At 47.3% G+C, this 71,695-nt stretch overlaps 2 protein-coding genes across 2 annotated transcripts; both read right to left on the bottom strand.

Annotated features, from left to right (window-relative positions):
- Positions 1–11,087: 11,087 nt before the first annotated feature.
- Asb1 (ankyrin repeat and SOCS box containing 1) lies at positions 11,088–25,667 on the bottom strand. The gene is made up of 5 exons (XM_051190798.1): positions 25,581–25,667; positions 21,683–21,824; positions 19,241–19,543; positions 13,451–13,836; positions 11,088–11,450 (listed from the first exon to the last, which is right to left on the bottom strand). The coding sequence occupies exons 1-5, from the start codon at positions 25,627–25,629 to the stop codon at positions 11,323–11,325; spliced, it is 1,008 nt and encodes a 335-aa protein (XP_051046755.1). The 5' UTR covers positions 25,630–25,667; the 3' UTR covers positions 11,088–11,322.
- Positions 25,668–34,064: 8,397 nt separating this feature from the next.
- Positions 34,065–71,429, bottom strand: Traf3ip1 (TRAF3 interacting protein 1). The gene is made up of 17 exons (XM_051190797.1): positions 71,149–71,429; positions 68,083–68,151; positions 66,911–67,072; positions 65,916–66,053; positions 65,399–65,821; positions 64,221–64,292; positions 61,707–61,782; positions 57,869–57,964; positions 52,663–52,725; positions 50,236–50,256; positions 48,949–49,033; positions 48,450–48,533; positions 47,605–47,728; positions 47,367–47,403; positions 45,428–45,504; positions 38,036–38,259; positions 34,065–35,818 (listed from the first exon to the last, which is right to left on the bottom strand). The coding sequence occupies exons 1-17, from the start codon at positions 71,269–71,271 to the stop codon at positions 35,653–35,655; spliced, it is 2,040 nt and encodes a 679-aa protein (XP_051046754.1). The 5' UTR covers positions 71,272–71,429; the 3' UTR covers positions 34,065–35,652.
- Positions 71,430–71,695: the final 266 nt, after the last annotated feature.

Raw genomic sequence — 71,695 nt, 5'->3', positions numbered from 1 at the left:
GTTTGGATTATTTTTCCTGCTTTGGAAATATTTACATAGAGATATGGAGACGGTATCTTGGAAATGGGGTCCAAGTCTAAATGTGAAATTCACTTATGTCCCATAAACACCTTATGTTTGTACATAATCTAAAGGTAATTTTAGGCAATAGTTTTAAGAACTGTATGCAAGAAGCAAAGGAACAAGCTTTTATGACGTGGAAATTCTGAATGTGTAGCATCGTGTCTAGGCAAAAAAAGGAAGTTCTAGATGTGGGAGCATTTGGATGTTGGATTTTCACATCAGGAATGCTCAGTTTACAGCTCCAAAGGAGAAGTGAAGAGGACTCCTGGCCTGACCTGAGAACATGGAGATCAGATGACCCTTGCCAGCAGCCTGGAAATCAGGAATCAAACCACAGGTCTGTGGGGGACTGGAGATTCCTATAACTGCTGCTCAGGGGGCCACATGTGCGCCTCCGCTTTCTATGGGAAACTAAGAGTAGAACCAGGGGTAGCTAAGTCATTCAGACTTTCATTCTGTCAGGCCTGGATCCCCACCAGTCTCACCAGGAAATACCAAACACTTCCAAGTCACTGTGGCATCTCCCCTGATCTGCCATAGCCCCTGATCTGCCATAGCCCTTGATCTGCCATAGCCCTACATGACAGAGAGCCACACAAGAAAGCCCTTCATGCTGTCACCACACAGAATAGGCATGTCACCAGCAGACATCCATCCAGCTACTCCTGTGTGTCAGGGAACACTGGATGGTGAATGTACATTCATCTGTCACTAGTATTCAGACAAGCCTTTATCCACACAGGCATCCCAGATGCTTGAACCATGGGCCACACTAATTCTACTGAACATTGGACCTGCCCTGCTGTTAACCCTTCCCAGCACACCACAAAGGGCAGTTGGCCATCCACATCCATGGGAACTGCATCCACAGATTCAACCAACCATGGATCAAAAATACTCAGGAAATAAAGCGGCTTCTGTGCATTTTTCTTGTCATTTCTCTCTAAACAATAGAGTATAACAACTGTGGGGCCATTTAGATTATATTAGGTGCTTAGATATTAGATCTAACCTTAGATGATTTAAAAAATTATGGAGGCATGCATGTAAGCTACATGCAGATACTACTGCCTTCTCATGTAGGCATGATACCAGCCTGTAGGAGGCAGAGACAGGAGAATTGCCTTAAATCTGAGGCCAACCCAACCTACCAGCCAGGGTTGTATGATGAGATCCTGTCTTTTAAAGTTAAAAAAATAAATAAATAAAATTCCCTCTTGTGTATCAAGCCTGGAGGTTTCTTTTTCTAGTTTGAGGTCCTGGACCCAGTCCCCCATAGATTTAGAGGGATAGCCATGCATTACCCTGAAGGTCTAGCTTGTAGATGCAGGAACCAGTTCAGGTGTCTCATTGCTCTTCCAAGGCCCCACTCTGGCTTGGAAGCCCAGGCTCAGCACCAATCTCAGATAAACATGTTGCCTAAGTTAGGGTTTCTATTGCTGTGAAGAGACACCATGACCACAGCACCTCTTAGAAAGGAAAACATTTAAGTGAGGTGACAGCTTACAGTTTCAGAGGTTCAGTCTATTATTGTCATGGCGGGGGAGCATGGTGGCGTGCAGGCAGACATGGCATCAGCTACATCTTGATCAGAAGCCAACAGGGAGTGGACTGTCACACTGAATGAAGTTTAATTAAGCAAGAGACCTCAAAGCCCACCCCCACAGTGACATACTTCCTTCAACAAGGCCACACCTACTTCAAAAGACAGCCCCTCCCAATATCACCACTTCCCATGAGCGTATGGTGGCCAATTACATTTAAACTACCACACGTGTGTACAGTGGGAGGCGAAGCCAAGCAGAAGCTGCTCACCTCCTTCCTATATATTTATTTCTCTCCCCACTCCTTCCTTTTCTATAGAGTCTTCCGATAAGCCCAGGCTAGCCTGGAGGTATGTGTTCCTCCTGCCTCATCCCCACAAGTGCTAGGGTTACTGGTATGAGATACCACATCTGGTTCCTACCCAGTTTCTTAAGTACCTGCCTTCGCATGGGCAGTTTTGCACTCCACTTTGCAGATAAAAAAAAAAAAAAAAAAAAAAAAAAACCTGGCGATTCTTCCTGAATATCTGAAGCTGTGTCTCAAAGTCAGGCAAGGGAATAGTCAACTCAGAACTGAAACCTAGCAGTCTAGTGTCAGAGCTGGCTCCATAGTGAAGTTCGGGGCTCAGAGATAGAGCTGGGGTCAGTTAACTGAACTTCTTAGCAGCTAGCCTGTAAGTCTGTGCCCTGGCAGAGGCATCTTTAGGTTGTGAACTTTTGTTTTAACTCAGGACAATTTTTTTTGGGTCCTGGGAGAGAAAACACTGAGGAAAGCAAGCTGAGGTAATCTCAGCAGCTACTAGAAGACAGAAAAAAATGCTGTGACTCGGACACACACTCCCACCCAGGGCTTTACAAGGGCAGGCTTCTGTGCCCAGTGCAGGCTGGCTTCTCCCAGGAATGGACTCGGAGATGGTTTCTGGAGGTAAATGCATCTTTTGGAGCACCCCCCCCCTGGGATCCAGTCTGTGGGAAGGGAAAGGAAAGCAAGAAATGGACCTCAGTGTGGGCTGGTCCTTGTGAAACACAGATGTTAGTTCAACAATTGGAAGTATAAGTATGGTTTGTGTAACTGGACAAGACAAGATCCCTGATTGTCCAGGAGAACTTCATCTGGTGCTTTCATCTCCAACTCCAGCATCCCATGAAGAGTTCGCTGTCTGTAACTAAAAGCAGGAAGGGACAGAGAGCATGGCCATAGCCTGGCCCAGCATTCCAGGTGACATGTTACCAGTGCTACAGTTCAGAGAGTGTGCAATGAAGAAAGACCAATCTTTCTTGGTGGAGAGCCAGCTGGAGCTGTATAGATGGGCACTATAGTCCCAATGCATTGTGTTTAGTATGCTGCTAACTGGTTTGCTGTGTTTTTCTTGGGATTTTGCATCTGTGCTTATCAGTGAGGTGGGCCAGTATGAGCTTCCCGTCTTTTTTAAGCATTGGGGATGCACTAACTTAACATGAGCTTTCTGGCACCAGTTGGCTGCACACATCTCTGCTTTAATTCCTCCACCTTGAATTGTCCTGCTGCAGTTTTGGATTCTTCCCTTGCATGCTGCCTCAAGGTTAGGCTCTATCCTCCAGCAGAGGTCGCCAGAGGAACACTAGAGGAGGAAGTAACAGTCTTCCCTGACTCTGAATTACCAGTCTTACCCAGGGTCGCAACCCAACTGGGCCTCACCTACCATGAGTTTACAGACAACTCAGCTTCCCCACGGAGGACTCAGAGACACTCAGCCAGCCATCCTTCCTCACAGGCACCCGCAAGTCTCCTAGCAAAGTCAGGGCATTGGCAAGGAAAAGGCAGAACCAAAATACCTGAAGCAGGGATCCTCTTTATTGGGTCCAGGAGAAACTGACAGTCTTAAATCCCATGTTATTTTGAATCTCACTGCTATGCACTGATTTTTGACTTCCGACGTCATCCAAGATGTACTTCCTTTATCTGGAAAGCCAATCTCCTTGGAAGTAGATGCTTTAAAATGGTTGTTCAGTCTCCATATGTATAAAACCCGTGTTGCTAGGCCTGCTGCTGGGGCCATATGTAGATGTGTCTATTGTGGGCTCCCTAAGATCCACTGATTTATGCCTTGTGTTCAGTTGTGATTTAGTGTGATGATCTCTACTTACTGTAAGGTTTCTTTGATAAAAGGTGAATACACTTACCTGTGGGTATAAGATTTAGAAAGTAGTAAGGATTTATGCAGGTCTAGCGAAGTGATGGGTGTATGTTCTCTTAGTAATAGTCAGGCATGGTGGCATCTACCTGTCTGTAATTCCAGCACTTGGGAGATTAGAAGCAGGAGGATCACAAGTTCAAGGTCATCCTCAGGCACACAATGAGTAGAGATCAGCATGGGCTACAAGAAACTTTTTTTTTTTTTTTTTCCCTGAGACAGGATTTCTGTGTAGCTCTGGCTATCCTGGAACTTGCTCTGTAGACCATGCTGGCCTCAAACTCAGGCTGGTCTCTGCCTCCTTGAATGCTGGGATTATAGGCGTGCACCACCACTACCACCCAGCTTATTTTATTGTGTGTTTTGCCTGCATATGTTTGTGTATCACGAGCATGTCTGGTACCCACAGAGGTCAGAAGAGGCCATCAGATCCCTTGGGACTGGAGTTAGATGGTTGAAAGATGCTATATGGATACTGGGAAGGGCCTGGGTCCTCTGCAAGAGCAGCCAGTATTCTTAACTGCTGGGCCAACTCTCCAGCCCATACATGAGACACTTTTGAACAATGTTTCAGAGTCTACATTTCTTGTACTAGCTAGGATTACCTTTCTTTTTCTAAGCTTTGTTATATATTTGGGGTATGTTTAGTAAATTTCTGCTGTTACTGTCCCCTTCTGCCCTCTTGGATATTTCCTACCACACTAATTTTGAGCCTGTCTCCCTTTGGGGTGACTACTTGCCCCTCTCTGTGTACAATGGGAACTGTTTAGCCTCTACTAACAGTTATCTTCAAACCTTCCATCCACACCATTCTGGCACAGCTAGATTGCTAGCACTGTGCTATATTACCATTCTCTCTTATCAGGAGCACTCACATACCAATCACAGCTGTCTTATGATGCTTTTTATTGTGCTAACTTTTTCTTGCTCAACTAGTTTTCATCGTTATACTTATCAATAACTGTGGTGTTCAGTGTCCAATGCCAAAGACTAAGCAAACATTCCATATGGCTTGGTGCCTTACATTTTTATTTTGGAGCTTCAAATTCTTCTGTACTCCCTCATTTTGAAGGGTATCCTGGAGTAATTTCCTAAACTCTTAGAGTTCATAGGTCATTCAGATTGACTTTTAATTGACCTAGAAATAATTTCCCTTCAAAAATTTGAAGCAGAAGTCCCACTGTCTCTCATTTCTAAAGTGCCAATTGGGGAACCCCAACGCCGATCACTCATGGCACTTTGTGGGGAACCCAACGCCGATCACTCGTGGCACTTTGTACAGCTACTGTTTACTGGCCCCAGTGGTTCTCCAGTCTGAAATCAGCGTTTTTCCTGCCACTAGCACAAGCTTTCCCTGGTGATCTGGGAACTGAAGCCTGGTTCTCAGAACTCTCACTGGGAGTCCCCTGAATAGTGTGTGTGATCATTTCTGTGGCCACATACCACACGGCTACAGGTAGTTTCCTTAGAGTAGAGGTGAATTTTCAGAGAAGCCTGTTGCTGCACTTTCTGCCTGAAGGGCAACATGGAGCAGACTGAAAGCACAATGTTGTCAACTGCCTCGTGTGTGGTGGGTGGGGGCTACTTGCTTCTTAGAAGGTTGGTGGCCAGTCCTATTTTACCCTTTCCCTCAAATACTTGGGAGGCACCAGCTGTCAGTTCCAGAAGTCCAGGAGCTCACACTCTCTGTTTCTTTGTCTCTCTTACAGTACTGCTTCTCAGGTTGTTCTGAGTTAGCACTCATCCATCCTCTTGAAAGGCTCTGCTGTGTCAAGATTAGGAAGAAGCAATGTAAACAGACACACTGAATCATAACGTAATTGAATTCTGCAGCCTCCAAACTAAACAGTGCCATTATGAGGCCAGGCACAATGGGACATACCTGTGATCTCAGCAGATCAGAGTCCAAGGTAATCCTTGACTACATGAGACCCTGACTCATAAAACAATTCCACACGGAAGATGGAGATGGATGGATGACTCATTCACCTAGGCATGGACAGGCAGCCTCTGCTGCACAAATGGTTGAAGGATGGCAGAGGGAGTGGGGACACTGTCCTTCCTTTCAGGAAAACACCAGGTGTATGGGAAGGGGACAACTTCTGAAAGGGAGAACACAGAGGGCACAGTGGAAGCCAGACACTCAAGATGAAGAAATACTTTAATTCAGTTCATTCTCTCCAGGCTCATCCAAAACCGCCACAGCTTTGTCCTCAAACTGGCAAAATAAGTCATATATAACATGGGACAGAAAATGGCAGCATCCACCACGTCCCCACAGCACAGAATGCTGCAACATCACTGGCTGGAAAGCTGTGGCATGCAACTCTCTTCAACCCAGGAACTCAAGCCACTAGGTGAAACAGGCTGTTAGGTAGCTTAATCCTGAGCAACACTATGGGTTCCTCCTTGCAGCCCCAGGACCCCCTGAACAGCTATAAACTCCTGCTGTAAAGCATTCTCTCCAGCCACAGGAAACTATGCAGGAGCCAGTCCCTTCTACTTGAACTGTGCACACAATTGCACATGGGGGCTGATAACACAGTTCAGAGGATAAAGGCACTTTCCACCATGTGGCTATCTGAGCTCAGTCCCTGAAACTCACATAGTAAAAGGAGAGAGCCAACTCCCATAAGTTGTCCTTTGATCTCCACATCTACAACATAGCTTACACGGGAGTGCATACACACGCGAACATATACATCACACACAATGAAGGAATGAACACATAAATGTGAATAAGAGACTGCACGTGGGAGGAAGCTTCTACCCAATGAGACACAGGTCACAAAATTAAGGCATTCTGGAGGGAAATCAGAGGTCAATAAAGCATTTATTATAACAATGTATCAAAAATGTCATTGTACTTTTGAAAGCTCTTAACTAGGCACAAGGGCAACAACAATCTGTCCTGGTCACTGCAAACAAGTACACACTTATCCCCAGGTAGGGAAGAGAAGGTTGTAGTGAGCATGTCTCCAGCACAAACACACAGACCCCAGTGCATGATACACTACACACACCCAACAGCAGCAGAAGCAGTGGAAACTATACAGGCACTGCAGGAAGAGTGAGGCTCACTAGATGTCAGAGGCAAACACTCACACTGCACGTACAAGACAGCTATGTCCATCAATGCCAATCTCAAGTCAGATTTACAGACATCCTTCCATTGCTTGGTTTATCTATGAAACAAAGAGGCTGAAGACACAGCTCAGTAGTACAGTGCTTGCCTCACATGCACAAGATCGGGGTTCGATCCACAGGACTGAAAAGAGCTCCATGAATTCCTGAGGCTCCAGAAGTCCCCATGGATCCTCCTCACTTCATCATCCTTTGTCAGGCTAGAGTGGACAGCAAATACTCCACCAACACTGTCCACTTCAAAACCTGTATGTTCCTATCTGTGAGGCTTTCTTGAATAACCATTCATCCCTAACCAGGTATGCACATGGACCTACTACTACATTGCACGCAAGGGAGTATGGGAAGGAGCGTACTGAGGTGAACGTAAACAGGGGCAGGAAAGAGCTCCCAAGTCAAGAGGCACTTCCAGGGATCACTGGGCTGATGGAAAGTCATTAGACCCTGCAGGTTAGGGCAGGTAGGGCTCAGCGCCTCCAGGGCAGGCAGTAAGGAGGCAAAGGTACCAGCAGACCACTGCTAGTGCCATCACTAGCATCCTTGGTGCCACTCGTCCCCACGGCCTGAGTGGGGAACAAGCAATTCTCATCAGAAAGGCCATACTGACTTCCTGTGGATGGCCTCATGAATTTGGGGTGGTTGAGGGCCATCAAACGCATGCCTAAACTTCTCAGGCCATGCAAAGTGATCCTAGAGATTACTCTTAGACTCTGGGCAATGGGATAGCTCCAATGCCTTTCACCGCCACAAAGGCTATGTAAGATCCAAAATTTTCTCATTCCTTTGTAACACCCACTACAGCGGACTATGCCAGCATTTTAAGCAACAAGCAAATTTGAAAAAAAAAAAAAAAAACAAAAACAAAAAACACTTCTGGGATTGCAATCAAGAGTGTTTTAAATGCAATGACAGCCTATACCATCACTTTCAAGTAGACATTCTATTATTGGTCAGGAAGGACATGACAGCAGAATAAGAAAGAGGCAATGCACTCAGCTGAGGAAATTTGGTTTCCTCGAGTACTGCATGCTGTCCTTATCCCTGGCACCTGCGCAGCTCTCTGAGAATGCTGCACTGTGGGCCACAATGATCCCATTGTGCCACCAGAGCACAAGGTCAGTCCTGCATCTCAGCGTACACCATGTAAGTGCACTTCCACTAAGAAGCAGTTCACACCTCACAGAGACGGCTCCCAAAGCACTTGCCTGAGTCAACTCTCACATCACAGGACCTCACCAGAGTCCACTGAAAGGCACAGCAGGAGGGTCCTCCAGGAACTAGCTGAGACAGGTCAGGGCAAGTCAAGGCAAATCAGGGCATGTTTTCTGCTGTTTAGGACTTATATATATTTTTTTTTCTTTCAGGAAATTTTATCTTAAAAAAAAAAAAAAAATCACTGGGGACTGAAGAGATGGCTCAGGGGTTAAGAGCACTGGCTGTTCTTCCAAAGGTCCTGAGTTCAATTCCCAGCAACCACATGGTGGCTCACAACCATCTATAATGAGATCTGGCACCCTCTTCTGGTCTGCAGGCATACATGCAGGCAGAACACTGCAAAAGGAAGGAAGGGAGGGAGGGAGGGAGGGAGGGAGGGAGGGAGGGAGGGAGAGAGAGAAAAAGAAAAAGTGTGCTTAAGAAAAAAATTCATGCATGAAGCCGGGTGGTGGTGGCACACACCTTTAGTCCCAGCACTTGAGAGGCAGAGGCAGGTGGATCTCTGTGAGTTCAAGGCCAGCCTGGTCTACAAAGCAATTTTCAGGACAGCCAGGGCTGTTAAACAGAGAAATCCTGTCTCCCCCTCACCCCAACCCCCCCCCCAAAAAAGAAACATGTACGAAAGAGCAGAGGGAAAACTTTGGAACTGATGGTCCTTAAGCCTGACAACAGAAATGGTCAACATTTGGAAACTGCTAATTATCTACTTAACAAGTATTTTTGCCTGAATCTACCTAATGTCAAAATAAAACAAAAATCTCCACCTTAAGCCCTTTTATGGAAGAATATAAACAAACAAAAAAAACAAATAGATAGGTAAATAGATAAATAAATAAAGTGATAAGCAAAACAAGTAAAATAGCTACACAACATATGACACTGGGATATTCATTGTCTCCTTCTGTGGCACTGACCACACCCATTGGGGGTGGAGCCAGGGGCGGAAGTGACCTGGGGAACTAGGTCCGAGGAGGCGAGAGGGCTCTCTTGCCAGGCACCGCACTGGGACAGGAGGAGATCCAGAGGAATTCTTGGAAGAAGGAACCTGTTGGTGTTCATCTGTCTATGATGTGAGTTATTTCTCCCTGAATAAACATCTGTTCGGCCTAATTGTTTATCCTGATCCTTATTAAACCACAGTAGGTAGGTTTCTGGAAATATGTCTAAAAGTACACTGAGAAGATAAATTCTGAGGACTCAGCACTGGCTCAACTCCAGCCTGCCTGGCCCAGACTGAAGGCACAAGCATCTTTAAATCAAGTGGCTGCCCCAGGAATAGCAACAATCACACTGACACCCCTTGGATGAGCGGGGACAGCTTCAGGCTCCTTCCCTCTGAGCCACCAGGACCAGCTCAGCCATTAGGCTGCAGTTTTATCAGGCTTACCACCCTTCCACGCTGGGGAAGACACAGGCTCAGAAGTCTGCCAAGGAAAGTGGCAGTCCTCCGCAAGGCCACATCAACTTCCCATGGTGCCGCTCATGAACCTGGGGTGCTCTCACGGCAATAGTGTGCTCTCTCCTACCCTGTACCTACCTCATCTTTGATAGCAACAAAATGCAGCACCCTTGTAGTGATACTGGAAAGGAGGGACAGCCTCCGTCAGCACCAATGCCATTTCACATTCAAGTTTGCCAGTCTCAAGTATGGAACAAGCAGCAGAACTTCACAGTGCTGAGACTGAAAACCCTAGCACAGGGGAAGCGACTCACATCCCAGTGAAGAGCTGTAGCCTGGGCCCCCTACAGAGCAGCTGTGGGAGGCTGGAGAGGAACAGGCTCTGGCCCCACTCATTCCCTCCCCAGACACAGAGCTCACTGGCAGGGCTGGACAAGGCCCACTAGAAATCCATGTAGTGCATTTTGGCCAGCTTGCTGCTGCTACAGAGGGCCATTCTGAGACACTGGGGTGGGGTCTGGACTCCACCCACAGAATACAAAGGCCACCATGGCCTGTCTGGTCAGCTAAACTACATAAGAGTACCAGGTTAGATTTCTTTTATGAACAAAACTCTAAACAGCTTTAATGTCTGTTTCTCCCTAAACATTCTCAAGTCTACAATCACCACAGATCCTAAGAAGATTCAAAATGACAAAATTTGATTTCACCAAAACAGGAGTGACCTGAGGATGCTCAAGGCTTTCTATGCACAGTTCCTGACCCACCTGCCCATGGCCCTCACACCTGCACTGAGCTCATCGCTCCCACTCACCAACAACCCTGGGCAGGAAGAGAGGCTCTCCAGGAGTGCCCACAAAGGCACTAGACCGGAAAGAGGGAGAAAGAGCCTGGTGGGCCCCAAGCAGCTGTAGCCTGGAGCCGCCCAGGTGGCCGATACAGTTCCCACTTTCTGTAGGGAGGATCTGTGCGGAGCACCCCAGAGTCATCTTATCCTGTGAAGACTGGCAGTGAGTGCTATTGGGATGGTCCCTGGTCTGAATGTGATCGGTGGCTTCCTGGCTAGTTCCAGGTGGGCCTTCTAAAGGTAATCACTGTCTGAAGACCCCCAGGGTGAGACAGCCATCAGAAAACCCCTGACAGGACAAGTGCTGCACTGTGGACGCTGCGCTGGGACCTCCATGAACTAAGACAGCAGGCAGTATATGCAGCCAAGAAACCATCTTGGAATGAAGACACTCCCTAGAGAGTGCAGCAGCGGCAAGAAGGGATGTGCATCTAACAGCCATACAGACAAACCTGGGCAGGGAAACAAACTAGCAAGTGCATGAACTGTGTTTCTACGCTCTACAAGTTTTCTTACCAAAACTCTTTTCTTGTTTGGATCAAGCCTTAAAAGAACAATTAAATTGCAAAATAAAACATAAATAGAAGCATACAAGCTTTCCCCATTAGGGCTACCATGAGGTTTGCAGGTTCAACCCATATTGCACACGTTTACAGCCCATTTCATTAGTATGTAACAGTAAAAATCCAAAACAGAGATACTGAAGAACAAAATTAAGTTTGTATGTGCCTCTCAGCTGACAACGACTCAAGGAGTGTCCAATGGCCCGAGCACCTGAGACAGAATCACAATCCAAGAGAACATGGCCGTTTCTTCTTCACTGACAGCCAGGGAACAAGTTGGCAGCACAGGACATGGTTCACAGGATGCAAAGTCTGTGTCAACTTTTACTGCAGATGATCGGCTTCCTTACTGCAGTAAACACTGCATCTGATTCTACTCATAAAGCAGAAACTTCTTTATGGGGTCTGGCAGCGGCAGCGAGGGAACCAGATGCAGTCGGTATTTGCCAAGAGCTCTTCTCACAGCCACACGGCACAAACTCAGCAAGGTTCTGGGAATACCTGGAGAGTGTGAAGGGAAAAGTTTATTCTATTCCAGTTCCAAAGGCCCAAGTTAACTATAGAGGACAAAACTGCACTAACGTAACAACTTCCTAACCTCAGAGACAAGAAGACCCTGGAGGCAAGGAAGGCCCTGCTATCTGATTCCATCTAACCAGGCATGTGCTCATTGGTGGCAGTGGCCCCTTTGCAATTCTCAATGCCCTAGAAAAGGCTGCCCACAGGAGATCCCACAGATGACAGCAAATGACCCTCACTTTTGCTATCCCAGCAGGAGCAAGGAGGCCTGAGGACACCAAGTTTGCAGTATTTGAATTCAGAGACTAGGATGACAGTCCTGCTCCAGATCAAAAAGACTGACACAGCCGTTAAAACCCCATCTCAGGAGGAGATGATGACAAGAAAAAGGATGTGAACACAAGCAGCTTCAGTCTATCAGCCTGCTTCCCAGCTGGCCACCGCCCAGCAACCTGCACACAGCTAAACAAGAACATGTTTCCATAAACTAGCTTGGATGTAGATGGCAAACACACACTAATGGTACTAATGTTCTTTGAGAAGTAAGAGACCAAGGAAAAGACTATCAATTCAGATGTCCTCTGACAAGATGGCAGAGTGAGGGGAGGGGGCACCAGGCAGGAAATAAGACAGACACACAGGTTAATTTCTGAATTCCAGAGAACACTGACAATAAACCCAAGCACAGGTAAAGTTCAAACTCTCTTGCCACTGACTTACTAACTCCTTGGCAAAATGCTTCTACACAAACAGGCAAACTCCAGATTTCATTTTAACAAAAACTGGATTTACCACACAACTCAATCTAAGGCTATTTGAATGGAACTAAAAAAAGGAAAGGAACTCTGGAAAATGAGTTTATATCTCTGTTCACTAAAATACATATGAAGAGAAAGTCAGGGGTAAGGAGGGCAGAGAAGGCAAAGATAAATTAAGAGTAAAACACAATGATCCACGAATGAAAACACCATGATGGGCCAACAAGATGGCTCAGAGGGAAAGAATGCTACTTCTACACTTAATCACCTGAGTTCAACCATGGGACCATTGTGGCAGAAGGAATTTACTCCTTTAAGTTGTCCTCTGATTTCTACACTCATGCTATGGCATATGCATGCTTCACACACGCATATACAATATATTCAAATATTTTGTTTAAATGTTTAAAGAAAATGACATGATGAAACCTATCATTTGGTACAATGATCTAAGAAACAAGAAATAAAAAGAAAAAAAAAATGTGAAAAAGAAATCATTAGCTAAAAGTGAGGTCAAAAAGCAGAGCAAAAGGTAAATAATACAATTCTAAGACCTTTGAAAGCATGCATCTAAAGAGTTTTAGCATCAGCTTTAGGTGTTTAGAAATGGCAAAATACCCATCTAAGGCTGAGGAGAGAGTTTAATCAGTGAAAAGCTTGCCATGAAAACACGACTCATCCTCCCAAAGAAACCAAGAACAGTGACACACAGTGTCATCCCAGCACTAGGGAGGGAAGGAGAAAAGACCCCAGCTGTTCTGCTACCCTGTCTCAAAATAAAGGTAAACAGTACCTGAGGTTGCCCTCTGACCTATACTCTACTCTCTCTCCTCTCTCTGTCTCTGTCTCTGTCTCTCTCTCTCTCTCTCTCACACACACACACACACACACACACACTGAGGGCTCTGATCAGTGCTTAGCTGAAATTTTTTTGGGGGGTATTGTTTTGTTACTTAATATTTACTTATTCATTTTCATGTGTATGGGTGTTTTGCATGCATGTATGTCTGGGCACAGGCATGCAGTACCTACAGAGCCAGAGGAGGGTTTTCTAGAACTGGAGTTATAGACAGTTGGGAGCCTCTAGGAATGAGGGCCTCTGAAAGAGCAGTCAGTGCTCTTAACAGCTGAGCCATTTCTCCAAGCCCTGTTTCAGTTACGATTACATCTCACTGGTTCAATCAACCCCAGACCACAAGGCAGTGCTGAGTTCAGGCCACTTACTTCTGGCCTCTTTAAAGACTTGTAAGGCCTCAGGGTCCATCTTCCTTCTGCCTCTTGCCTCTGGGCCAAGTGATTCCCACTTCACCAGGTTCAGGTTGGCTCCAAACTCTACTAGCAGGCTCACGAAGGCCGCCTCACAACCATGGCGCAGGACAGCATCCATGACACACCCAGGGGACCCCCTATAGAATTCCTGTGTATTGACAGGGCCATTACAATTGAAGTCGGGATTTGCCCCAGCCTGCAGGAGGAGCCGGAAGCACTGAAGGTTATGGTAGGCAGCACTGATGTATAGAGGACAGACCACCAAGGATGTAAGCCGCCTTGAGAAAGGGGGCCGGGTGTCAGGAGTCAAATGATGGTTGACATCTACATCTGCCCCATACCTACAGGAAGAGAAAAGTAAGTTATAGTAAGTCAAACTCAGACCACACAGACTGTCCAGCACCCTAAAGACGGCATTAGACAGTCACACAGGGAACCTCTAGAGACTCCACCGGTCTCAGATACACCATCCCTCTCATCTGCAGGTACTGTATTCAAAGACTCAACTAACAGCAGATCAAACACAGGGGAAAACTCAGCCTAGAATGAACATGACAGTCACTTTCCTGTCTTAATGGGGAAGGGTGGTCTTGAACTTTTTAATACTTATTTCCCCAGGACAACTGGGGATGCATATGGGAAAAGACAGTCCATTCACCACGGTGCACACCAAGATTAATCCCAAATAGATCAGAGTTTCCAAATAAACTATGAACCCATATGGAAACTAGGCAAATTTATTTAGGCTGGTGAAATGGCTCAGTGGGTAAAGTCCCTTGTTATCAAGACTGATTGATGGCCTGAGTTCAATCCCTGGTACCCACACTCTGGAAGGAGAGAACCGACTTCTGTCAGTTGTCCTCTGACCTCCACACCCATGCCATGAAGTGACTCTCACACACGCTAAAAGAATTTTGTTGAATTTTAAAGTACCCCAAGATTCTACTCCCAATGTTTACTGCCTGTGCTTTAATAGAAACAGAACTATCATCACTGATGACAACTGAAATGGGGCATTCCCTTTGGAGAGAAATTTGGCAATTCTATCAATATTACAGATGCACTTACCCTCGAACCCATCCATCACACTTCTTGGGATTTGTTCCCAAGACACATTTACAAAACTAAGAAGATGTGTGCACAAGACAATTCATTAAATCACTGTTCCTAATAGCTGAGCCAGGAAACCACCAACAGGGACTGTCTGTTTTACCCCTAAGAGGCAGAACTAACAAGCTATGAAGGGAAGGAGGAATATTGTTCCACTGCTCTGGAATATCCTCCAGAGCACATGAATGTATGAGAAAGGGGAGGTAGGAACGTGTGCAGTATATACTTATTTACAGGTTTGCCATGTGTAAATATAGAATACTCGGCCACACATATGCATTTGTAATAGTGAAGGACAAATTATAGACCTAAACACTTACCTAGAGGGGAGGGAGCGATCAGGACAATGAGACAAGGCTAAAAGCTAGACTTTTTTCAATACACCTTGCTGTGTAGATTATAGTTGGAACCATGTAAACACTTTCCACGGTGAAGCAACCACTAAAACCTGAGAGTAAAGAGGAACCAGCAAACCCATGTATATCCGCAGCTGCTCAGCCATGCTGTGCTCCCCAACATGATGAGTCTTCTTTTCAGAGAGTCTAAACATTCAGCCTCACGGGACTGCAGGAATACTCCCAGCATCAGGTTCAATTGCAAGGACTTAAGGACCCAGAACAGGAAGCGTGGCTTCACAGCAGGGTAGTGTCATGCAGCTCTGCCCAGGAGGCAGGTGCATGGCAGTCAGAAAGTGACTCCCAGAGCTGACCATTTCCTGACTCCCAAGGACAGTCAGATGTCAGGACTCTCTCTCACCAGATGCAGGTGCTGAAGTACCCACAGCAAGTCTTTTCTGTTGCCCTTGGCCAGATACAACAGGGAGGGCAACCGGGCTCAGGGGGAAGAGTTCTGACAAAGTAAGCAAGGGACCTGCTAAGGACAAGCCTTGGCATAAGCCAATGGAGCCCAAATCGGGCAAGGGGAAGTGAGGAGAGGCAGCAAGAGATGCAGATTAGCTTCAGTGTATAATGGGAACAGAAAGGTTTTATGAACACACACCCTTGGCTCCAGGGATGGAACAGCAATGCTTCCAGAGTAGAATGAACTCCTAAAAGTACTTCAAGTCTTGGTTTCTTTTCTTTTTGAGACAGGTTCCCACTATGTTGCACAGACTAGTGGCAATCATTCAAATAGCTAGGTTACAGGCATAGGCTACTCTGCCCAGCTTAGATCTTGTTTCTGCACAGAATTCTTCACTGAAAGAAGACTTACTCCAGGACTGACTCAATGAGCTTAGACTACCTGTTAGTCATGAAAGTAAGGAACTGCTCACAAAACAATAAGGACACAAAGCTGGCTTAAACCACCAATAACATTAATGTGATCCTCAAAGTAACAATGTTGGGTTGTAAGTGACAATGATGGATTGTAACTCCACCTGAACAAGATAAGAAACCATAAGTCTACAATAACATAAATAAAAATTTGAGATGAGGCACAAGGCATATATATGGTTGTATAATGTCTCCCCATAAGATACTAATTACAAAGGGAAGAACAACTTACAGTAAAAAACCTGGCAGACACCACTATCACCAAAGGATCAGAATGAAAAGGCAGGAGAAACAGGGTCAATGATCAATGACAGCAGGACTTAGTCCTGCAAGATTCCTGTCCAAGAGACTCAGTCACCTAGCTCCTCAGTCACCTGCCACCTGGCCCCAGACAGTTCTGTGATGTCTCACAAACTGTCACCATCTGAATATTTCACTTGAAACAGGAAATGACAACACACAGGAATACTACCATTTTCCCTGCCTAGACGGCAGATGGCAACAGTCTCCGCCAGCAGTCCTGCTTCACAATCTGTCTCCATCTGCACTTCAGGTCTCCAAAGGAACTGGAATCAAAGGTGCTTCTTTGGGACAGCACAGGCCTGACGACACACAAGGCCGATACCCTTTATGGGCACCTTTCCTCTACAAATACAACCTTACACTTCCCTGAGACTTCCTAGGAGTGAGAGGAGAATACAGGCAGAAAATCATCCCATTTCATTCTTCAACTAACAAAAGGAAATCGGCATCTTGCATAGTAATTATTTCCTCCTTCCTCATTGGAAACATGTCTTCCAAATTGTTTATAATCTTGTGTGACAGTGTGACACTCTGGTACCAACTGAGCTGTAGGAAAGACAGCCTTTGAAACTACCTACCTCAACCTCTCCAGTGCTGGTATTAAAATAGGCATCACCTCATCCAGCAAACTTCCATTTTCTAAAAGTCAATCACCATAGTTTGGAATACAGAAAGATGATAAATAAAATAATATGTGCTAATATGCTTTCTTGTGAGGGTAGTGCCCTGTGCCCCACAGAGGAAACAGGATGTATTGTCTGAAACGTCCACAGGGATTTCTGAACTAAAGTAGAATTTCATTAACTCATCAAAAACATTTCCACAGGCACAAATGAATGGCTCAGTGGGTAAAGGATCTTGTCGCCAAGTCTAATGACTTCAGTTCCATCTCCAGAACCCACATAGTGGAAAGAGAAAATCAACCCCCACAAGTTGTCCCCTGACCTCCACAGGCATACTATGGAATGTGCATGAACATATATATGTACACACAAAAACACACAAATATAAGAAATTCAAAAGCATAGCCAGGCAGTAGTGGTACACACCTTTAATCCCAGCACTCAGGAGGCAGAGGCAGGTGGATCTTGTTGAGTTTAAGGCCAGCCTGATCTACAGAGCAATTTCCAAGAAAATCAGGGCTGTTACACAGAGAAATCCTGTCTCAAAAAAAAAAAAAAAAAAAAATAGAAATATTTCCACATTAACCCTTAAATTCTCTAAGAATGTAAAAGCATGAATTTAAGGTAGCTTAGATAGCCATGCTAGAAATGCCTAAATGATTTTTTAAAGCCCAAACTTTACTGCCCTCTAATTTAAAACCTCCCTGATAATTTTTCTCCCCCATACAAAGTCTACAGCTGATTAGTATAAAACCCTTTTGAAAGAATATATTTCCAGCCCCAGTCACTGAGTTGCCATGGAGGACTCAGCTGCCTACCCCTCAAGCCCCTTGCTCGGTCTCCTCTCCCCGCCTTCTCCCACAGCCGCCTTCTGCAGGCCGTTTCCATCTAGGAAAAGGAATCGTATGTCCACTATCCAGAACTTCCACTCTTTCAACCCCTTTGCTGATGCAAGTAAAGGTGATGACCTCTTCCTGCTAGCACTGAAGATTATATCCATACAATAATTCAACAAAGAAAGGGCAGGAAGACCCTTACCACTGTCCAATGGATTGCTGACGATTACGATTAAAAAAAAAAAAAAAAACAAACTAGTGAAGGCGTCGAAGAAGAAATTTGCCTGCAATGGTATTGTAATTGAACATCCAGAATATGGAGAAGTAATTCACCTACAGGGTGACCAGCTCAAGAACATACTCGAGTTCCTGATAGAGATTGAACTGGCTAAGGACGCCCAGCTGAAGGTTCATGGGTTTGAGGTGCTTGTGACTCTCTGAAACTTGAGGATTTCCTTACAATAAGGAGAATTTCCCTCCTGTCCCCTATCACAAGATTAAAAACCTCACAGCTTGTACAATGTAACCATTTGGGATCTGCTTTTAACTTGAATTAGTGTAACTCCTTCATGCAATAAACTGAAAAGAGGAAAAAGAAAAAGAATATATTTCCAGAACCCTACCAGGCAAATGCTCACTCATCTGAGCCCACTGTTGACAGTCTTACAAACTTTTACCTGCTCCTCCTCTACACAAAGACTCTCACTAAGGGCTAACTAGCTACAAAAGCTACACTGACCTTCACAGCTGGCCTTCACAGTAAGGGATGAACAAGATACCTACTGTAGAAAGACATTACTGAAAATATGAAAAGGGAGAACACAAGCTGGTTCAAACTGAAGTAAATGTAATATTAATATAATTAAGTCACAATACTCAGAGCAAAACCTAATTGAAATGCAGAGGCAGCTGACAAAAGTCACAACAGTGATTACAGACTTAAACATTTCTCTAAATTTTGGCAGATTTGATGGCAAAGAAAAAAGGGGGATCTCAAAGAAAAGAACTTAGGCTAACACATCACACAAGCATTCACAACAATGTGTGTGAGTGACATCGATAATGAATATCTTCACTGTTATTACAAAATCCTCTTCCATAACTCTAAGAACAAAGAAACCAACCTCAACTACGGCTATTTTAAAAATTAAGCTCCTGGGACTAGAGAGATGACTCAGCAATTAAGCATTTGCTGCACTTGAAAAGGACAGAGTTCAGTTCCCAGCATGCATCATATGGCTCACAACTACCTGTACCAACTCCAGGGGATCTGATGCCCCCTTCTGGTACCCACACATGGTACACACACATACATACACACACACGAAAAATTTTAATATTTAAATAAAGAACTTTAGAGAATATAGCCAAAGCTATAAATGAAGGTGAATTACACTGAAACTTTACATTGTTAAAAATAAATAAGCATACAACTCAAAAAGTTAAGGAAACTAACAGTAAGCACAAGACATCAGTGGGTCAGAGAGCAATGAAGAGCACTAATGAAGTAATCCTTCCAAGGCCTCTAACAATCAACTCTTAAATCAGGAATGGCAAGTACAGAAACCAGGGCAATGGCTATGGACCTGCAGTACTAACCTGATTAGAGCCTTCAGGATGTCATCCCTACCCACTCGAGAGGCATGGTAGACAGGAGTACTGCGGTGGTGCCGGCTGCCGTTGGGGTCAGCACCAGCTTCCAAAAGGATCTTGGTGCTCTCCAGGTGCCCATTCACTACAGCCACATACAGGGCAGTCTGCCCCTTGACATCCACCAGGTCCACCTCTGCCCCTTTGCGAATGAGGAAGTCCACACAGTTCCCATGGCCTGCAGTGGCTGCAATTCTCAGTGGTGTACAGGGGAGCCAGCCACAGCACCAGACAGACTTCTCATTGATGCGGCTGGATGGGAACACAGGAAGCTTATGAGAGTCACCCCAGGCAAATGAGCTGTTCTCCCTCCTCACACTGGCAGAGACTCCCAAGAAAGATATCCATTTTGGTAGCCAACCCTCAGACTTAGAATACCTTCACCTGTGTTCTGCTTTCTTTCTCGTGGTGCTGAAGATTAAACCCAGGATCCTGTACATGCTATGCAAATACTGTACCCCTGAACTACATCGCCAGCCCTTTGTATTCTATGTCCTGAAAGGCTTCCACAATTGCCCCTGCTGAATTCAAGCAGAGAAAATAGGTATTCAGGGTCCACTGACAAGGAAACTAGAGACTTCGACAAAATAATTAGCACTAAAAATGAGATTTCTAGTTCTGAGATTCTTAACCCACATTCCAAAGCCTGTTCCTCTACAAAACAAATACAGATCCATCAGGGACACAGGGCAAGAAAGGCAGGGTCATGAACACCCTCTTTAAATCTTGCTGAATGTTAATGAACTAAAAATTGTTAACTGTGATTCTTACTTTATAACTGTTGTGTGATATATTTTGCTATGCTAAGGTAAAAGTCCTTTTTATTTTAGACAGAAAAGAGGAGATGATGGGAGATGTCATTCTATAAATATGTTCCTCATACTGGTTAATGAATAATGCACTGTTGGCCAATAGGAAAGCATAGGCAGGACTAGGAGACAAGGAGGATTCGAGGAAGTAGTAAGGAGGAGCCAGCATGTAGAGACCAAAGAGAACAGAGGTCTCAGCCCCACTCTCCGGTAAGATGAGACCACGTGGAAATACTTAGATTAATAGAAATGGGTTAATACTTAAGACAGCTAGCCGATAAGAAACAAGTAACTGGCCAACAGCATTATATCAAATACAGTCTCTGTGTGTTAATTGGGGCTGCCGCCTCAGTGGGTCCAGGCCAGCAGGGGAAAAAACTACTCGCAACAGGCATGTGCTCTATAAAAGAGTGCTAAGACATTAGAAGGATATGAAAGGAACACACTCCTGGTTGGTTAGGAATCCTTTGCTAGGGAATTGTCTACACAAAGGCAGTAGTGTAGGTCTCCCACAGGGACTTCCTATATCCACTCCTCAAGACAAAGTAGAAACATAGAAGTATAAAAAGCCAGTTCCAGTTGTACTCAATGTCTAGTTAGGGCTTCATTCACCCAAAGTACTCAAGGAACCCCCAGAGAGAATGATGGGTGCTCTCCCAACATCTTGCACAGGGAGATACATATTTTAAGACTCTGCCTTAAAAGAAGAGCCAAGACTTAGTGACTGGAAGGATTCTGTAATCAAAAGGCTAGGAAAAGAAATCAAAGGAGATGGCAGCCGCCACATCCCTATAGTGGGAAGTCAGCTGGCCTATGGCTGATCATTACAGACTGGAGAAGTGAAAAAGAGATCAAAGGAATGTCAATAAAGTGGCTGTAGGAAAAGAACTACCCAAAATAAACAGCCATAGGAGATGGGCTGGGAAAATGCTTAATGGCTAAGAGCATGTGCCACTCTCCCAGAGGACCTGAGTTCAATTCCCAGTACCCACATCGGGTGGGTCACAATAACCTGTAACTTGCAACACCAAGGGATGATCTCTTCATGTCTCTGTGGCCACCTGTGTTTACATGCACATACCCTCCCACCCCCATATACTACACAATTAAAATAAGTAAAATAGTCAGGGATAGCAGTACACACCTTTAGTCCTAGCAGGGGGCAGAGGCAGGCAGATCTCTGTGAATTTGAGGCCAGTCTAGTCTACATAATGAGTTCTGATCCAGCCAAGGCTACATAGTGGTTTCAAATGAATAAATAAAACATCTTTTTTGTTTTTTTAAAGACTTGGAGACTTGGAGGGGTATCTCTAACACAGGCTTCAAGAAAAACAGAGGAAACTAATGCCAATACCCAGATAAGACAAATTGCCAGAAAACACAAAGGTCAATGACAGGGCCAGACTTGGGCCCAGGGACCCCTGCCTACAATATCTGACCACCAATAATTCTTCCTTTTGTCCCCCCTCTAAAATCAAAGTGAATTCCTGAAGCATCAGTCTTAATCTGCAATCCAAACCACAAATTCCAGCCTCCTGAAGACCCACAGGTCCCTGTTACCGGCCCCAGCAGGAACACTCACCTTCGGTAGCTCTCCTCTTGCAATAGGTTTCTTAGGGTTTGGAGGTCCCCTACATAGGCTGCATCATGGAGTCTTGTATCTTCACAGTGCTCTAGTGGATGGTCACAGAATTGCTCCCTCAGCCACTCCTTCAGATTAGGACCTGCACTGAAGAGAGGGACTCCTATCAGGGTGGGAAACCATTAGCAAAGCCAACCAAACTGGATGCCTTTTGAAGTGTCTCCTTCCTGCCCAGCCATACAGGAACATTCAAATTCCCAAAAATAATTCTTAATAGGAAGCTGTAAAGTTTTCCTTATCAAACACCAAGCCTGTTAAGAATTTTTTATACAAAGAAAAGGTGATGGACTTGGGAACAATAAGCCAATAGTACTTCATAACATAGTAGTACTTCATAACATAGAATATCCTAAATAAAGAACTACCAAATTAAAGTTTAAAATATTATACCAAAAAAATCTAGCATGTACTTATTCTAATTTATCCCAAGTATGTAAGAGCATCTCAAATTGGGGTATCTGAAAGAAGAATTTATTACAAAGACAGCTGGTCAGCCAAAGCAAAGGGCCAAACAACAGTTGTTACCTGGAAGGTGGATGAGCTCCCTACCATGCTGCTCTGAGAAGTAACAAGGGTGTCTCAATAAGAAACAATTCAGCAGAGTACTACTGTATCCACAGAGGGCCATGTGTTAGAGGTGTGGGAGTGCTGGGAGGCAGCAAAGACCACTCCACAGGGTCAGAGGAAAGTGTCTTCCTGCAGGACTAAAGAAGTTCTCCTGGGATCCTGGCTAGCTCTTATCAGAGGGTTATTACTGTAAGAGCATGAGACCAGCCCCACCTAGTCTCTGGCTTCCTGGTTAGCAGGAAATCACAGCTCCCCCGCTGCTGTCTGTCTCCAGGTGCCATCCATAGGTAAGGTGAGAGGCCTACATCAGAACCTCCACCGTGATATTCGGCCTCTAATGCTGAACTAAATAAACCTCTTTTCTTTATAGTTATCCTATCTCAGGCATTTTGTTGTAGTAATGAAAATGAAATAACAGGAAATAAATCTCAAAGGTATATATTTTATATTGAAATTATACCTCAAGAGGCTGGGGAGATGCCTTAATTGGTTGTACTTGCCATGCAAACATGAGCCCTTAAGCTCATGATCCCCACCACTCATATAAAAAGCCAAGACCAGTTGCACATGCCTCTAGTTCTACTGGGGCTAGGGGAAGCAAAGACAGGAGGCTCCCTGGGGTTGTGGATTTCTGGGCTGGCTGGCAGCCAATCTAGCTAAACCCAAATCTGAAGGCTCCATGTGCAGTGAGAGACCTTGTTTCAAAACTAAGGTGAAAAGTGAGGATAGCACTAAATGTTGACCTCTGACCTCTACATATTCATGTTTATACAGAGAGAAAAAAATAACACCTCAGTAAAGTAAAAAACTAAAAAATATATGCATAAATACAAATTCAGCCTATATAACAAAAAAATAAAGAGGATTAAATAGAAAAACCATACATACCATGTACTAGAATGAGAAGATCCACTATTAGAGAAATTCTCAAGGTCACCCATAAATAAAATGTAACCAGTCTCTTCAGAAATTTGATACCATATATATCAAGAAATTTCAAATTGTATTTGTAGGTATACATAAGGGAGAATTGCTCTTTATTTCAGTAAGAATAATGGGCCAGGCAGCCATGGCGGACACCTTTAATCCCAGAACTTGGGAGGCAGAGGCAAGTGGATCTCTGCAAGTGAAAGGCCAGCCAAAGAAATCCTGTCTTGAAAAACAAAAAACAAACAAAAGAATAATGGGGTTAAAAAAAAAAAAAAAACAAGCAAACAAAAAACCTCTACCATACTAGATAACAAAACTCACCAAACTGAACAATAATAAACCAAATAACAGCAACAAACCAGGCATCAAAAGCAGAGAGAGAAATATTGTCAATGGGGATTATATGTATAATTAATCACCTGTTTGGAAACACTTGCATCTTTGTTCACATCACAGCCCAAATTTTAACTCCAGTTATATATATATATATATATATATATATATATATATATATATATATATATATAAATTGCACCAATAGGTGTTATAAAAACAGCACAAATTCTAACCCTGAGATACAAGTCTCCCGCCCTGTGATGATTTCCTACCATATACTCGAGCAGAGTTCTAAAGAACACCCTTTCACAAGCAGGGTTTTTCTAGATGCTGAAGTTTTTCAAGATTCTCCTAAAGGTACAGTGTAGTGATGAGTAAGTATCCTAACCCTCCAGATCAGAAAGTCCAAGACAAAAGGCTAACGGCAGCACAAGGTTCACAAACACCTATGTGGCTCCCTCTGATCCCACAACCAGAAGTGCAGCAGATGGACAGGTGGGCATCAAGCTGGAAACCACTCTTTAAGGCTCTATCCAGGTCCTCCTTCAATCATTGTAAGTGTATTGCATTTACCAATGGGTATAAATGTTCGAGGCCAAAGTTGGGAAAGATTCAGATGTGTGGGCTGACTGTTGGGAAAGTGGGCACCAGAGGACTTGCCCATGTCTTTGAACCTCCCTTTGCTCACCTCTCTTCAACGCTACCAGTTTTTTTTTTCCAGGTGGAGTTACAAGGCCAGCTGAAGGCCAGCTCCACCTGGCCTTGTAACTGCCAGCCTGTTAGCCGATCCTAGTCTGCCATGACCCCCTCAGAACCTCCCCCAATTCTAGAGTCAAAGGCTGCTTCATGTTTATGTTTTTCCGACCATCTAATCCAGTGACAAAACAAGACAACTCCCAAGATAGCACTCAAGACCTACCCCTCCTCCCCCAAGCTGGAAACACACTAACAGGTACTGAAAGTAGACTGTAGGGGACCAAAACCATGGTTTCTTCCACGGGACCCTTCTTTATACTAAGAAATAGCTGTCTTTTATCCACCTCTCTCCCATCTCTCACTTCTGCATGACAGGGCAGTCTACTCAAAGATCTTGTCTGTCCCTGAGATCAAAGTCAATGCCAACCAAAGTTCTTGGTGGTAGAGGCTTTATCTAGTCTCTTCAAGTCACCCTGATAGCCTCTAGTGAGCCAAGCCGACAGTAGACCATCAATAAAGTTTGTAGACTAGATGGAGGAATGACAAAACTGTCATTTGTGTGGCCTTTTGAGATTTTTGACTCCTAACAGAGTTAGCTGAACAGAACAAGTGCCTCTCCAAACCCAGAGATGCACACAGCAAGTCACCTCTGAGACGCGCCTCAGTCTCAGAGAGACCCCAATGTGGGCCTTCGTACCAGGAAATTCTTCTCCTGGAGGTTCTCAAGTTTCACAGTATCAGCAACGCAAAGTGGCGATGCTAAGCCAGGTGGCAAGTGTCAGCCTTTCTAAAAGGTGGGTCAGGTGCCGCTGTAAATGCTATGTCACTGGCAAACTCGCTGGGGACAGCATGGTAGTGTGTGTGTGTGTGGGGGGGGGGGGGTCCTGTGGCTACGATGCACCATCTCTGCCGTGCGCTGACTGGCGGGACGGGATGAGGAAAAGGAGCCTGCCCTACAGAGGCCGGACCCCTGTCCAGTGTGCTCAGACCTGGAAGAGGCTCCGTGCCCCACGACACAGCTGGGGTCATCGTGGACTTGGATCCGCCAACGGATCGGCTAACTAGCTCCACCTGGCCTTGTAACCCCACGGGGGGCGGGGGGGACCCGCGGGAGGGCTGAACACCAGAGGCCGAGGGCGGAGGTGGCGCCCTGCGCCCCGCGAGGCCTGACGTCCACTTTCTGACCCCGGCTGCGGCTCCGCGAACCTGGCGGGCGGGGACGGAGGGCGAGCGCCCCGGATGCCCGAGGGCCACTGACTGACCCCGACACGCAGCCGCGCTGCCCACCACCCCCCGCCGCTCACGTTACCTGCGGACCCCGGGCCGGACCGCCCTTCGGGGCTCCCGCCCTCCGCCATGCCGACTCGGTCCTCAGCCTCCGCAGCGACCCCGCGTCAAAGGGCAAGCCTGGCCGAGATACACCTCCGGCGCTTCCGGCAGGTGGGCGTGTCCGGGGCTCCCACTTCCGGCTCTGCCTGCAGGGCGCTTGGGTCTCCACTTCCGGCCTCGCTAACGGACTTGAGAGCGGATCTGTGAGGAAGGCAAAACCGTAGCGGCGTCTACAGAGGAAGCGGCTAGTCTGGGGCAACGCCTTTCCCCGGGGGGCGGAGGCTCGTTTGCATGCCTCAGGACCCCTGATTGGCAGGTCCTGCCCCAGCCCACGGAGAAGGCGGGACCCGAGCGGGACCGTTTACGGGCATGTAGGCTGTTGCCGGCTCCCGCGGCGGCAGAATGCCGGGCAGCGCGGCTCCAGACGGTGCCTTCCGAGCCGCTAACTTGTAAAGTGTTAGTGGAATGCAACCCAGACTGTCTCCTTGGAGCCAGCTGTGTTTGTAAGCCTGGCCAGGCGTGTGCACCGAGTGCCTTTCCTCAAACACTCCCGATTTTATACGGATCCCGAACATGGACGCCGTCGGGTCCTTCCATTCTCCCCAGTGAACCGGGGAGGCTGCGCCTTAAGGAGACAGAAGCTCCCCGCCGTCCGGTGAGGTGGAGGCCAGGCCGCAATCCCCGACACGGTGGCTGTGACTTGTCTGCATCTTTGTGTGGTCATGGCACATCAGCTGAGAGCTGTCAACCCATAGGGACCCAGCATATCCTCGTGCCCAGACTGGCTCAGTTGCACGGGTCTGTGGGGCTGGGTGGAACAACCTGGAACAGAGCCGCGGGCATTGAGGGTGTTGAGGGGAAAGAGAAGAGATTGCTGCAGTGGTGTTTGGGTTTGATAACAGCACACAGCACTGCTGGCACGAGGGACAGGTGACAATGATGCTGCAAGGCAGAGCCAGGTGGCACAGCCTCATGGCTCTACTCCACAGCTGCAAATGCCTAGCCGGGATGCCTCGAGTGTAAAACCTCCCAGATGGGCATGCATGAATAAATAAATACACTTAAAATGCGGCGCTGTGGACCGTCCAAACAGCCTTAAAAAGTCTCCATCCCAGGCTACAGCACGGACAATTCTGGAGGACACTGTGCTCAGTGAAACAAGCCACCTCTAAAGAACAAATCTTCCCCTCATGGGAGGTCACTAAAGGAATCAACTTCATAGAAGCAAAGTGGAATAACGGAACAGGGAGTGTCCATGATGAGGGGACAGAGATAAAACCCCATGCTGTCACCCTAGCCAGAGAATGCCCCTTAGTTGTCTTAGAAACTGCAAAAAGACTCGGGCCAAACTCGATTCATGGCTTTGACTGAGACAAGAATTCTAGGATTATTAAAAGCAAATTTGAGGGTTTTATTAAAGGTATTTTAACATAGACTTTAACCACAAGGCTTAGAAGAGAATACTAAGAAAGACATACCCAAGTGTAGCTCCTCCCAGAACTCACAATCTTAGCACTAGCTAAGCTGTGTACACCGTTTTGATGGCTCTCAACTTAGATCTCAAAAGGTTGCTCAGAAACTTTGTGTGTGTGTGTGTGTGTGTGTGTGTGTGTGTGTGTGTGTGTGTGTGTGTCTGTGTCTGTGTCTGTGTGTTATTAGGGTGGCTTCAGACATGCCTTGTGTGGAATTATAATCTAATAAGGTAAAACCAGGAGCCACTGATTTCTTAAGGAGTTTTGTGCATGTGCTGTTCCTGTAAATGAATTTTCTGCTGAGAGTCCTAGAAAGAAAGAAAAAAAAAAAAAAAGAGCAGATTTATAGCTTGGGAGAGGGGATGGCCTTGAGCAGTTAATTGAGCCAGAATTTTTGCTTCTCTGTAGGCAAGAGGCTTCAACCAAATTCCTGGATGAGGACTCTCCTCTTTCTTCTCACAATCCTATAATTTCCCTTTCTATCCTACCTCAGGGGGAACAGGAAGTGAATGTTTTAAAGATTTGTGTGTGTGGGGGGGGGGTGGAGATAAGGTCTTAGCCCTTGGCTGGCCTGGAACTCACTGTGCAGACAAGTCTTATCTTCAACTCAAAGAGATCCACCTGCCTCTGCTTTCCCAGGTGCTGGGAAAGTGTACCACCATAGCTGGCAAGATTGTTTTTCTATTTATTTAATGTATGTGTGCATGCTATGAGCATCATGTGTGTCCAGGTTCCCTGGGAGGCCAGAGGAGGGGATTAGATAGCCTGGAGCTGAACTTAGAGGCAGTTATGAGCTGGTGCTGGGAACTGAACTCTGCTCCACCCCTGAGGCATCTCTCCAGCCCCAGAAGTTAGTATTTTAATGGGAACCGTATCAGTCTGGAAAGATGAAAAGGTTTGGAGTTGATTATATTGTGTTTACTTGTAGTCACAACTTTTAAAAGGTTAAAATGGCTAATTTTCTATTTTATCAGTTTTGAGGTTTCAAGATAGGTTCTCACTATGTAGCTCTGGGTGTTCTGGAACTCACTGTGTAGACCAGGATGGCTTTGAGCTCACAGAGACACCCTGCCTCTGCCTCCCAAGTGCTGGCATTAAAGTCATTGACCCAGCATAACATTTTTAAAAGAGGTTCTGGACTGTATATTTTTGTGTACTTTTTTGTTGTTTTGGTTTAAGGTAGGTGTGTGTGCATGTATGTGAGTGTGTGTGTGTGTGTGTGTGTGTGTGTGTGAGAGAGAGAGAGAGAGAGAGAGAGAGAGAGGAGAGATGGGTCAGTAGGATGATCTGGGAAGGTGGGGAGGGGAATGAATATGATCAAAACATGTTGTGTGAAAAACTTTAAGAGATTTTGATTATGCGGGTCTTGTCCGGGTCATGTTGTCAACATCTCCTGTGACGCTAGCATGCAGCCAGCTTCAGCTGTGCCACCTAGCCTAGTCCCAAGGAGCCCAAGTAGCTGCCCTATTTTTTCACAGCCTTTGCATGGAGGCCATGTGGCCTGATCGAGCCTTACTCCTACACCTTCATGCCCGTCTGCCTCTGCTGCTCCTGTGCAGAGGTATGCCACCCTTGGTTCATGAAGCGAAGGTGGTCTCCCATATATGTCCAGTAACTGATGTGAACTGTGCAATTTACCTTTTCAGGGGAGACGGGGAGACATCCAGTAGCTGCCCCTCTGATGCCAGGGCTACGGGCCCTAGCATAGGAGTTCATGAAATGAATCAATTAAAAAAGCCCCCCTAGTTCCCTCCTTTGGCTCATGGCAAATCTCCTGCCTCAGTCTCTCAAGTGCTAAGGTCACAGGTATGAGCCACCACACAAAGCTAAAACATTTTTACTTCATATTTAAAGCCTTTGAACAGTTTCAAAAGCCAAAATCTACCCACACTGGAATGTTAAGACACTGTGTTGTGACTCTCCTGAGAAGCCTGTGCCCACTGGAGTGTGACTACTGTCCTCTTACTTTTCTTTTGAAAAAAGAGTGGTGTGTGTATGTTTGTTTATGCCATACACATGCAGTACCCAGAGAGGTTCCAGGGTTGGCTCCCTTGGAGCTGGAGTTACAGGTGTTTGTAGGCACCTGATACAGATGCTTAGGAACCAAACTCATGCCCCACTCAGCCATCTCCATCCCAACCATAATCTCTCTTAATTCCCATGCTTAAATCTTTGTGAAAGCTTTGTCCAGACTCACACTGAAATCCTTTTCTGCAGGGAATAACCCTGGCTTCCTCTGAGTGAGGTTCAGAAAAGCTCCATGAGCTGCTGTAGGCAGGAGTGCAGAAACGGCCCTTGCCTGTGTCTGGTGCCTACCATGCGCTGGAACTGTGGGAGATGGAGAGCTGAAGAATGCTTGGCCTAAAGTGGGAGGGAGCAGAGGAAACCACTCAGACAGACAGAGCATTGAGAGTGACCCCCATCCCAGGTCAGGGAGTTAGTCCAGGATGGAGGGGTTCCAGAACATAGATCTGCGGCTTCACAACCAGGGTAAGAGGGGACTGCAGCCCCCTGCAGCCTGGACTCTGCCCTTCACTGTATACTCCTCATTGCCAGGTAACATTTTCCTCCCATAAAACGTGGCTTCTGTCAGTTGGACTCATAAACCCGATAATGATCCCTGAAGGCCAGCCTTGTGCCCCTTAGGCAGACATCTGAGGCCTTCATTAGGGAAGCCCAGTCCCCACCCCACCCTCCACCTCCCACTGTACATACACAGACATGGTTCTCACACCATCCCAGAGCTCTTTCTCCAGTTCATCGGGTGTCCCATCTGACGATCAGAGCCCTGGGCTCCCAGCCCTGCTCCACCCATGAGATCCCTGGCATTTATCACCTCACCTCACAGCTGTCCCAGAAGCTATCTCCTGTAGACACTCATTTCTCCCTCTGCTGGGATGAATGTGTGTTTCTCTCATGGGGACTTGCCTGGGCTTATGGGGACAAGCGGATCAATGTTACTCAACAGCTAGAGCCAACAAGATCCAGAAATGCAGGGACAATCAAAATGGAATGCTGCCCCTTGGAACTGGTGGACCAGAGGAGTGTTGAAGAGTGGCCTCAAAGGAAACTGGCTCCTCTGAATGCAAGCCAGCGACACAAAGGGTCGTTGCAAATGTCAGTGAAGACCCTCAAAATGAAGTCACTTGGAGTAGGGTAGACTCCCAGTATAGTTTATTCCAAAAGACACAGCCATTAAAGGCCTGGTTCCCAGTCTGTGGTGCCATTAGAAGCTGGTAGAACCCTCAGGAGGAGCTCATGTCAGAAACTGGGGTGAATGGAAATGTTCCATCAGACTGTGGGGCCCACACCTTCCTCTTCTTTTACTTCCTGGCCATGCAATGAGTGGTTTTGCTCTGTTACCCTGAGGCCAGAAAAGGGTCATCTGGCCACTAGCTCAAAAAACTGTGAGAGCCTGCTCCGTGGCCTCACTAACAGGCCACCCAGCTCTTCACTCAGAAGCAGTTTTTCAGCACATGCCCACAGTCTCCGAAAGCAACACTCTGGTTTCCCTTCTGGACCAGGAGCAAGTCCAGCTGACTCCCCAACCAGGACCTGAGGTATAGGAAAGGCTCCCCTAAAGGACGTGTAAGACAGGAAAAGGCAAAGACATCATAGCATGTAGCCACTCTTAGCTGTGTTACCCAGAAGCACTGTTTAGCAGACTTTGTCTTTCAGAAGTTAATTATTCTCATGCTTAGAACTTATTTCCTCATAGGCCCCAAACCAAAGGACACAGCACAAGGGGGGGGGGGCTGTTGTGGGAGCTGACTCCTGCAGAGGTCACACTGGGGCCAGAGGCAATGCACTACCGTGGGCAAGGAACCAGCAGAGGCTATTTCTGAAGCCATAAAGGATCAAAATGCCCGGTGTTGCAATTAATAAATACCATTGTTGATAGACAGGAACAAAGCCCGCCTTTACTTCTTGATTTGGTGGCCCGTTTGGTGAAGCACTTAGGAACAGGCTCGGCCAACATACACACATAATGGCTTTAATTACATCCTGTGAATTTATTTTTCCAGGGAGAAATATTTCTGAGGGGAAATGTCCATAAAAGTAGCTTTAGCAGAGTGTGATTGTGTGCATTTCCTATAGGAAATCTGTTTAGTTTAAATCCCAGCTTCAGGGCACAAAGACAGGGGACCCAGAGCAACCTGCTGACAGCCCAGAGGGGGGGGTGGTCCAGGGCCACTGTGCCCTTTGCCCTTGAGATGACTCTCTGTTGGGCACTCGGTAATTCAGATTTATTCTTAGGAGTGAAGTGGCTATGCTTTCATGGCTACGTGCTGGCACTGTCCTGCCAACTGAGACCCCTCAGAGCTGGTCATCTCCCAAACTTTTGTTTTAAAGTCACCTTTGAACTGTAGGACACACATGTGGGTTACATTAACATGCCTTCTTTATATACACTTTTCTTTTTTTACATAACCAATACCAACACCGTAATGGCTATGAACCATTCTTTCTAACTTTTTGAATGTTTGGCTCTCCAGCTTCCAGGTCAGGCCTAACATCCAAGCACTCAATCTACACTGACAGGTGCTGAACCTGAGTGCACAGAGGGAAGTTTTAAAACAAAATTAAGTTGCCTCCAGTTACTTCAGTCCCATCACATACCCACTTTCCAAAGCCGAGGAAGACAGCTCAGCACGTAGAGTGCCTGTTGTACAAGCATGAAGAGCTGAGTTTGGGTTCCCAGCACCCACATAAAACCCTGGCACAGCCGCACAGGACTACAGCCCCAGTGCTAGGGAAGGAAAAGAAACAAAGACAGGAGGATCATGTGGTCTTGCTGGCCAGCCAGCCTAGCTAGCCTAAAAAAATAAAGATGAGTTCCAAGTTCAGTGAGGCTTTGTAGTAAAGGGTAAGGCAGGGTGTGGAACATCCAACACCCTTCTCTGGCTTCTGCACACAGGGAGGGGCACATGTATGCATAAGCATAACATACACACACATGCACAAATACATGTACACCACACATAATAAACCACTTTGTCCATGTCCTCACTCATAAACATGCAAAATTGTGACCTTGGTGTATAGATACACAGCTTGTTTTCCTTTTTATCATATGTTCATATTTTTTTTTAGATTTATGTATTTTGATTTAGACTTATGTATGGGTGTTTGCCTCTGTGTGTGTATGTGCGCACACGCATGCACGCACATGCATGTCCAAGGAGTTCAAAAAACAATGGCTCCAAAAAACAATGGCTCCCCTGGAGCAGGAGTTACTGATGGTTGTAAGTCACCATGTGAGTTCTAGGACCTGTACCCAGGTCCTCTGCAAGAGTAGCAGATGCTCTTAACCACTGAGCCATCTCTCTAGTCCTTGTCATGAGTTTACTGCTTCATTTATCTGTATAAAATTTACTCTCTGTGGCACAAAATACTTCTGACATCATAGTGGGGACAATCAAGATATAGTTAGAAAAGTGATGTCTAAAAGTTATAGTTTGTATAGTTTCAAGGATTAGCTACCTGACTGGTCCTAGGAATGGAAACTGCTAGAATACAGATAAATATACAACAGAAAAAGCACCTTAAACTGTGGTGATGCCCTTTTTCAATAAATACCAAGCACAGCCCTTTGTGAGGGACAGGCGCAACACATCAGAAAGACAGATCTGACACACGCAACAGACCAGAGGGCAGACAGGCCAGTGGTCACAAACTACAGGCGGAAGGAGGGAGAATTCAAGTTTGGGTTCACACTTGGTCAAGAAAGTAACAAGCAAGCAGGGTCTGGAGGTGACTGGAGCCATATCCACTCTCTCCAGAAGCTTCTTTACTCTGTAGACATTGTAACCTTCCTACTGCGAAGGAATCCAAGTACTTTAACAGCAAGATGGATGTCGAGACAGGTTTAAAAATAAAAATGAGGAATAGGAGATGTTGAGTTTTACAGGCAACAGGAGAGCTCTCCTGGAGGAACAGCCTGCTGCTCCAGTGCCTATGCAAGTGCTCTGAGTGGGCCGGGGAGCAGTAGCCTGTGAGGCTCCTACAGAAATGCTTCTGTCCACAGCACTTCAGCTACAGACCTACGTGGAGTACTTACAGGACGTTTCCAGATTACTTAAGCCAGTTTAGCGCTTGAAACCCATAGATAGTTTTTCTGTTTGCTTGGGTACATTTGTGCACATCAAAAATAGAGAGTGAACTTGGTTAATTCAGGCAGTTTGCTTGGTAAAGCAAGTTAGGATCACCAAATCCTCTGTCAACTGACTAGACACCTATCCACCCCGACCCCCCCCACACACACACTTGAGGCATAACAGGGGAGAGTACCTCTGTCCTCACATTATTTACTCACTATTACTTTTTGTAAAATTGATCACCGAAAGGAAAATAAAGTATGAAGTATGAATGTTAGCCCTGAGCTCCTGTTTTAAGTACCTGTGTGTCTGGGCACGTGTATGAGTGCAGGTGCACACGCACAAGTCAGTTCTCAGCTCCCACCTTATCTGAGGCAGAGTCCTGCTTGCCGCTGCATAGACCAGGCTGGTCCAGCCCCTTGGGCTCCCTGTCTCTGGCTCCTATTCTGTAGATGTGAGTTACCACATCTGGCTGTTATATGTGGGTGCTGGGGTCCCTACTCAGGCCCTCCCACTTGCACAGTGAACATCTCACCACTGAACCCATGCTATTTGAACACATTTCTTCTAAGCTTACATTAACGCCAGCTGAATTTGTAACTTCACACCCCTAACCTGGTACTCCATACCTCTAGAAACTTAACCATAGAGGGGAAACAACTAGGAAGTCCACCCCTGTACTCTCCCAAAGTAAGGTCACCATATAAGCCTTCAGAAATGCCACATGCCATCTTAAACCTTCTAGCAGAAGATGAGCAGGCTTACAAAGTGTCAGTTGCCTGTACAGGAAAGCAGTATGTCACAGTATGGATAAGAAGCTATTTCCCCTGAACACGCCTGAAATTAAAAATCCAAAAGCTTAATTTTTTTTTATCAACTTGACAATCCATACACTTATAGGAAAAATAGGTGATTATTTTTAATGATTTATGTATAAAAAGAAAAATAAAACTTTATGGTACAATCTGATAGACTACAGCATATAAAATTTACTCACACACAATGTATGTAATTCTTGCAACATAAAAATTCTATTCATATATACAAATTCATAAAAGGAGATATATATATATATGTATGTATGTATGTATATATGTATGTTAACTTGGGCTACATAGGGTCCACTTAGGGTTATGGCTAAGTCATTCACTTCAGTAGAAAAGAGATTATAAACATACAAAAGACTAGTTGACTACAAGCCTCCTTTTTTCCCCATCCCCCTCAGAAGCATCTGGGTGGGAGGGGAGTGTGGTGCGCTTCAGCCAAGAGAAGCCAGGGGGACCCCGGCTGAAGGGGTCCCCACACTGTTGTGACAGCTGAGAACTGGGCTGCTGCCTTTAATTGACTGAGAAACACTAGCTGTGCCATGTGTGCAAGCCTTTAGGAAACAAAATGTGCTCAGGCAGTCTTCACACTTACCAGGGTTTGCCTTAGTGAACATAATAAATACTCAGAAACATGAGGACCATCTCAGACCTTAAGCCAGCAAGAACATCTCCAAAGACAGTGAGATCCTTTAGACAATAATTCAAGACCCTAATAAGTATTTACAGTATTTTACGTAGATGAAAACTGAATATAAACCATAAAAACTATGCTTTTAAAAAAGGACCTTTAAAAAAGGAAAACAAATACAAACTATAAATTGGTGTGCTCTCTTTCTTCTGGTCCCCGTCACTCCCAGCTCTCGGTGCACACACCTACATAGAGGAAAAGGACTGTGCTGTGTGTGCTTCATGCTACACGGTCTTAGGAGACTTGGGGAACTGCTTATCCATCAGAAGGATCCTGGAAACTAATGGAAGCCAAGATGGTAACCAGCGACAGTTTCCCATCAGACAGCGCCCAAGAAGGCCAGACTGAATTCTTTTTCAGAGTATGAACTGATGGAAATGCACACAGCAGGACCATGAGGGGACTGCAGAAAGATGCATGCGCAGCAGTAGGGCGGCCACCCTGCACAGGTAACAGGCACCTTTCAAAGACACAGCGGGCTGAAATGTCCCTTTCAGGTAGAAATGAAAATTAATCATTTGAGGCCTTGTTTTCTTTCTTTTTGTAAAGCACACACCAAAAAGTCCACAGCCACCCTTTGCTCAGTGCTGGTAGAAGTCCTTCTGGGAGACTCAGAAGCGAAATGAAGACCGTAGTTTACCTGGTAGCATGACATAACTTACCTGGTAGAAACTTTGGGCACAGGGTTAAACAGGCCGCAGCAGAAAACAGTATTTGCCAAAAACACAGAGGAATAAGCCCTCCCACAAAGGCAAGCTGAAGACTAAAGTAGCAAGTACTGCAGCTGGAAGAGGGTAAGAAAACACATCCTTTTAATAAGTTTAGCGCCTAAACCGAAAGCTCTGACTTTAGCTGGTTCCAGGCATCTGCAGGCCATTTTTCTCAGCAGACTAGGGCTCAACGTGTCGGTTTCCTGCCCCTTCTCCCATCATGAGGAAGACGGCTCCATCTCCGCGGGGCTAGCCATTCACCTTCGTGATGTCAGGTTGATACTGTGTACCATTTTCTGGATCTTCTCCTCGTTCTTCAGGATGTTGGCCTTCACAGCACAGATCTTGTCCTGCTGGTCTCTGATCTGCTGCTCCAGCTCGGACAGCTCTGCCTTCAAGGGCTCCACTGCACTGTCTGTGATGCTGGTGGGAGACAACCAGTGGCTCGTCAGTGTCCTGAGGGTTCTGTCTGGGCCTCTCCTTCCAGCCCGAAAGCCAGCAGCAGCAAAGGACAGGCTTCACCCCGAGAAAAGGGTTAAGTGCCAGACCCCAGGCACCACTCTCAACCTCGGGCTTGATTGCAGACCTATGGCACAATCAAGCCTGAGCATGCCAATCACTTGTTTGCTTCCCCAGAACCAGGGAGAGAGCCGGGCCTTTACACATGCCAGGCATGCACTCTACCACAGGGCTGTTTCCCTAGCTTCTATTTCCTCAGTGACTAGCTTGAAGTCCCTAGCGTTTACACACACACACACACACACACACACAGACAAGGGGCAGCAGGAAAGTGGGCTACCAAGTCCCCACAGACACTGGACTCAGCCTGGACCAGCCAGGCAACACCTCTCCTCTGGATAAGCCTCACAGGGGTTAGAGGGACTCCCTCTGCCCATGTCCCATTTGTTCAGCAGGGACAGGTGACCTCTGCACTGTTGGGCAGAGCACTGGAAGGAGCACAGAATATACCTCAGAATGCTGGGGTCATCGTAACCTTCCCGTCAGGCTTAAAGCCTGCAGATAGACAGTAAACACAACACCAAGAGCCAGGCCCGCCCTTTGCTGCATAGTGCAGGGTCAGGGTTTACCAGGGAGGCTCTTTGGGCTGACACTTCCCAACATTTTAAGTCCAAACTGATGAAGTGCTACCCATCACTGTTGCAATCTGCACTAACAGTCTCAGTGATTTTTCCAGATTCCATCATGTTACATTTTTAAAAATTATGGGACTAAACATAATAGTAAGAAAGAGTCCCATGTAAAGCAGTCAGCCCTAAAACCATATGCACACAACAAAAACAGATGTAGGTGTGTTTGGGCACACAGACTTTTTTAAAATTTATTTATGTATTGTGTATACATTGTTCTGCCTGCCTGTATGCCTTCAGGCCAGAAGAGGGCACGAGATCTCATTACAGCTGTTTGTGAGCCACCATGTGGTTGCTGGGAATTGAACTCAGGACCTCTTGAAGAGCAGCCAGCACTCTTAACCTCTGAGCCATCTCTCCAGCCCCAGACATACATATTTAATCAAAAAACAAAAGGCTAGCAGTTTGAGAGTGGGGTCATCAGAGGGCTTGGAGGGATACCTAGGAGAAGCTGGAGGAAGGGAAGCAGGAAAAGTGATGTAATTCTACTAGGAAATTAATTTTTAAAAATTGAAAAAAGAAAAGACAGTGCATTTCAGTTTGGTGTGGTGGCCCTCTTTAATCACAGTGCCCAGGAGGCAGGTGATCTCTGTGAGTTCAAGGCCAGTCTGGTCTACATAGTGAATTTCAGGCCATCCATGCTACCCTGTGAGACCTTGTGGGGGGAGGGAGGGAGGGAGGGAGGGAGGGAGGGAGGGAGGGAGGGAGGGAGGGAGGGAGGGAGGGAGGAAGGGAGGCAGGCAGGGGAACCAATTCTAATTCTCAGCTTTTCTGTCACATGGACTTACAGATGTGTCACTCAGTCAAATCGTATTAACAGTCACATGCTTCTAGATTTACTGATTACAAACACAGGGCATCTTTCTAAATACATGTCCTCTAAATAAAACCGTTATCTAAATAAACCTCACTTCTCAGTGTCTAGTCTATTTCTTTCTGTTACAATTTTGAATGAGTCCATCAGTATCTCATTCAGATCCCCCACTTCTCCCCTCTGCAGCCCCCACCCCCTTCTACAGCCCCCTCCCCCTCCCCTTCTGCAGTCCCCTCCCCCTCCCCTACTACAGCCCCTGCTCCCCCTCCCCCTTCTGCAGCCCCTGCTCCCCCTCCCCCTCCCCCTTCTGCAGCCCCCTCCCCTTCTGCAGTCCCCTCCCCCTCCCCTTCTGCAGTCCCCTCCCCCTCCCCTACTACAGCCCCTGCTCCCCCTCCCCCTTCTACAGCCCCCTCCCCCTCCCCTTCTGCAGTCCCCTCCCCCTCCCCCTTCTGCAGCCCCTCTCCCCCTCCCCTTCTACATCCCCTATTCCCCCTCCCCCTTCTGCAGCCCCCACCCCTTCTACAGCCCCCTCCCCTTCTGCAGCCCCACTTCCCCTCCCCCTTCTGCAGCCCCCTCCCCCTTCTGCAGCCCCCCACCCCTTCTACAGCCCCTGCTCCCCCTCCCCCTTCTGCACCCCCTCCCCCTTCTGCACCCCCCTCCCCCTTCTGCAGCCCCCACCTCTGCTCCTTGCTCAGGGCCTCAGCATGCTGTCTGTTCTCACTGTGCCACAGCTGCAGCTCGTTCTGCATGGCATCCACGTCCTCCTGGATGTAGTCCATGATCTTTCCCAGGGGAAGCGCACTCTTACACAGGGTCTGGATGGACATGCGGAGCTTCTCTATCTCCTTGGAAACGATGTCCTTCTCCTTCTTCCACGCTGACTCAAAGATGAGCAAGCGCTCCTTCAATCAGGGCAAGGAGGAAGAGAAAGTCTTTAGGAGTGAGCCAGGTACGTGAGAGGCAGCACCCCAAGCAGGCCCCACAAGAGGAAAGCCTGATGAACTGAACTTAGCAAAAACTAAAATGTTTATTCTTCAGAGTCCCCAAGAAGCTGAAAGGACAAGCAAGAGCAAACAGTTGCAAATCACACATTGCTTAGAAGACATGTACAGTCAGTAAAACACAGAGAGCTCAAAACTCAGTGGCAGCAGGCACGCAGACCAATCTGAAGAGGGACAAGAGACACAGAGATATTTCACTGAAGGTGACACAAGCTCACGCAAGAGTGTCCAAGAGCGCCAGCAGCTCTAGTGCAACTTAGACAGCAATGCCTTGGGACAGGCAGAAGAAACTGGGTCTCTGGTAATTGCCGGAGCAGCTTGAGGTGTCTTTAAAGACTGTCCAAGTCTATAGCTTGAATCTACAAGTGTCTGCTGAAGGCTTGGGCATTATGAAGGGGCTTTGAGAGGTGACTGGGTAACGGGGTCTCTCCTCACCCTTGAGAACTCCTCACTGAAGGGCTGTTACACGGTGGGGCCTAGCTGGAGAAAGCTGTCACTGGGAGCTATCTTTGAGGGTGCTTCTTGCCCCTGCCCTCTCCACTTCCCCTGCTCCCCAGCTGCATGGGTGAGCAGCGGTATTCCGCTGTCAGTACACCCTCTCCCACCATGATGCTCAGCCTCGCCCAGAGCACTGGAGCTGACTAAGCACAGATAGAAACCCCAGAAGCTTCGAACCAAAACACAACTTTCTCCCTTGAAGTTGTTTTCCTCAGGTACTCTATTATAATAACAGAAATCCAGCAAAGGAACATCCAACCGTTTATTCAGAAAAGTTAAAACTCACATTCACACAAAAATCTATATATATATAAATGTTGACATTTTATTCAAACTAGTTATAAGCTGGACATGGTGGCAGGTGCTTGCAAATCTAGCACTTGGAAGGTGGAGTCAGGAGGATCAGAAGTTCAAGATTACCCTCAGCTACATAGCCAGCTTGAGGCTGGCTTGAGATCTGTCTCAATAAAAATAAAGGAAAAAGCAAAAAGTTGTCACAGCTAGAAATAGCCAAAATATGTTAAATAAACTGTGGTATATCTATACCTAGGAAGACCATACAGCAACAAACACACACAACCACCTGGACAACTCTTGGAGAATTACTCCAAATGAAGAAAACTCTGCTGGGCTATAAACTGAACCCTCGTACACACACAAGCTTGACAGGACAGAACTACAGAAATGGAGGGCACACTAGTGATGGCAGGGCTACAGGTGGGAGAGCAGAGTTCAGGCTACAGGAGAACACTGAGGAGGATCTTGTGACAGGAATGTTCTGGAGCTTGACTGCTAGTGTTGGCAACTTGGGTGTGGGAGAACACCATAGATGAGCTAGGAAGGCTTTGGAGCACACCTCCAGTGCTTCAGAGGGACCCACAGTTACCCCAAAATAAAATGCTTTTAAGAGAGATGGGAAAGCCAGGCATGGTGGCGCACACTTGTGACAGGCACGTGGGACCTGTTGGCCAGGTTGGCGAGACACCTTGTCTCAAAAGACAAGGCAGACTGGAGCTGGACAGGTGGCTCCATGGTTAAAAGCACGGATTCTTCTTTCAGGGACCCAGATGTGACTCCCAGCACCCACATGGCAGCTCACAATACCTAATCTCAGTTCCACAGGGCCCAGCTCCCTCTTCTGGCTTCTGTAGGCACACACATGGTACACCAACATATATCAAGGCAAAACACCCATATACATTAAACAAACAAACAAAAAATGGTAAGGTGGACAGTACCTGAAAAACACATGATACCTGAGGTCCTCTAACCTCTACACGTACTTGTACAGACAGGGCACATATACATGCATACACACACATACATTTGAGGGAGTGACTGATTACATAAAACCCTTTGAACTAAAATGCTAACGACTAAAAGGAGTAACAAACTACGTCTGGGGGAAATGAGCTCTATCATATATAAATCAGTAGGCCTCTCTATGTCTACTGTTGTAGAAGCTGAGCAAATGTGGGATAGCCACACAAACCCATAGCACCACTATGTCCAGCAGAAAGCAGAGAGCCAAGCCTGGCACAAACCACCAAGACGCTGGGATGGCAGAAAGCGAAGTGCCCTGTACAGTGGGCAGGGGCAGGTCCCCTCCGAGGCAGGGGTCCAGATGGACTGAGAGTGGCGACAGAGTCACTGGGAAGGAACACACTGGCAGGCTGCTTGCGCCCAGGGAAGGCAGAGGGCTGGACACAGGGAGTTGTCATAGATGGGACATGGAAAATATAATGAGGACTCTGGCTTGATCCTGACTGGTAACAGCCACGGAAGGGACGTGAGTGTCAAAGAATGTTAATTACATCAAAGTTTAAAAGCCATTTGACTCAGACTTCAGGAAAGGGAAGCAGCCTAAAGGACAACTGTCCAGCAATGCAATGGGAAGGCAGGGGCTGGGGTTGTCTGTCTTTGGTTGATTGGTCCACATTTTGCTTTGTTTTGTTTTGGGATGGGGTCTCAACTGGCCTCAAACTTGCTGTGTAGCCCAGGACATTCTTGAACTTCTGACCCTCCTTTCTCCAACTCCTGAGTGCTGGGATGACAGGACTCTACCACCAAACATAGCTTAGGAGAGTGTTTCACTCATAATTTTTTAAGTAGAAGTCTTTCGTTCCATCATTGAAACCCCACAGATCAGCCTTACACTCCAGGATTCGGTTTCCGCAACTAGATCTTACCAGCCAGCCTCTGCACTGGTCCTTTCCAGAAACACAGGTACCATCCATCCCATCCCACCACCCCTGCCCACCATAGCCCTGTTTTTAACTTCTGCAACTTGTGTTCTGAAACAATGTCAGCATCATTTTCAACCAGAAACAACCGAGCTTTGTAGACCTCAGACACTCAACAGGTATCACCCGTGCCCGCCTGAAGCCCGCACGTGTATTTTTGAGGCGCCCATTCTCCTGAATGACAATGCTGATGAGGTGCGAACCAAAGGCCACGTGACAGTGTGATCAAGTTCTGTGCACAAGCACAGACTTAAGGACAAAAATCGCCTTATTTCCTTAAAAGACAAACCCAAATTCCTCTTCCTTGAACTTTTGTGAAAGAAACCAATCCTGGTGATACTAATCCTAATAATAATAATAATAATAGTTACTATTGTTTATTATGTTACATAATAATAGTTACTATTATTATTGTATTATATAATAATTAGTATTAGATTATACAATAATAGCTATTATTGCTATTAAGGTCATTGAGGAAATAGCACTGAGTATGTCCCCACAATGTCCCTAAGAAATCAACTCAAACAAAACAATAACTACAGGGAAACTACGCCAAAATAAAAACCCTTGTGTCTGGAACCCAGCATCAGAAGGGCTTTCTTTAGAACAGCTCCCTGAAAGGGTTGACCCGATGCTGATAACACCACGCCATCTGGTGGCCATGTAAGAAACTGAGGACCAACCAAGCTCACCAAGTAAGAAACCAAACCCCCTCACAGAGGACTCAGTTAAATAGCACTCGCTGCACACTGTTCACCTTAATTAAAATATAACATGGGAAGGTTATTTTGTTCATTAAGAGGCATTCGAAGATACAACAGGTTTTTACATTTCCTAAGAAATTCTTTTTCCTACTGTGACTCAAAAAGCTGGCTGGCCTCCAGCTCCTGGGATTACAGGAGTGGTGCACCACCATGCTCCGTTTTAAATGCTTCTCTGTGACGCTACCCATAATTCCTTGACAGCTGCTACAGGTCACAGGTGACGGACACCCAGTTCCCAGTGGACACCAGCAGAACCTGATTCACAGGAGCAGAGACTTTACAGCAACCCAGAGAGGACAGAATGTTCCAGTAGCCACCTCTGAACAGGAGGACAAAGCGCACAGCATTCACATCTGACCAGAGCAACTGGAAATGAAGAGGAGCCAAGAGGCAGCAACGGAAAAAGGACTGAAGGCCTCCAGGGAGAAATAGCCCAAGGCTTCAGCAGCAAACCCGTGACTGCCCGGCCCACATCTCTGACAGTGCCTTCACCTATCAAGCTTTAGGAAGCAAGACCTTTCGGAGGGAAGGGACATTAGAAAAACTGAATTTCTGGCTGTTTTTCAAGACCTTCCCATGAACTTGAATTAAGGGAAAAAATGCTGGCAGGAGTAGTAACACCAGTGTACAGCCTCTTGAAGAGCAAGCATGCAACTGGGAAAATGCATAAAGCATTTAATACAATAAATAAATACAATAATACAGTAAATATGATGTGTGCATTTATTCTATAACATGTTGTTCGAGTCCATTAGCACAGCAAGAAATCTCTTTCCTTCCAGGGAACTTCAAAGACAGCCTGGAGGGATACCCAGATTAGAAATAATGTATTTCCTTAGCATAAAAAACAAAACAAAACCAAAAAAAAAAAACCAAATGTCCCTCCAAAAAAGAAGTGCCACCAGGACAAAAGGCATGTTTGATTCATGCACCTGGGCCAGAACCACTTACTTAAACACGTAGATGAAGGATAGGGAGGAGGGAAGAACACGAGAGCTGGCAGCAGACAGCCGCCTTGATGGAGCTGGGTGAGACGTACATTTGCCTCTGGAGCATACAAGGTGCCCAGAATCCTGTACCCAAGGAGGTCAGAGAGTAGACACACTTTTGCATTCATTGTGAAATTCATTGTGAAATACTGACTAAAAAAAAAAAAAAAAAAAAAAAACTCTCACAGATTAGCTACCAAGACAGACTCATCAATTCCTAAAAAGTGACTGCTATTACAGCACAAATTGTTGATAAAAAAGATGTTAGAAACCTTTGCTTGAAAGGTAAAAGGAGCCACTTAAGAACCCACACATCTCCCAGTGCACAGATCTCAAAAGTAAGAGAGCATTTACTTTGCAACATAAGTTTGACACAAAGGAGCTGAAATGTCAGCACAGGGCTGGGAAAAGGATTTACTCAGTTGGTAAGGCGCCTACTGCATGCCCACCAGGTCCTGAGTTCAGTCCCAGCACCCAGGGCAGCACAGGCTGCTGCTACCAAAGCTGGGAAGGTGGAGGCAGGAGAGTTCCTAGGACTTGCTGGCAATCCAGTCCAGTGGAGCAGCGAGTTCTAGGTTCAGTGAGAGACAAAAAAAAAAAAAAAAAAAAAAGGTGAAGAGCAACTACGGACACCCCACGATGACCTTTGGCCTCCACATCACTCACCCACCAAACACACATACACACACTCTTCAGGATAAGGTATCCTGAAAAGGAAATGTACAATCTCTTATCTGTTTACCTTTTAACATGCATGGAATTTTGTGTATATGTAATGGATATGCATGCATGTGTCCAGGTACACATTCCAGTGCAGGGGTGCCCTTGGAGGCCAGAGGAAAATGTCAGGTGGCCTCTTCTATCACTTTCCAACTTGTTCCTTTTGAGATAAGGTCTCTCCCTGAACCTGGCCTCATGGTTTTTGTTTTGTTTTGCTAAGCTGACAGCCAGCAAGCCCCAGTGATCCCCGTGACCACCTCTCGCTACAGTTTGTGTGGAATTCAAACTCCAGTCCTCGTGTCTGCACAGAAAGGCCTTTTAACCACCAAGCCATCTTTGCAGCCTGATTTACTTGATACATGATAAATAGATAGATAGATAGACAGATAGACAGACAGACAGACAGACAGACAGACAATAGACTGACAGACGGCAAGTTGCTATCTAAGCAGTAGAAAAACTAAATATCCAAGCTATCCAGAAGAAAAAGGAAGTTGGTATGGCAACAGAGGTCCCTGCCAAACTGAAAGCAGTCCAGGGTCCAGGATCGTGCAAATCCCCTCATGGAAGATGAAGACAGCTCAGCTACGCAGAGGAGGCCTGGAACTGTGGGCAGATCCCTGAAGTCAGAGAGCCCTACTTCATAACAACCTGGAAAGCATGGCGAATAAACAGTTCCCCGGGGAACGTCATGGAAGTGACAGCTGGAGGACCCTGCTTCTCATCCCGCTTTGTGCGCAGCTTCCTGCCACACATGCCCACAGGTGAGAGACCACCTTGGCCGAGCGAGGCAGCTCCCTCCCCTGACCCTGGACCTGCCAAAACTTCAGCCTAAGAACTGTGCCCAAGCTCTAAGGGTGATAGAATCTGACTGCACTTAATAACTAGGCCAACAGAGGCCAAAATAGTCTATAGTGTTCCACGTGACAGTTATAGACAATCTAAGTGGCAACCCAACTTCCAGTAAGTGTGGGAAAGTGGAGGGCATGCCCTCTCCCTACTTTCTTGCAGGCTGGAACGCAGTCGTGGGGGCGTGAGTGGGGGCGGCCATCGTATCCCATGGGACCTGAAGTTAGGCAAGTAGAAGTGTGAAGCAGGGCATTCAGGCCACTGCCAGCTGGCTTTCAGCCACCAGACGCTGACATCCTGAATAAAACCCTCCTGACCTCACCGAAGTTATGGTTATTTCAAAATTAAGAGGAAATATAAAAATGTTGCAACTATTAAAGACATTGACAGTAAATGAAAAAGCTTTGAGAGAATAAAAAAAGACGTCAGAGTCCACAGGGGACATTCTCATTCAAGCCACCAAAACCCAGTCCAGGCATTTAGTGCTCCATCCTCTTACTAATGTGACTTAGCCCTTCTTTTGTGGGAGCTTCCATGTGTTGGCCTCTAACCTTGCTGGAGGTTGATGGCAGACAGGACCTATAGATATTGTAACAGTTTAACAATAACAATAACAAAAACCCACATCAATAGAAAATTATCCTGGGAGCCACACACACACACAGAACTCAGAGTAAGAACCAAGCCTGAAAACCCCTGGCTCTTAATTTGCAATGACCCAGGTCAATGGCCAGCCTGTCCACTCTTCACAACTGCCAGGGAGAATGAGCAGGCAAGGCCGGAAGAGAGGCTGTGGAACGGAGGTAGAACAGCCTCCCATACAGCCGCTGCCTCACTCAACAGCTGGGCGGTCCAGTCCGGAGCAGCACCCCACAGACAGAGCCCCTCACAGTCAGCTGTGAGGGGAATGGCATCTAAGCACGTCAACAAGATTACTGATTTTGAATATCACTGAAGGTCATAACATCTAAAGGGTTTTTCAAATGCCCGAGTTAGCTCTTACCCTCTCGCCTGGCTTGGCAGATTGCTGCAATTTCTCATAATCCTTCTTCGTCTCCAAGATCTTTTTCACAAGCCCACCTGTCAAAAATCAGGAGCTTTCAGTTAAAGCTTATTTTCTATCCTAAGAAGATACTTATTATTCTTAGACCTCATTGAGAAGGTGGGCAAAATGCTGAATTCCCGTCCTTTCTCTTTCCATATCGAAACACCTTCCGTTCACGTGCTAAGAGAGAACACAGTGCCACTTGCTGCTGGCAGAGGCTAATCACAAAGTGTCACAGAGAGGAGTCTTAGAAATAAACAGATTTTTTTCCTTCTTCTATAGTTAGGAAGAAACGTGGATTAACACCCGAAAATGTAACCACCCACTGCAAACAGAGGATTCTAATGGTTCCTCAGTGCTGATGTTTCTTTTAGATTAGGCAAGAATACTAAATTTCTTTTAGAATTCTCCCTGGTGTGAATAGCTTAGGAAAAATCATTTTCTTAAAAGCACTGTTTTACAGTGCTGCCCAGGCCGCTGGGGCAGTGTAATTAACGGTAGAAAACCCTGTGAAATATAGTAATGAGCCGTGAGGCATGATACCCACGGGCAAACAGTGGCATAAAGGTTATGGAGGTAACCAGCCACTTTCTGGTTGAATTTAAGACCTACCCCACAGAAGGAAACTCAAACAAAGTACTGTAAATCTGGCTAAGATCCAACGGTTAGGGAGCCCACCAGCCCCAGGAGAGAATTTCTTCTATTCTGCTAAATGGACATAGCATCAAATTATCCTCTAAATGTGTATCTCTACCCACAATTAGTGCAGCCCTCAGACCTCATCGAGAAGTTTCTTGTGCAGTAGATGGTAGTTAATGCATAAACTCACAACTGATCAAAATACATTTCATAAAATTCTCAAAGAATTAATAAAATATTATACTTAAAAGTGGTTTTGTTTGTTTGTTTTTAGTTTTGTTTGTTTCTTTATTTTTTGCTGGGTTTTTTTTCCAGGGCAGTGGTGGCACACGCCTTTAATCTCAGCACTCTCGAGGCAAAGGCAGGTGGATCTCAAGTGAGTATGAGGCCAGCCTGGTCTACAAATTGATTTCCTGGACACCCAGGCTGTTATTCAGGGAAACCCTGTGTCAAACAACAAAAGTATTTTTTATCCAAATATTCCTCAATGAGACTGACAGCCACATGGCATCCAACAGACCACTAGGAAGAGAAGCTAAAACTGTGCCCCTGTGCTGGAATAAAAGCCAGCAGACTATCAAGTTCACACTCACACACACTTTTACACACACACTCACACACATGCATTTTTAAATGGAAATATCACTATTTTTACCTGCACCTATGGAGAAGGGAGAGTACAGGGAGAAAGAACAAGGTCTAAAGTCTTACACCTCAGCACTGGGTGGGATGGTGTACATTTACAATCTCAGCATTCATGAGCAGGCAGGAGGATGGTCAAAAGTGGTCTCCACAGTGAGTTCTAGGCCAGCCAGAGCCACACAAGTGAGACCTTGCCTCAAACAACAACAAAAAACAAACAACAAACTTCCACCTCTTAATGAGCTCGGCTGTGTACATTCCTTAAAGCCCCAGGAATATTTTATATGAAGAGGTGGGCATGGTGGCACATGCTTATAATTCTAGCATTTAGGGGCTAAGGCGGGAGGATGAGTTCCAGGAAGCCTGGGCTACAAAGCAAAGTCTATAAGGCAAATTATGTGTGTGTGTGTGTGTATATGTATACAGGCATACCGACACAGCAGGGTGCCACTGTGACCAGAGCCTATCCTAACCTCAGGTCCTGTGGTTCCCTACAGGTCCATATGGTGGCAGCAACAGTGCCCCTCCTAGGGCACAGCTAGGCACCAGATGGCCACTCGGATCTCTTCGAGCACTCACAGATACCCCACATCCACGTGGACTCGTGGACACTCACCATGCTTCTCCTCGTCCTCCAGGTCCCCTGCCGGCACCTGGGCAGAAAAGGAAAAAGATCAGCTTATGCTGAATTTTCAAAGTCATTAAACAAACAAACAAACTAAAATGAAAACTAAAGACATGAGACAGAAATAACAGAAAAATTAGGGGGGAAAACCTCTATCACATAAATTGAAAAGCGGAAGTACTAATTTCTAAATACGTTTACCAAGAACAGGACCCTGTGGTGAACTAACCATCTCAATTTCTGACATTTCTGAGAGCTGAGGGGCGGCTTCCACCACAAACTGCTCATCATCCTCATTGTCCGAATTCTGTGAGTCGATGATCACATTGGAGACAGTTTTACCACTTCCGGACCTGAGCAAAGAGAGAGCCATTTACACAGGGAGCAGCCCATGGGTCACCAGTTGTCATCAGCCCCAGGCACCTTGAAGCATCACGTTTATCTGAAAGAAGCCAGACTGCCATTGCCCCAGACAGGTGAAGGGAGACCTCAGGGACAGTGGGGACAGAGAGACCACCACCTTTCACTACCCCAAAGCCTCCATCCTGCCAAGAGCTATAGGCCACCCCAGCCCTCTAGTTCAGCCCTGCTGGTCCATCTGCTCCAAAACGGCTCCTGGGACTCCCTTTGCCCTGACATTCATCCTAAGATAGACCCAGACCTCGCCTCATCACAGGGCAGCTCCTCTAGGCCCAGCCACCATATTCATTACCTCTTGGGTATGTTCAGCTATGGGGTACCCTTTTGTTTCTAACTTTTGTGCAATTAAGCTTTTACCTCTGCCTTTTTATGCTTTGAAAGTCTTCTATCTAGAGGTCAGAGAAACCCACCACGGGCCCATGCATTGTGAGGTATCATGAACATGAACACACATACTTCTCCCTTTTGCCAGTCTGCAATGCACGCTGCTCTGTGGCTTTAAAGCAATGGCCTAACCCCACCTTTCTTCAAAATCAACTTTTCCCCAGCATTACCTCCTACGCCCACACCCAGCCTCTCAGCACCCCCGGCCCCCGGCCCCCACACTAGAGAATGCGGCCCAGCCCTCTGAGCCTCCAGGCCCGGCAGCCTTACCTGTCACCCACCAACGCCTCAGTGCTTTCTTGTCGCTTGACCCTGGGAGGTGCTGGCCTCGCACTCCCAGGCCGAGGTATTCTTCTAAGTAAGTACCGGAAGAAAAAAAATAGGACATGACACACACACACACACATTTCAAAGTGGACAAAATAAAAGCCTAGGCCAGCATTAATGCTCATCCCAATGCCACCATCAGCGTGACAGTCAGGCACACTCTGCAGAGGACTGTGAACATCCATTACCGCAGCACAACTGCCATTCATCAGAGCATGAGCAACCTTTGACATTAAGAGAGACTTCCCCCAAACTGCTATAATGCTCCAAAGGTGGCCATGTGACTCAGAACAAGAAAACTGTACGAGTAGTTTTCACTTAGTGTGTACAGATATAACTGTGACATTGCACAGGTGCCGAGTGAGCAGCAGAAGCTGTGGCAGGAAGTACCACAGCTTGTCCTAGGAGTGGCCACACTCCCGAGCACTGGGGAAGGACACACCTGAGACTGGAGGAAAGTTCACTGGGGACTTCTGCATTCTCTGACACCTCAGGCTTTTCTTGCCCAGTAGGCCCAGCTTCTCCTTCTGAACAGGTGACAATCCCATCAGCAATTCAAAAAGAAGTCAACAGTAACAAAAAATAAATTTAGTCAAACATACATACCAACTAATTCAAATATAAGTATTTGAAAAGGCATCAATCAAACGATTGAAAATTTCAGCGAACGCTTTTCATCCAAACAGAAGAGATCTGACATCTAAATGTGGACACTTGGGGACATGGGCACATTAACTCTGTTAATGCAAACTGGCCAACTAATCAAGGAATTAAGTTGAAGGGGTGGATGGACCCAGTCAACAACTTAACACAAATGAACCAAATCTAAGGAAAGGAAGAGCACACCTCAACAGACAGGGGTGTCAATCACTCAGCAAAGTACAGCCCACTCAACTCCTCATTCTAACAGCTAATTAATGACAGTGCAGTGACAGGCATCAGTCACACTCACACATGTGGGTCTTAGAAGTGTGTGTGGCAGTCATCAAATGCCTTTCATCTTGTTACACTGGTCTGCATTTCTAAATTATCTACAGTGGGTGGTATATTCTTTTCATAGTCAGAAAGTAGTTTTGTTTCTGTTTTTGTTTAGGAGACAGACTAAAGTCTTGCTATGTAGCCCTGAAGGGCCTGGATCTCTCTCTATAGACTAGGATGACCTCAAACTCATGGAGGTCTACCCGCCTCTGCCTCCTGAGTGCTGAGATAAAAAACATGTAAGACCACCTCGCTAAAACACAGTTTTTTCATTCTAATAAAAAGATTAAGCCTGCAAGTCACAAGTCCAAACTACTAAGACAGTGGGATTTGTTCTACTATTTAAAGTAAAAGAAATGTACTTTAGAAAACCGTAAAGATAAATTAGAATTTGAACATCGGAAATAAATGTGATACTCTGGAAAGAGCCCTGAAACATGGGCTTTTCAAGATAAAACACAAACAGGAAGAGGCAGGCGGAGCTCTGTGAGTTCTGCCTGGTCTACAGAGCAAGTTCCAGGACCAGAGCCACACAGAGAAACCCTGTCTCAAAAAACCAAAAGGAAAAGAAAGAAAACAGAAACACAAACATGTATAACCCACAGACTAGTCTGAAATTAGCATATATTCAAATGTTTTATATATATATTTCCTTAGTCTCTCAGGGCTATGTTTTTATACACAGAAACGAGAGCTCATGTTGACATGTGCACATGCATGACCACACCAAACGCATCAACACTGCTCTCACCTGCGTCACTGGGGGAGTCGCCTAGAAAGGAAAAGCATCAGAGCATTAGCCCTCATGTAAGGAGCCACACACAGTGAGTCCCTGAGCGGTCAGAGAAGACACGCGTGCAATAGCTGGGAACCAGCGGGGACAGAACCTGCGGGGACAGAACCTGCGGGGACAGGGCCCCTCTAATAACTGGGAGCCTGCGGGGACAGGGCCCCTCTAATAACTGGGAGCCTGCGGGGACAGGGCCCCTCTAACAGCTGGGAGCCTGCGGGGACAGAACCTGTGGGGACAGGGCCCCTCTAATAGCTGGGAGCCTGCGGGGACAGGGCCCCTCTAATAGCTGGGAGCCTGCGGGGACAGGGCCCCTCTGCACACTTCTCTAGCATCTCCCCATCAGTCTGCTACGGTCAACCAGAGCTATAACACTGCACATTAAAACAAGACTGTGGCCAGTCAGTGACAGCACGCGCCTTTAATCCCAGCACTCGGGAGGCAGAGGCAGGCAGATCTCTGAGTTTGAGGCCAGCCTGGTCTACAGAGCTCGTTCCAGGACAGCCAGGGCTACACAGAGAAACCCTGTCTAGAAAGACCCAGAAGAAAAGAAAGAAAAACAAGGCGTGGGGGAGATGACACACAGACTGTGAAGGAACCATGCCACAGAGCTAAGTAAAGCAGACTGACGTCACAAATCATGACAAACAAGCTGGTGTGACAGCTTGGGGCCAGCCGGACCTAACAAACTGACTAAATGTCTCCACCAGCTTCCTGCAGCCTGGACTGCACCTCACTCAGGGTCCTCTCTCTTCAAGTGCTGTAGTCTAGGCACAAATACAGCCCATTCAGTCAAAAGTGCCACAGGGTGGAGTCAAAGCCAAAGCTGTGGGCTGGGGATGTGGAGGGTGGCAGAGCTTGCCAAACACCTCTAAGTTCCAACCCCAGCACCACCAGACAACAAAAGTACATCCTTGGGTCACATCCAGGAACACATTGACATAGGCCAACACAGTGAGGGCCAGGGCACACATGTCCATCTCCACACAAGAGCAGCCTTGCCCTCAAAGGCACGGGCATCAGAGCGCCCACACGCAGGTACAGGGGTGATGGCTCCTGGGATCTGACTCCCACAGGACATCCCCTGAGCACTACACCAAAGCTCCTAGACAAAGTCATCTGAGGGAGGCAAGAGCTCTTGGGGACACAGAAAGGGGAGATGGCCTAGGATCCTTTCTCTGTGACCCCAGGAGACCCTAGGATCACAGCACAGAGTGGGAAGTGGTCAGAGACTAGTCAGTAAGGGACTCCAGAAAGAAGGACAGTATTAAACCACACTGGGGACCCAGGCAACAGGCACGAGGGACTCCACTGAGCCCCGAAGCAGGCACAAGGGCACCTCAGGTCCTCGCATGCCCACAGACCTGGTATCTCTTGCAGGCTGTGCTATGCTCTACTCACCTCTGCTCTGTCCTCCAAGCCTAAATTAACATGGAGCTTCTGAATCTAACATAACCTATGCCGCCACTACCATAAACATCACCATCTCCCACTGCTCTGCCTCAAAGCCTGGAAGGGACTGGCAGGGACCTCTCCATCTCCTAACCTCCCTCACATGGCCATGTGAGGTCTGGAAGAGCCTGGCAGGAACCTCTCCTCTCCCATACCCACATCTTCTTTTCACACTTCTGCTACACCAGGCCAGCCAAATCAGCAGTTCCCAGCTCGGAGCCCTTCTGTGAGGGTGCTGGCAGGCTCTCACGTTTCCCAGGCCATCCTCGGTCCCTCCCCTCGCTCTTCTTCCATCATCTCCTGTGCAATGGTTTTCCCACATGCTTGCATCTCAGCTCTCCTCAGGCCCTGAACCAACACCAGGGCAGGTGGCCTGGTAGCCCTAGTCTCCCATGCAGTTCCTGCCTTGGTCCTGACACACAGTTGCTCTTTGACAAATACTCTGTAAAAACTAGTTGACAATCATCACCTTCACCTGGCCGCACCCACCATGCAGCCCAGCACAAGCCCAGCCTGCTGGAGGCTCCCAGGCTTTGGGAACAGACTGAGGGGTATTCTACCGCAGTCCTTCGAAAGGTGCATCTGGATACTGTTGGCATCGCAGACAGAGGACCGGCAGCAGCCATCTTTTTTGCTATCTGAAGTCCTCCGAACAGGAGTGGCCTGCAGAGCTCTGACCAGTGAACCTGGAATCTGTGTCAGCGATCATTCATGACACCCTGGCATCACAAATACTTCACACTAGGCCCAGGAGTGTCTTGTCTGTGCCACCAGGCAATGACCTTGTTTTATGGGAAAGACAGGGGTGACTCCCTTGCCACATCAGGGTATACTCAGCCCTGGCTGCACCCTGGAGAGTACTGGCACCTGGCAGCTAGCTTCCTCTGTGTGGTTGAGTCTCCTCCCACCAAGAGCTGTGAAAGGGGTCATTCTTACCTTTCTGTTTTACTGCTGGCTCTGGCTCAGCGTTCTCCCGCCACAGACTAGCTGAGTTATCATCTGAAATACTAGTTCAGTTAGTATTGGCTTCTCGGATCCTGACAGAAGAGTTCAAAGTTGGGCACGAGACTGTGTCCTGAAGGGCTTGTGACTAACGGCCTGCCTAGCACATGTCTATTCCCACCCTGCCACATGCCAAGGATGACAAGGGTAGCTTCTGAGAACATGTAGTTCTGGGATGAACAAGGGAGGGGAATACCAGACACGAGCCTGGCCCAGATTTCAGGGCAGCTGGGATCAGGGGACTCCCTAGACAATCAGACTGGCCCTACCTCCCCATCCTAGAGCCACATATGCAGCAGCTCCACCAGCCAGGCCTGCGAGCCCAGCTTCACACAGTTGGCACATCAGGAAAGAAAGAGCAAAGGGAAAATACTTTTGTCGTGGTACGTATCCCTCAACACATTATAGAGTCTCAAATACCATCTGCTGACTACTAATGTGCAAGTCTTAAAAAGAGAAAAAAGTTCATGACGTGGGGTAAATAAAATACTTCCCATATTAAAAGCAAGAGACGGCTCAGAGAGCAGGCTGTGCATGGCCGGTGGGACAACTCTGAAACTGGCCTCTCACGGGCCCTGGAAAACAGGTTTCCTGAAACCCAACTGTGTAAGTTCTTAAGGCCATTCAAAGGAACAGTTCACAACACAATCTGCCATTAACTGTCAAAAGGCCAGTCTAGTTAGGAAGGGCTACATAAGCGGCGGTGTGTGGCTTTATAAGGAAATTTTCTTCAATGTGTAACGACACTGGCCTAACAGTCTGAATGAGGACACCAAGCACTGCAAGCGTGTTATAGAGCGCAGCCAAAGATGAGATGAGATTCTAAGACCTAAGAGCGAGCAGGTCAGCAGCTGCGGGGACTGCCAGCTCCGAACGTGCCACTAAGCCCACGCTGTCCCACTGGCCTTGCAAGCGCCAAGCACTTCTGCTCTACAAAAGCAGCATCACAGTGTGCCTGTGGGAAGCCACGGCACTGGGGCTTCGTTCCTGTCCTTCTGCTTTTATCAGTTTACTCATTTTGGAGGGTGGTGGTGGCACCCAAGCCAGGCCTGGCCTGGCACATTCTAGACTAACGCAACGCCCTACCACTGAGCTATACTCTTAGCTCAGAATCATCATATAATTGTACCCTTCTCGAGCTCTACTGGTTTTTTGTGTTGGGTTTTGTTTGCTTGCTTTTAGTTTTGTCGGAGCGAGGTTATTTGCGTTTTGTTTTGTTTGATGTAGCCCAGGTTGACCCTGAACTCAACATGAAGCCAAGGCTGGCCTTGAACTCAAGATCCTCCTGCCTCCCCAAACCAAGAAATGGGAATACAAGCATTCACCATTTTTCTTGACTTCCATTGGTCCTCTTTATATTTTTTTATTTTAATTTATTTATAGTATTTTTATTATTTATGTATATTATTGACAGGATGGATGCATGGGTGTGGGCAAGCAAATGCATGTCACAACCGGCTCTTTCCACCGGTCCTGAGGACTAAAGTCCAGTGAGGCTTACAGGGCTAGCACGTCAACCACTGAGCGACACCTCCCCGGTATTCATAAGCAGCCTTTACTACTCTTGTGTTGTATTAGTGGTTTTACCCAGTGTTAGCCAGCCATACAGGGCTGCTGTCAAATCTGATTGCATAACTACATTTTCAAACAGTAAAAATAAATTTTTAAAAAATTAGAACACAGCTCGGATTTTAAATAATAATCAGAAAATAATTCTGTGCAATGTTATGTCAGAGAATGTCTATGTAGTTTTATTGGATCTGGGGGCTGCACTCTGAAGTTTTACATAAAATTTGTATCAAGATGTTTTTATCATACGTTGTAATCACTCCTAAAAATGCACAGCAGAGGCAAAGCCAGCATAAACTTCACATGAAGCCTCGGTACAGGGTGAGCGGCACTTCCATACTTTGCTGTATTTTTGGTAACAGCAATAAAACAAAATGAGCGAGGTAAAGTGAGCAGAATGGCTTACTGCACCAGAAAAGCCAGAAATGCCCAACTAGAGAAACCAGCACGCATGCTGCACGTTCACTTTACAGCAAGCATGCAGGAAGTAGTGCTCATGGCTCGGGGGACACGGGTAGACTGCTGGTGAGTTCAACACTCCTGCAAAAGCAAAATGGGAACAAAACCCATGCACTCTCTTCTGGCAACCCACAGCAGGACCTGTCACATACAAGGACCGGCCAGCCAGGAGATGGCTGCTTTCCTTGAAAACACAGGCCAAGAATGATGCACACCCACCATCCCAGCTCCTGCAGGCGGAGGTAGAAGGCTCTTGAGTCCCCTGGACTACATACATAGAGAGACCCTATCTCAAAAAGAAAACGAGAAAGGACAAGTTCCTCTCTGAAGAACTAGGAATAAAAGGCTGTCACAGGGAAAGGACCCTTCAGGGGACACTGGGACACCAGATCTGGAAATCATACTCATGAAGGCCCTGAGGAACTGACAGCTGCTGGTAAATTCTCAATTCCCAAACAACTGTGCTGGGAGACAATGCTAGTGACTGCAGCAGCAACCAGGCAGGTAGCAAGACCTAGTTTCTGGCTGAGACCCGTGTAGCAGCAGGACAGGGGGGTTGGGCAAGAGGTGCCTGCAGCACTCCTAAGCCAGGACTCTGCTCCTGACCACTGTTACCTGAACCCACCCAGGGGCAGCATACGAGCCGCATCCTGACCACCCCACTAGGGGGCAGTACAGGAGTAACACTCACCCTACTAGGGGGCATCAGGTTTCACTCTAAGCTACTGAACACTCAACGGTACAGTTTGCACTTCTTAAGAACAGAACTTATGTTTTCACACCTGTAGATAAGATTCATACACTGTTCAATATAAGCCTAAGAATGGTTTCAATTTATTTTACATCAAAGGTCCCACTGGGCTGTCAGTTTTAAATAGATTGCATCCCGCTCATTCTCAGAGCAGCTACCTCCACTCCCACACAGGGGCTCAAGAATATGGCTCAGGGAACCACCTGAAAGTCTGCTCCAGGCCAGGAGGGGTAAGCGGAAGAGGAAGGAGCCGTTCAGGGGTCTTGGATAGGGAGTCACAGCTAAACAAAAGAAGACGCCCTCCCAGCGCTCACCACCACCTCTACAGATGGGAAAAGCTCTCCCCAAAATAAAACCCCATCACAAGATGGGGCTGAAGGGTGACAGGCCCACAGTGTCGGAAAGAACACTGACTGCCCCGGTTAAGAGCCTTGTATCTGACAACCAAGACTGACAGCCTGGAGAAGCCACGTACAGAGCTGGACTTGACACAGGAAGCCACAGATGATTTTCCCATTCTACCTCCTCACCAATAGGGGAACAAATGGTCCCAACATCCCTCTTAAAGACTGAGTTCCAGAGGAACCCATGCACAGATGTGACTTGCCATCATTTTAGTTTTAGATAGTGTCAGAATTTTAATGTTTGCTGTGCTGCATGGGAGTCTGGGTCTGGATCCCTAGGACCTACATAAAAACCCAGGGAGGGTGGCACATTCCCAGAACCCCAGCACTAGGGAAGTGGAGACAGGACAATAGCAGGAGCCTGCTGGCCAACCAGTCTAAAAGAAATGAAGACTCTGTTTCAGAAACAAGGGGAAAGGGGCTGGAGAGATGGCTCAGCAGTTAAGAACACTGACTGCTCTTCCAGAGAACCTGCTTCCAATACCTAGCACCCCCATGGAAACTCATAACTCAGTTCCAGGGGATCCGACAACCCTCATCCAGAGATGCATGCCAGCAAAACACCAATTCACATAAAAATAAAAAATAAATCAAAAAAAACAAAAACAAGGGAAAAGGCGAAACTACAAAATCTGGTAGATACAAGGTTAAGTCCAGAAAAATTTTATCTTCCTCTAAAATCAAGTTTTTCCTTAAGTACAACTTGAGGATTCTCTTTCTAAAGAATGTGGTCTAAGACTATGATGATCCCTTCTGGAAGGACTCACCCTCCCTGGGGAATGGAAAGGGAATGGGAAGGGGGTGGGGGGGAGTGGGAGGATGGGAGGGAGAGGGAACTGGGATTGATATGTAAAATAAGAAAAAAACACTAAAAAGAAAAAGAATGTGGTCTAAAGCTCAGGAAGTTAGAGTGAGGGTGATCCTGTACGCTTCTTTTCCTCTCTAGCTTTAACTACAGTGATTGTCACAGTGTGCCACGGAGCTCTCTCTCTCTCTCTCTCTCTCTCTCTGTGTGTGTGTGTGTGTGTGTGTGTGTGTCTGTGGGTCATGGCACACATGAGGAGTTCAGAGAACGACCTGTGGGAGACACTTCTCCCCTTCTACCACGTGGGTTCCAGGGGTCAGACTCAGGTGGTCAGGACAGGCCGAAGGCATCTTTACCTGCTGAGCCATCTCACTAACCCACTTTTTACAGCCTCAACGGTAGAGAATTCTGAATGAAACAAAGCAGAGCCAATGGGGATACAAACATGTAACTAAGGAGCGATCCACATTATCTTAATGACTATCAGTGTCAGATGAGCAAGGGCAGGGCGGTGGTGGTGCACGCCTTTACTCCCAGCACTCAGGAGGTAGAGGTAGGTAGATCTGAGTTTGAGGCCAGCCTGGTCTCATGCTAGGACATGCCAGGACATGCTAGGACAGCCAGGGCTACACAGAGAAACCCTGTCTCAAAAAAAAAAAAAAAATGAGCAAAATGTCTTGACTTACACCTTAACATGTTATGCACAAACATTGTGCCTGCCAAACACATGTAATAGTATGTACATTATACAAAAAGGCATGTAGCTGGTGTGGCACACATCTGTAATCCCAGCATCTAAGACAGGAAGATCACTGTGAATCTGAGACCAGCTTGGGCTATAGAAGAAGATGCTGTCTCAAAAGAAGAATGGGGGAAGGGAGCTTAAAGATTTACTTCATGCCAACTTAATAAAATGATCACATAACTTAGCAAATTAAATCAAACTGGATGGTAAGTCATATCTGATCCTCAGGTTAGAGAGGGAAAATATGATGAGCATTAAAGTGATTAGAATAAAAATAATTCATAATATTCTGTACCAAAATTGGGAAGAATTTAAACTGAAGGACAGTTTCTCTTAACAGTGCCATCGACATGGAACTATTTGGTATCAAAACCAGAGGAGTCAAACTGAAGGATGTATTTTCTTACCTATTTCTGAAGCTGTCGTTTCCTGATCTGGTTCGTCATTTAGTCCCGACACTATGGAGTCTAAAATCTTAGCTGAAATATTATCCTCTTTCCTTCCTGACATAAAACAGTTAACAGCAGATTAAAATGCTGTAAGGCATTTTGTATTTGGGCTGCTTTAGTTAGGGTTTACAGGGCCTACTACCAAGGTCACCAACAGACTGCCTTGTCCAGTCAGTGCTCAACTCTCAGCTGGCCCAGGACACCCCTTAGGAAACTGAATATGATGCCCTCTCTTCTCCATCATGTCCTTCCTTTGACATTCAGGACACCCTCTCCACCTTTTCCTCTGATCCATCTTCCAGTCTGAGTCTTGGCAGGTGCTCTGCTCCACCATGCATCTGGGCTCATAACCATCTAAAGGCCACACCACCTGTTACTGCAGACTTAAGAGCACTCATCTGTAGTCTACTGCTTCTAGGACTCTCCACCACCAAGGCCTAAATGACTTGCAGTCTGTGCACACACCTATGCACACCTTGCTTCAGACATCGCCAACTTGAATGTCCCAGAGTTCTTGGAGTCCTTTCTTTCCAGGCTAGTGGCATCCAATCCATCATCTATGCTGCCAAATCCCTAACTCTCACCGGCTCCCACCATGGCTCTGGGGCTGAGCCACCATTTGTCATCTTCACACACCACCATCTCTCAGTGTTACAAACTCTCGATGTCTTCTAGCTGCCCGCTCCCACCCTAGCCCGATCTCAGCTCTACCCTGTGTAAAATCCACCAAGGCCTTCTGCACACACCTGCAGCCCACACAGACAAGAAGACAGTCTCTCAGGGCCCTGCCAGCTGATGTGGGCCCTTCTCCAACCACTGTCCCTGTCTCCACTCTAGTCTACAGCTAGTCTACAGCTCGCACTCTCTGCTCCAGGCCTGCTACAGGGCCTCTTTCTCCCTAGGCAGCTTGGAGCTGACGCCCCGGCTTCCTGAGGCTCTTCTTGCCTGAGCCCCTCATCCCTGCTTCTCTTGGGTTCATTTTCCTTCATTTATACAGGTTTGTACTCCAGCAGTCTTGCTGTACTTTGGATTCTGCCCAGGAAAGGAAGGAAGGAAGGTTCAAGTGGGCAACTTCAGTCCATGGCTGACAGAGAGCAAGATGCGGCAGCTCACTGCGGCAACCCTGACAGAGCCCACCGTCCTTTCCCATCTGCTGTAGCCTGGGGAAACACTCCAGAGATGAGGCTTGACCTCACATAGGAGCAGGCACTGAGTGGTCACCGTCTGTGGTCAGAGATCACCCTGATGCAAAGGACTAACTAGACACTGACTAGTTCCACCCACAGACTCACTTCCCAGCCTCACTGCTGCTTAAGGGATCTTACCAAGCTGATTCACGCTAGGGTCCTTCTTAGCTTTATGGTAGGAAGCGTTGTGTTCTTTCTCAGGGGAAAGTAAGTGTTAAACTTACAAATGCTGCAGTTGCCAAGCAAAGGAACTAAGATGAATTCGGTAAGTCCTGAATATATAGCTATATGTGTATAGTGCATGGGTGTTTTGTCTATTTGTGTATCTGTCACTGCATGCCTGGTACACAGGGAGTCAGAAGGAGGTAGCTGAAGTTATGAGTTACTGGCTGCCATGTGGGTGTTGGGAACAGAACCTGGGTCCTGTGGAAGAGCAGCCAAGTGCTCTTAACCACTGAGCCATCTCCCCAGCTCGATATGTGTGTGTGTGTTAGAAATACGTAAAATACGAGCTGTTTCTGAGTAAGTAAAAGTATCATATTCTCATCTATCTCTTAAGTGCTATGGTGATTCCAGAAGAGCCTTAAGAGTCTACTCATGTCTGAATCCCTTATTCTTCATAGTGGATACAAAGATCAAACCAAACACCCAAACCCAGTGTCCTGGGCACCTGTGGGTTAGCACATTTGCTCAAGTGATGGCCTACTCAAGGAAGGCAGACTGTGTGGTGTGCTCAGCCTTGCTGAGGGGAGGGCCTACGGTGAGTCGGTGCCTGGCTAGTGAGGCTGAAGATAAAAGTCCACTGAGCAGCTGCCAGCTCTGTCAGGCTCACAGTAAGTATTCTTGCAAGTCCCTGATGGAATATTCTCTTGAGGATCACAGAAGAGAGGAGACACAGAGAAGGAAGACGAAGAGGGACAGAGAGACAGAGTCACAAAGCTGCCACAAGCTAGCAAATACTAAGTCGAGGGTGTGGCAATGCACACCTCTGATCCCGCTCTCAGGAGGCTGAGGCAGCCTGCTGGACTACAAAGCGTGTTTGAGGCTGCCTACATAGTAAGATCCTGTCTCAAACAAAACCACCAAGAAAAAGCAGGGCGAGGAGGAGAACAGGGCTCCCAGAAACAAAATTAAAACAACACGAGGTATCAACAACCACCTCAACTAAGACACCCCAGCAAGCCACACACAGCCAGAACTCCCATATTATGGAAAACATAGTCAACACAAGTCATGACAAGTTAGTCTACTTACTTCCTGGCAGTAGGGTAAGTATAAGTGATCTAACTAGAAGAAAAACCAGAATACAGCACCCCAGGCATGGTGGTGCACAACTTTAATACCAGCACTCAGGAGGCAGAGGCAGAGGAATCTCTGAGTTCAAGGCCAGCCAGGGTTATAGAGTGAGACTTGGTCTCAAATAATTTTTTTTTTTTACTCTGTAAAGATAAACAAATCAAAACAGCATAATTTAAATAAAACCTCTTTTAAAAGGACAACAGCAGAAGGCAGGTAACAGAAGACATAGTGTCCCAGAGAGCAGGGAAATGCAGCTCACCAGGACGCCACTCTGAACAATCCAGAGCCTCAGCTTCTACCATAAACTGCAATATTATTATGTGCTCAGGCAAGTCAGAAGCCAAGCCACGTGAAAACGAACTAAGAAGCGAGAGGAGCACATTTAAACACTGCTCGTCCTAACAAGGGCTTTGTGAAATGAACACCACCACTCGCCTCCACAGCAGTCAGGCCAGGACAACAGGTGCATCGGAGCAACCCAAAACTGCCGACACAGGCAAGTACAGTCCCACCAGGAGTCACATCCCCACATCTGTGACATCTGGGGAGCTTTGGAGCACAGAGAAGGGATGGGATGAGGCGTCCACGGAGCCCTGTGGCTCAGGCCTGACATCTCCCTTGTCCTGATGCCAGCAGTTCCTATGGGCTCCTCTCACGGATGGCATGCACAGGAAAAGGCTTTTGGACATGAAATGTCACCACAGCATCACAAGCTAGGCGAGGAGTCATTGCTGAACGAAGAACCCCAACCACCACATTCCTGTCTCTTCTGACATCACAGGTTAGGAAGAGGGGGTTCTTATAAAACTACTGCTGATCAACAAAGCTACTCTGCACTTGAGTGAAGCCTCCAGCACTAGCGGCTGTCCCAGGATCCCCATGCTCTGCTGGCCTGACTGCTGGTCAGCTGAGCAAATCCCAGGCCAGGCCTGTGAGCTCGGCTTTCAACACGATTCCTTCTTTAAGTGCAACAGCTCTGTCTGTGGGCTCTGTGTTTGATCTGCAACAGGGTTGAACTCTTTCTAACAGAGCAGAAGAGCCCATGAGACCGAGATGACTGACAAGCAATTCTGAAAGGAAGTTCAATGCACCCTTTAGATTTCGACAGGTTCTCCTGCCCTGGGTGGCATACATATACACATGCCCCTCTGTGAATACATGCAGAAACCACAATCTCCAGTTTTAGAGTCTACCCACCCACCCCCAGGTGTGGCAGTCCTGTGCTCCCCAAGGTTTCCTTCTACTACACTCTGCCCATACATAAAGGCCGGTCTCCATCTCAGCTACACACACAGGCAGCTTTCCAGTACCTTCCAGTGAGTTCTTAGATCTCCGTTTTGATGCTTTTGATGTCAAGGACCTGGATGCTCCCACAGAAACCTCAACCTGAAAGAGAGGAGAAAGAGTCACTTGGCACATTGCACTTCGAGTCCATCAGAAATTACTTTTCATGTTCTGCTGGAAGAGTATAACAGGATACATCCTTTGGCTTGAGGGACCATGCCATCCCCATGTGACCACACCCTCGAACCCGCGGTAAGACACAGAGGACAGCAAACCTCCTTGCCCTCCATTTCGATCCCTCTGTGCCACTCACTGAGAGAAAACACTGTGAGATGTGCCTATGAGGAGCCTACCTCTGTTGCCACATAGTCCTAGGCTGAAGGACAAGACACAGGTCAAACTGTGCTGTGCAGCAGGTGAGGTCCTCAGTGATTCAACACCTCAGGGGGTAGCATTTACACAAACCAAGATCCACAGTGTTAACTAGATATACAGCTTTCCAGGGCCCCATCTTACATGCAGCTCATCACTGCCCAAGATATCAAATGTGGTACATGACTGCGCTCCATTACCAAAATGGATTTGTACAGAACTCTGTTGTAATGAAAACTGCTAGCAACTGTAATAAAAACTATTGTAATAAAAACTGACAACAAAAGGAGTCAGCGAGAACACAGTAGTCCTCTCCCTCTATCCCTCCCCCTCCTTTCAAACCTTCACCCCCACCTCCGTCCTCGTTCTCTCTACCTTTCCTCCTCCAACCTCCCCCAACCATTCCCCAAACCCCTTCCTTGCCTGGCACAGCCCCACACCCCCATCCTCACACAGGCCCATGTCCCCAACCCCAGGACCTGCTCCAGATGCCTGCATCTCCTGGTTCTGAATACTTCAAGACGAATTACAGAAAAATGGCTTCAACCCCTTCAGTGGTCCCTCAATACCACTGATGAGTCCAGCATACAAAGGGATGATGCCATGATTGTACATCAGCTATAGGAGACATATTGTAGGGTCTGAAATTCACCAGGCAGAGCTTGGATAGATCCCTCTACCTGGCTATCCCTGGAAGCCACCTCCACCAGCTCCCCGAATGATCTATACATACTAGATGTGCATAACCCAGAAGTGCCCACAGACATCCCACTACCCAGTAGGTGGTAAACCAGGTACACCACAGCTTTCACAACAGAATATCCATGAAACAGTGCAATTTAAGCACAACACCCTCTCCTCCCAGGCCCAGCAGACCAGAGGAGACAGGACTCACAAGCTTCAATGCAAGTCTAAACTGACATCTCTTAAAGCTGTTCTTCAAGGCTGGGAAGATGACTCCGTGGTAAGTGCTGCCTGCAAATGGTCCTTCAGCCCACTGGACCAATTGGATAGATCTGCAATCACCTGAGAAACGGGCTTCTGGGATAGATGAATGGATGGAAAGACACTCCTACCCCTGCCACTGGCACCAGGCACAGTCTGGAAAGCATGATCAGTTCCCTAAGCTCCCGTGGCTATGGCTTCCCTGCTTTAACAGAGTACGAGCCAAATCAAACCCTTTCTCCCTTCAGTTGCTTCTGTCAGGGCATTTTCATCACAGCATCAGGAAAAGTAACTAAAACGCCCACAAGTGTAAAGACCTGAGTTTGGAAGTCCAGAATCCACAGAAAAGCTGGGTGCCTACAATCCCTCTGTTCCTACAGAGAGGTGAGAGGTGAAGACAGAAGACCAGGAAACTTGGCCCAGTTAGCCTGGAGAATAAACCAGAAAACAACAAAGATCCTGTCTCCAAAAAGGTGGGAGAGGACTGACACCATGGGTATCCTCCAATCTCCACACAAACATCATGGCAGAGAGACACCTACACCTATGGTCTCTCTCTCTCTCTCTCTCTCAAACACACACACACACACACACACACAAATAGGCTTTTATTATCAACTTGCCACAAACTAGAGAAACAAGATAAGAGGAAACCTCAGTTTAAGAACTGCCTCCCTCAAGAGCCAGGTGTAACAGTGCAAATCTCTAATCCCAGCAATCAAGAAGCAAAGACAGACTGGTCTCTCAGTTTGAGGTTAGCCTGGTCTACAGAGAAAGCTCCAGGACAGCCAGGGCTACACAGAGAAACCCTGTCTCAGAATGGAGCGGAATGGGGAAAGGGGAAAAAGAAAAGGGAAAGGGGGGGGGGGAGGGAGGAGAAGGCAAGGCAAAGGAGAAACTGCCTCCATCAGATGGTCTGGGAGCATTCTGGGGGGCACTCTCTGGACTGCTGATTGACGTGTGCAGTACCATCCCTGGCAGGTGGGCCCAGACTACAGAGAAGCAGCTGACTGAGAGCTTGGGAGCAAGGCAGTGTGCAGTGTGCAGTGCTCTCCTATGGTCTCTGCTTCAGGCCTGCCTCCAGGCTTCCTTTGATGATAGACTGGTGTGCAAGCATAAGTCAAATACACCTTCACCACCCCAGGTTAGTTTGGGTCTGTGTTTTATCATGGTACCAGAAAAGCAAGCACACACACAGAAAGAAAGCCTGTCTTTAAATTTACCTCCAGCTCTGCTTTGGCATCTTTGAAAGTTCCATCTGACAACTTTTTAGACATCTCCCCTGAGCTTGCTGACTATAAAAAGAAAAAGAAGAATACTTTGTTACACTTTAGAATTATTCAAATCTGTATTATTAACAATGAAAAGAAAGCCACAGAGATGCAGTACAAACAAGAGAACCTGTCACAATGGGGCACATCGCCGCGCCAGATCTGAGAGCCACAGTGCTCTGCCTAGACACCCCAAGAGTCTTCCAAGAAGAGAAGGCATTGGACAGCAGTGTTCCCTGGCTCCCTATCTCAATTCACCTTCTGGCTACCCAGATACTTCATAGGCTGTTATGAACTGAACAACCCCATCCGAAGATTCAACATCGGAAAAGCCGACTATCCCTTTCCTGGATGCTTGATTCACTCCTTCACCTAAGATCTGCTGTATGCCTACTGTGTACCAACACTCTATTAGACCAGGAATTCAACAGTGAACAGTAAAACCTAGAGTATGTGCTTAAGGGTATTTTAAATGTTTGAAAGCTTCCTGAATAATGCTGAGTTAAATGGCTGAAGTACTATTAATAAGTGACAAAAACATTTCAAGTTTTAAAGAACTAGGCCAGTAAGGTGGTTCAGAGTGTAAAAGCATTTTTCACGCAAACCCAGCACCCTGAGTTAGATTTCTAGAACCCAGCACAAAGGTTTGGAGAGTCGACTCCACGAAGCTGTCCTCTGGCTCCACACCATGGCATGCACACACCACATTTGCACACACTTCATGCACCCACACATCAGGCAGCTCACAACCACCTGTGCGTCCAGCATACATGGCACACATTCACACAAACTCTAAAATATTAAAAATAAAAACTAAGTCTTTAAAAAAGCAAAAGTAGGACAGAAACTATGTTAGAGAGCACACCATGATCTCCAAGTATGCCTTGGGGCTGGAGGGACTTTGAGCACTGGCTGCTCCTGCAGAGGACCTGGGTTCAGTTCCAGCATCCACTCGGCAGCTCAGAACCAACGGTAACCCCAGCACCAGGGTAAGTGATGCTGTCTTGGGCCCCAGGGGCTCGTGCACATACATACATGGTACACATAAACTCATTCAAACACTCACACAAACCTAAGACTACCAAATAAATCAATCTTAGAAAACAAGGAAAGCTTGACTGCGGCCATGCCTTTCTCTCCGGCTTGTCTGGGTCTCTGCTTTTCTCCCTGTCAGGGTCACGGGAATGTTCCCCATTCTTCGCTTTCCGCCGCTCCCGGTCTTTTCCCTTGTCGCGGTCTCGGTCCTTCAGCCTCTCTTTCTCTTTCCCACCCTCGCCCCTCCTGTCCCTCTCCTTGTCCCTTTCCGCCTCTCTGTCCCGGTCTTTGTTGCTTCTGTCCCTGTCCTGCTTGGTGCGTGTCCTGGCTTTCTCTCGCTCCCCTTCTCTGAGTTTATCCTTGTCAGAGTCTCTGTGTCGGTCTCTGTCAGGCTCCTTTGCCTTCTCCTTGTCCTTGTCCTTGTCCTTCTCCCGGGGTCTGTTTTCTTCTTTCAATTCTTCCTTCTGTTTGTGCTCCACACTTGTGCTCCTCTCCTTTACCTCAGAGTTTCTTTTATCCTGAAGAAAAATATGCGTACATGTACATCATTTTTCACATTTTACTTAAGTCATAAAGACTTGCTATTTCAAAGACGGTCAGCCTACAACTCGCCTCTTTATGAGTTCTGGAGTCTTCTTCCTTCGCGTTCTTGTTGTCAGACTCATGCGCTTTGGAGGTCCGTAAGGCCCGACCTCTCGAGTCCCCCTTCTCCCCAGCTAAGACTCTCTTCACTGCCTCATCGCTGGAGAGCTTGTTGGCCATGTCAGGGAAGAGGAAATGATGTTAACACATACAGCCAATGAAAATGGAGCATTTAATGACAGTTCATTAAACAGATTTTCTTCCCACCGTAGAGGTTTGGAGGATACACTATAAAAATGTTAGGAACAAAGCCCTCATTTGACAGCCATTCCTAATGACAGTCCAGCTGATAATCCTGCCACCCCTCTACGAAACTGTCAGTGTGGACATGTGTGTGACTCCAGTAACCCACAGAACACCACAGATCCCAGGATCTAATCCCCACACATATATCAGTACAGCTATTACAAAGGAGATTTCAAAATTGTAAGTATGATGAGGGAAAATGGGGCCTGTGAGTCACTGGGGACGCAGCATCCATGAGGTGTGTGAACAGTCACACTCACGGTGACAGGGAGGGAACAGTTGTTACTGGGATGGAAGGAGCAGGAGAGGACATTATTACCTGATGGGTACAGAATGTTAGTTTTGCAAATGAAGAGTGGACAACAGTGATGACCACATGTCACTAACGTGTTCAAACTACGAAACTGTATGCCCACTGGGATGGTTGTCACTTGGGTTTAACACAACAGAAAACTACCTCAGGTCCCATCAAAAGTAGATTCTAGCTCCTGCATCCCTCACAGCCATCCAGGGTACTAGGCAGGTCTCTGTAGGCGAATTTCCTATCCTGCCAGCCAAGTCCCAAATAACCACGGCTCTCGGCAGAAGGGACTGCTCGCTCACACACCTGCTTCCACCCGCTCCTTAAGCATGCACTAGGAAAGCGTTTCACACCAGCTCTGCCGGTCCAGGACAAGCTGCCTGTCAGGAAGGGCTTCATAAGGTGGGCTTGCACCTACCTTGTTGAGGCAGCACTTGCCAATCAACTGAAGTAGCTCATTGGTTCTTTCAGGCTCATGCCCGGCCACAATTCTAGCTGGTTTTGCTGACAAGGGTTCTCCCGAGACCATCATGACCACATCTATGGCTTTCTGCAGGAAGCTAATTTTTGCATCTTTATCCTGAAGTATTTCCATGCAAGAGACAAATATTAAAATAAATACTTTGGGGCTGGAGAAACGGCTGGGTAACTAAAAGTGTATAGTGCTCTTACAGAGGTCCCGAGTTTCAGTTCCCAGCACCCACCTCAGATGGTTCATAACCGCCTGCTACTCTGCTCCAGAGGACTGACATCCTATTCTAGACTCCACAGGCGTGTGCGCGCAACACACACACACACACACACACACACCTACACACATACCACACACATGCGGGCATACACACACACACACACACACACACACACCTACACACATACCACACACATGCGGGCATACACACACACACACACACACACACACACCTACACACATACCACACACATGTGGGCATACACACACACACACACAAGCACATACACACACACATTTTTGGTTTGGGTTTTTTTCCCCTTTCTTCTTAAAAAGGAAGCCATGCACTTGAGAGGAAGATAGTGTAGGAAGTACCAGGAGAGCTGGAAGTCGGAGAGATGCAGTGGTGCATGGATATGATCAAAATACTCTGCATAAATGTATGAAATTAAAAAAATAAAACTATTTTAAAATACAATCTTGATTTTTAAATAAATACCTTGAGCAGCTTGCACTGCTTTTCTTTTCTTTCCTTTTTAATTATTTATTATGTATGCACTGTTCTGCTTGCATGTAACAGACCAGATGAGGGCACCAGATCATAGATGGTTGTGAGCCACCATGTGGGTGCTGGGAATTGAACTCATGACCTCTGGAAGAGCAGCCAGTTCTCTTAACCTCTGAGCCATCTCTCCAGCCCCACTTGCACTGCTTTCCAATAGACAAATTTAGCATGGCATGTTGTTACCACAAATGAGAAAATGAAACAAGGGAGCCTTGCATCCCACCCATCTATCAGCATAGGGATGATACACATAACAGTGTGCAGCCTGTAAAGCATGCTCCATTCTTGAAGACAAGGGTGTGGAGAAAAGGAACTAACTCACAGAAGAACCTACCTTGACGTTATCTGACTTCATCTCAGCATCTGTGTAGAGGCCCTTCATGAAGCCAGTTATCCTGATCACCTACAGAAGACAGAGGAACCATCAAGCACACCTCACTGGACAGCCCCTTCATGGATCTCATCCACTCATCCGCACTCTCAGGAGAGGTCAGAACCCAGCCACACCTACAGCCTAATTGCCTCATTCCCTTCCTCAACAAACATTTGATGCTAATTTATGTGGGGCCCAGGCTTCAAAGAACAACCAGCTATGAAGTCAGCAAAGACTACCAACACTGAGCAGGTGCTGGGAAGTTCACAGGAGGGAACGGGAGGGCCACGGGGAGGCCAGAGTGACAGGGAAGCGCTGGGAAGTACACACTGACCAAAAGAAAACAGACAAGTCCAGGCCGCCAGGGTCCATCAGAGGGGCCAAAGTTACACGGGGCAGCAGAAGCCTGAGGCCACTGTAACACCAGGCCTGACTCCAGTCCCTTTGCAGCAACTCGAGACCACAAACTGAGGCACTCCAGGGAGACACAAACAGCTTTTATATACCAGAGGAGGATCTGCCGACACACCCCGTCACCAGGGCACTCGGACCAAGTTGGGGGAGTGGACTCCAGAAAGGAGTTACTCAGTACTCAGCAAGGAGGTACTCAGCAAGGACATGCATAATTAGGCAAATGGTACACAGTGACACATTACCAGGAGGTAGGTTTAAAAACAATGCCAGCAAGACAGCCCCATGTGAATGCCACCTCCTCCTCTGGGATAGGGCTACAGCTACTTTAGCTACATCATGCTAGTTATTTATTCATCCTGAAGAGTCTATCTCACAGCAAACTTCAGGAGAGCCATACTACTAAGGTGGGCTGGGCTTGTGCTGGGTTCGTTTTTAAGAAGGCAGCTGGCACGCGGACCACCAGAGCATCCTGATCTAACATTACTGAAACTGCCTTTGCTCAGATTTTCCCAGGACAATGGCAGCTTAAATTGTGTGACAAGGGACATTCATGTCACAGAACAGAGGTTTACTTAATGAAGAAACAGTCAGCTAGTTGTAGCTAACCCCTTGAAGGTGACTTGAATGCAACACTCTCCACCTGTGACCTGACAATCCTTCCAAGTCAATTCTGACAAGGAGGTAACAGCTAGTGTACTTATCTTTATACCAGAGCATACTAGCTTCACCACTGGACCCAGTAAAGTCTAGAAGAAAAGCGGACCTTACCCCTTATCTGTCCACTTCCACTTTAATGTTCCTCCTGCCTCCCACAAGATGCACTCCATTCCTGAGATAAAGTGCAACCCAGTAAGCCATGGGCTGATGGTACAGAAGAACAGTACCAGCTTGGCAGTGCCCACTGTGACAGGCCAGAGCCACACTGGCTAGTGCTTGTTGGCACCTTTGTGTTGGAGGGCAGCAACGGACCATTTCCTGGGCCTCCACACAGAGAATCCCTTCCTCAGGCTTTCCAGGACAGGCTCCAAGTGTCTCACAGTCTGGGAGGAAACTACCAGTCATCGGAGCCCTTGGGATGAGGGTGGGTTCCAGAGTGTTCCTGGGCACACCTAAGACCGCTAACCCACAGGGCCACATTCTCGACAGCACCCATTACCAGCTAGGGTAGGAGGGCCAGAATGAGTAAAGCGAAGGGTAGAAAGACTAAGGTGCCCAACCTGCTGAGAGGAGGAAGTCTGAGGGACACCAGGGGAGACCAACAATACCCCAAGTCCCAGAGACCCTCTGGAGTACCATGCCGATTGTGCTCACCCCCTGCAGTGATACTCTGGAGTTATCAGAAGCCCTGACAGACTCCACACAACTGTGACTATTGTACAACGCTATGTACCTCATCCAGTGTAGCGCCCTGCAGATTGGCTAACAAATGGAAGACTTGCTCTAAAGAGACACAACAGTAATGGGGGGGGTAGAATTATGAGTGTTTTGTGGGGGCAGAAGCCTCCTTATATGAGGTGGTAAAGCAATGCAGGTCCCAAGACCTTGTGGGCCTGGGTCCCCAACATGGAAGGCACGTTTCCCTAACCAAACTCTTAATCTGCCCCCAGGCAAGGCCCTCCCCCCTACCCAGGCCTCAGTGAAAGCAAAGCCCAACTCTAGACCTCTAACATACACTCCAGCCCCTACAGCGCCCTGACCGGGTCCCAAGGCTCAGCCCTACATAATGATATCAGTCCTGGCTTCGACCTCCACCCCAGCCTCAGCTTCTGGCTCCAGACCCCTAACCTACAGTCTGACTCTGCATTCCATACCTGAACCCTGACCCTTAGATCTTTCTACCCAAACAGCCTGACCCAACCTTCACCCTGGCCTGGGCCTACAACCTGGCCAGCCAAGCCCAGCCCTCCAAACCTACAACCAACCCTAGACCCTGAATTCAAACCCTGGACAGCACCCTCCCTATCAGCCTGGCCCTCCAATCCACAGGCTGACCTTAGACCCTTCCCCAGACCCAGGCTCAGACCAGCTCCGGGCCATGACCCTCTAACCCAACCGGAACCTGCGACCAATCCTGACCGTCACACTGACCAGCACCACTCTACCCTCACTCCAACTGAAGCCCAACCCTCACCCTCATCGGGACCTGCATCTCCACCCTCACCTCCCTCTCATTTCAACCAGCACCTACGGCTCACCCTCACTAACCCCACCTTCGTCTAGATCTGCACCCAGGGACTAACCTCCACTTTTAGGCCTGAACCCTGACCGGCACCCTACCCCGATCTTCACACTACTGGGTCCTTCCACCCGACCCTCACTCTACCTGAACACTCACCTTGACCCAACCTTATTCTGAGCCTCACCCCAACCCGAATCCTATTCAGATCCACATCCTACTCTGACCCTCACCCTACCCGGACCCGCACCCCGACACTCACTTCGTCCACACCCAACCCTAACCTTCACCCCGACCCTCACCCCGCCACATACCTACCCTGATCCTTAACTGATCAGGCACCCTACCCTGGCCCTCACCCACTCCCGCAGCCTACCCCTACCCCCACCGCATCTCGACTGGGAACCTGACCTGACCCGCACCCAGCCCGCGCCCACCTCGGTGATGATGTCGTGCAGGTAGCGGAACGGCGGCTTGTTCAGCAGCTTCTCGGTGAGCGGCGGCCTCCGGATCACCTTGCCCAGCGCCTCCTGCGTCCGCCGCACCACTGCGGCGTTCATGGCGCTGGCGCCCGCGACAGCCCGCTCCCCTCCTCGCGCGCCGCGCCTCCGCCCGGTGCCCCGAGATGCCCGCCGTCCCGGCGCGCCGGTCTCCCATCCCACAGTGCACCGCAGCTCGCCACCGCGCCTGCGCGCGCCACCCGCGCCCGGTCTCTAGGGCCGCGCGGCCTTGGCAACGGACGCGCGCAGGGCCCAGCTCGGCCCCTGCGGCCTCTCTAGCTGTGCAGGAGGACACGCGCGCTCCTCCTCGGTGGCTGCTTGAACCTGAGTCTGCTCAGTCCGCCCCACGCACGCCACGGTGCTGCCCAGAGCTGCCCAGAGACCCGGCCGTTCTGTGTGAGGAAGGAGCGATCGTTTCTAAAGGAAGCGCACGAAGAGACCTGTTCAAAGTTACACCCCGGGAAAATAACACATTAACTCCTTT

This window comes from Phodopus roborovskii, unplaced genomic scaffold (assembly GCF_943737965.1).
Source record: "Phodopus roborovskii unplaced genomic scaffold, PHOROB, whole genome shotgun sequence".
NCBI lineage: Eukaryota > Metazoa > Chordata > Mammalia > Rodentia > Cricetidae > Phodopus > Phodopus roborovskii.
The sequence above is the reverse complement of the archived record's forward strand: the minus strand, read 5'-3'. Positions and strand labels throughout refer to the sequence as shown.

What these genes read in the sequence shown, in the direction of transcription:
- Asb1 (XM_051190798.1), bottom strand. Translation starts at nt 25,629, where the DNA reads ATGGCGGAGGGCGGGAGCCCCGAAGGGCGGTCCGGCCCGGGGTCCGCA. An exon ending in GTCCGGCCCGGGGTCCGCAG is followed by an intron (nt 21,825 to 25,580) that starts GTAACGTGAGCG and finishes TCTTCAGTGCAG; the next exon opens with GTCCTAATCTGAAGGAGTGG. An exon ending in CAAGAGGAGAGCTACCGAAG is followed by an intron (nt 19,544 to 21,682) that starts GTGAGTGTTCCT and finishes GTTCCCATCCAG; the next exon opens with CCGCATCAATGAGAAGTCTG.
- Traf3ip1 (XM_051190797.1), bottom strand. Translation starts at nt 71,271, where the DNA reads ATGAACGCCGCAGTGGTGCGGCGGACGCAGGAGGCGCTGGGCAAGGTG. An exon ending in CGACTCCCCCAGTGACGCAG is followed by an intron (nt 49,034 to 50,235) that starts GTGAGAGCAGTG and finishes TCACCTGTTCAG; the next exon opens with AAGGAGAAGCTGGGCCTACT. An exon ending in GAACTTTCCTCCAGTCTCAG is followed by an intron (nt 48,534 to 48,948) that starts GTGTGTCCTTCC and finishes GTACTTACTTAG; the next exon opens with AAGAATACCTCGGCCTGGGA.